Source organism: Harpegnathos saltator, unplaced genomic scaffold, assembly GCF_003227715.2.
Source record: "Harpegnathos saltator strain DR-91 unplaced genomic scaffold, Hsal_v8.6 scaffold67, whole genome shotgun sequence".
Lineage (NCBI taxonomy): Eukaryota > Metazoa > Arthropoda > Insecta > Hymenoptera > Formicidae > Harpegnathos > Harpegnathos saltator.
This window is the reverse complement of record NW_020230504.1, coordinates 334,867-398,469: the sequence shown is the minus strand read 5'-3', so window position 1 is coordinate 398,469 and position 63,603 is coordinate 334,867. Positions and strand designations below refer to the sequence as shown.

The following is a 63,603-nucleotide window of genomic DNA, read 5'->3' as shown; positions in this document are numbered from 1 at the left end:
TTGACGTGGCTTTATCGTGTCCAAGAACGTAACATTTTTCCGAGATAGAATTCATCAGCTGCCTGAAAGATGGCTTAAAGTTATAGAAGGCAACGGCGAATACTTTGAACAATTTAATTTACTTTTTTTTAAAATAAACCTTGAATGTAGCTGAAAAAAATAGATTATTCATTTGTACACCTAATATAAACAGATATTATTATTATCTAATCACGAGATACAGAATTATTACTTTTTGCGACTACAATTATAAAATAATAATTATTAAACATATCTTTTGCACGTGGAAATATAATTATTTAACGAAATTCTTTTTATTATGGAATATTAATTTTGGTTAATCTGTGCGTCTTACGTAAAAAGCAGATTCTTAATATACTAAATCCTTTTAGCTAAATTTTAATCTGCTAAAAACAGAAAAAAATCTGATCGTTTCATTCACTAAAAAAAAAATCATATACTTTTGCTGAGGAAAAAAGAAGGAAGAGAGAGAGAGAGAGAAAAAAAGAGAGAGAGAGAGAGAGAGAGAGAGAAGGAAAGAAAGCGAGAGCAGAGAGAAATATATACATATATGTATTATTATCTACCTGCAGCATCCTTCCCATGTGACAGAATTAACAATAATAACGTCAGTAGTATCGGTGAGAGAATCGCCATGCCAGTTGACATTCTTAATAACAACCTTGGATACAGGTTTCTGGTTCCAAGGACTTGCCGTGGTAAAATATATGCTTATCCGCTCGCTCACGTCCATTTGTTATCAGTTTTCCTGATCCACTATGTTGCAGGCAATTAGTTCCACGATAGAAGTGGTAATGAAGTGAGATTATCTTACGTAAGCCTTCTTTTCATTTCTCGTTCCAAGACGTATAATTAGTGCGCGTATTTCGAGCAAAATGATTATTTTCACAGTCATTCACAGTAGAACTGAATAGTGCAGTCGATAAATGATCAACGTAAAATTCAAGGCACGAAGTAAATAATTTTGTAGTAAGAAAGGAAACCAATACATACATGGTGAATTTATTGTAAACTTTCCGTTACAAGAAAAAGTTTTTATTTTTTGTAACAATATGTTGCATAAATTTTACATTTCCATTGTACTTCCGTTGTCACAAATAGCAATAGAGATTTTTATATATCGACTCAAGTTAGTTCTAATTAAACGCAAATACAATGGGTTTTGATTCCTAGTTCAAGTATCTTATATATATTATTGAATACATACATGTATAAGGCTATATTTATATAGAAATTTAATTTTGTGCGTTAAATATAATCTGTTATCTTGGATTAATCCCAAATAAATCTCGCGTTAACGATGTGTTTACTTTCCTATATTCTAATTTATTTGCAGGATTTTTTATATAACGTCACGAGAAAGATTTAAAGAACAACGAAAAAGAATTTAATTTACTTTATGTTAATATTATTCACCATAGAGGAAAGAGTAGTAATATGGAACTCCACTTTGTTTTTGAACGATTTCTTCTAAGTTATAAGCTCAATCTTTTTATTTTTTATATGCTTAGATTCTTTGTTCTATTGGCAATCCATTTCTAATTTTCAATTAATGATTCTCTACTTACAAGAAAAGCTGCTTAAAAATGATCGTAAAGTGAGTAATTGAGTCGTATGTCATATGCTGGTAATATGGACCATATACTTTTTGAGTGCGGAAAATTACAAACAATTCATAAAACATTAAATAACTTTCAAAAAAGTATTACATTTATTAAAGGAATTATTATAGATGAATACATGAAAAAACGTTTTATTAAAATAAAAAATTATAATTAAAAAAATATTAAAAAAGAAAAACAAATTTTCGTTTAGCGGTAATAATCGCGAACATATTCTGCTTTCCCTGCCCCTGCACATTCATTGTGAGCCCAGAGACTGCACATGAGACATTGAATCCACAGTTCATCCTTAACATTGTCCGAAAATTTCTCCTCGCAAAACAAGCAGAAAGCGTCTTTCTGGTCAGGCTGCGGCTCATCGACCGGAAGTTCAATCGGAGAATCGCAAAAACGAGAAGAGAGTGTATCTTCATCAGTCTCATATTCAAGTCTTTTTTGCAAATTTTAAGCACCCTTTTCCTCTTCCACGATCACGACTAAACCCAGAAGTAGAAAGAAGATTTTCTTCACAATGGCTTTTTACGAGAGCGTTGGATGATTCATAAGAAGTTCCAGTTGGTTTCTTAAGTGCAAGTGTGTCTTTGTAGCGACGAAGAAAATGATCAAGCCACGCTCTCCTTGCACATTCATCTCTGAAATTGTTCTGAACGCCGTACAGTGGGATATTTGGCCTGAAAAGCTGGCCAAAAGTCAATTTTCTTAAAATCATTTCTGCTCTACATGAGTGACTGTCCTAGACAGTTGAATATCTGCGGAATCATGGATTGCTATGCTTTTGTTCATCTACGATAATATGAAGCGCTTTGGTTAGTCGGAATTTGGATGTTATTCGTATTGCATGCATCCATTCTCAGCGTTTTATCACATACGATCCTCGATCAGAATTTTAAGGTTCTTAGAAGTGGCAGCGCGAAATTTTTCATTATGGGTTGTTTCGAGAAAGATATGAAGAAACGTTTTAGACTATATTTATTACAATTGAATTGTTATCCACGTAGATATATTAGGAGTAAAATAAGTTTCCTCCGTTTGACAAAAGATGGCCCCACCAGAAGGTTATGTTGAAATTGTCAAATGTAAAACGTAATATCGTAAGTTTGGACATCTGGTAACAACATAACCTTGAAGTATTAGTGACTCCGTATCAGCATCACATAATTTTTTTCGTGCGAAAATGTCAAGTTTTGTGCCGAATAAGCGTCATTTGCGGGAACTTTTGATTTCTTTAATTTGAAGAAATCTGCAGCTGAGGCGCATCGATTGCTTGTAGAAGCATATGGTGAGACTGCTTTAAGTGAAAGAAGTTGTCGTGAGTGGTTTCAAAAGTTTAAAAACGGTGAGTTTGACGTGGAAGACAAAGAACGTAGTGGAAGTCCGAAAGTGTACGAAGACACGGAATTGGAAGCATTATTGAAGGAAAATTCGTACCAAACGCAAGAAGAACTTGCACTTACATTAGAAGTGACTCAACAAGCAATTTCACATCGTTTAAAATCGTTGGGAATGATGCAAAAACAAGGAAATTGGATTCCATATGAATTGAAGCCGAGAGACGTTGAACGCCGATTTTGCACGTGTGAAATGCTGTTTGCCAGGCATAAAAGAAAGGATTTTTTGCATCGTATAGTCACTGGTGATGAAAAATGGATCCACGACATCCCTACGATAACCCAAAGAAGAAAAAATCATGGGGACCACCTGGCCATGCTTCAACATCGACAGCCAAACTGAATATTCATGGAAAAAAATTCATGCTGTATATTTGGTGGAATCAGCTTGGTGTCTTGTATTATGAGTTGCTCAAACCGAGCGAAACCATCACTGGAGCTCTCTACCGAACACAATTAATGAGATTGAGCTAAGCACTCAAGGAAAAACGCGCCCATTACTACTCCAGACACGACAAAATTATTCTCCTATATGACAACGCTCGGCCACATGTTGCAAAACCGGTCAAAACCTATTTGGAAACACTTAATTGGGAAGTCCTACCCCACCCGCCGTATTCACCAGACAGTGCCCCTTCCGATTATCACTTGTTCCGGTCGATGGCACATGGCCTGTCTAAGCAGCGCTTTACATCATATGAAGATACTAAAAATTGGGTCGATTCGTGGATAATCTCAAAAGGTGAAGAGTTCTTTCGACGTGGTATCCGAATACTGCCAGAAAGATGGGAAAAAGTAGTGGCTAGTGATGGACAATACTTTGAATAAAACGTAATGTACCGTTCTTTAACAATAAATTCCTAATTCTTGATAGAAAACGGCGGAAACTTATTTGTACTCCTAATACGATTTTGAAAATAGCATTCAATAATATGTTTTTTTTTGCGTTCTCGATGTCAAACTCAAAGGATTTAGTTATATTTCTGGGTCTGTCCCTGTAACGTTTCTTGGATGAAATGAAAGAGTAATCTCTCCGGATAAAATATTAGGTGCGCAACTAGTTTCTGGATTTCACACATGGATGACGCTAACGACACATGTAGTCGACATATATGTCTGAAGTTGTTTTTTTTATAGCTTGGACATCTGTTAACAATAACCAGTCGTAGTACCAACACATATCGCAACGCAAAAATATTTTTTCTAACAACGAAGATGTCGAGTTTTGTGCCAAATAAACAGCATTTGCGGACAGCTTTGATTTTCTGCTTTAACTTGAAAAAAAGTGCAGCTGAAGCACGTCGTTTGCTTGAGAAGGCCTACGGCGAACATGCACCATCGAAAACTACCTGTGAAGATTGGTTTAAACGCTTCAGAAGTGGCGATTTCGACACTGAGGACAAGGAACGCTCCGGAAGACTAAAAAATTGAAGACGCCGATCTGCAAGCGTTATTGGATGAAGATGATACGCAAACACAAGATAAACTTGCGGAGGCATTAAACATGACTCGCCAAGGTATTTGCAAACGTTTACATGCTATGGGAAAAATTCAAGAGGAAGGAAAATGGGTGTCGCATGAGTTGACTGAGAGACAGATGGAAAATCGAAGAGCCACTTCTGAAATTTTGCTTTTGCGGCATGAAAGAAAGAGTTCCCTGCATCGAATTGTTACTGGCGATGAGAAGTGGATATATTTCGAGAATCCCAAATGCACAAAATCGTAGCTTTCACCTGGCGAAGCATCAACATCGACGACACGGCCAAATCGCTTCGGAAAGAAGACAATGCTCTGCGTTTGGTGGGACCAGAAGGAATCGTGTACTATGAGCTGCTGAAATCGGGCGAAACTATCAATGGTAGCATCGCTACCGACAACTGATCAATTTGAACCATGCATTGCTCGAAAAACGGCCAGAATGGGACACGAGACACAAACGAGTGATATTGCAGCACGACAACGCTCCATGCCATCGCACTTCCATCGTCCAGGACACCATCAAAACGCTGAAATGGGATCTGCTACCGCACCCGCCGCAGCAGACCTGGCCCCTTCCGATTATCGTTTGTTCCGGTCGATGGCGCATGGCTTGGCCGGGCAACATTTGGCCAATTTCGAAGAAGTGCTAAATTGGCTGGATGAATGGTTTCGGTCCAAAGACGCGTCGTTTTATCGTCGCGGTATTCATGTATCGCCAGAGAGATGGCAAAAATGTGTAACTAGCGAGGGATACTTTGAATAAACCGTTTTTTGTATTTCTCTTGAAATTTTCCATTTTTCATTGATCAAAGAACCCGGAAACTTAGTTGCACACCTAGTATCAGAAAAAATTAGCCGCGGAAAACCGCGTATGTAGTTTTAGTAATTACTTTTGTTTCCCTAAACATAAATTAGGTTATGTCCAAAGGTTATTTAGACATGAAGTTTCTTTTTGTAGGATCTTTTAGTGTCGAAACTATGTCACGAAAAGAAATATACGATATTATGAAACACTACGAACAACATTGCTGAAAAATTAAAATTAATGGAAAATTTTCTATTAAATAAAGCAAAATTGCCTCAAGAACATAAGACAAAACATAAAGAGCTAAAACACAATTTATCATATGTTAAGTCACAGTTTAAAGCCAGATGGCTCGCTATATATAAGAAAGAACATGTTTTCTTAAGAAATAATGATAGCTGGCTTCAAGATACCTTCAAGGCTTCGAAATACCTGTTATGAAACGAACTGGCCGACCAACGAAGTGTTTTAAGGAATTAAGTGAACGCAATAAAAGACGGAAGACACAGGATATTAGGGCACATATTGATACTGAAGAACTGTCTTTTGCTACACAAATGAAGTTACGAATAAGTGGAAACGTAGATGCCTCGAAAGTCATGAAAGATATTATCAAGTCCCCAAATCGAGCAACAAAATATAGAAAAGCATACATCAACAGAAGCGTACAAGAGAGATCACAATTGTCACTGTTACAAGCTTTGTCGATGTTTGTTGAAGCCAACCTTTCAAGAAGACAATATGAAGTTATCAGAACAAGCGATAAAAAACTGTTTCCTTGTTACAAAAAGCAAAAGAAGATTGCTATCCTAGTCGTGAATCATATACAATTACAGCTACGTGCGCAGAAATTAACTTTCAAGATATATTGAGTCATACGGTTGATCGATTAACATTATATTTATAAGAAGTTATAGAAAATTTAAGTGATGAAGACAGAAACACATTAGAGTTAATTTGTAAATGGGGTTGCGATGGATCGCAACAGGTACAATATAAACAAAAATTAAAAAATAGTTCAGACTCCGATGGCAACTTATTTCAAAGTTCGTTAGTACCATTGCAACTTATTAGTGGCAAGGATGAGAAGAAGATAATCTGGCAAAATCCAACGTTCATCGCCCCGTTTTTGTAAGCCCATCGGAATAAGATTTATACAAGAATCTGTGGACATTACTAATGAAGAAATACGGTACTTACAAAATAAAATTGACTCTCTACAAAGAACGAGAATAACAAGAACATATGGTAATTTATTGGTACAGCACACTATTCACGATGATTGATGCTAAAGTCTGTAACGCTGTGACCTAGACTACGTCGACAATGAGGTGTTACATTTGTGGAGCTACATCTAAAGAATTTAATAATTTGTCAATAAGAAAAGAAGTAAGATCAGATACATTAAAATTTGAATTGTCTATTCTGCATGCCAGAATCAGATTTTTTGAGAGCTCATTACATCTATCATATAAATTACCATTGAAGAAATGGCAGGCTAGATTACCGAAAGAAAAAGATATAATCAAAGAGAGGAAGAAAAACATCCGACAATAATTTAAAGATGAAATCGGATTAATGTCGATGTACCGAAATTTGGGTTTGGCAACACCAACGATGGCAATACCAGCAGAAGATTTTTTATGGACCCTGATCTATCATCATCTCGAATAATTGGTGTGGACTCTCGACTGATATACAGATTTAAAGTCATTTTAGAAGTTATTTCTAGTGGGCATAAAATTGATCTTGAAAAATTCATTGTTTATACCTTCGATACGACTAAATTATATGTTGACTTATATTCATGGTATCCGATATCTCCCACAGTACACAAAATTTTACTTCACGGACCCATTATTGTAGCTCATGCTCTGTTATCTATCGGGCAATTATCAAAGGAAGCCGCTGAGGCTAGAAACAAACACTTCCGTGTATATAGAGAAAGTTTCTCTAGAAAATGTTCTCGAGAAGCTTATAATATGGACATAATCAATAAACTTCTATTAAGTTCTGACCCGTTACTAACAAATATGAGACCCGTACCAAGAAAGAAATCTAAACCATTTTTAAAAGAAATTGGATATGCTTCTTCCCACTGACTCGATGCCAAGAAGAGAATATATTTCAATAGATGAAAATAATGTTGATTTTGAGGATAAAATACACTCATCAGATGGAGAAATTTACAGTTTGTCTAGTTGAATACTTATTAATGTGCAATATTAAGCTTTCTTAATTATTAAAATATTTTTACATATATATTTGCACTTTATTTCATGAGAAACTTATACGAAATCTTTATAATGGTTATATATATAATTAGTAGCACATTTTAAACCGAAATTCGTCGAAAAATAGTTTTGGCCAACTTTTTGGTACAAACATCCCATTGTGCGCCGTTTCTTGTCGTTTATTGGTAGGTCATTCTACGAACATCCATGCGAGTAAAACCATAATACTTTGATTCCATCAAAAGTAAGTACTCCACAAGTTTCTTTTCTAGATTTTTAGGGAGTATTGGCCTTTTTCCTAGCTTCTTCATGACAACGTCTTCGGGTGACAATTGTGTTTCTTGAACCAGTCTATGCAATGTCGTTTTCGGAACTGCAAATCTTTTAACCGCTTTCTTAAGCCCCATCTCTTTTTCTCTGACTAAAATAATAGCCTCTTGCATTTTAGCCTTATCCTAAGCCTGCCTTTTTTTGGTGGTGTTGGGTCTATAGTTTTCTGTAGCAATGGTGGCATCTATAGAAAAATATAACCAAACTTTTTAAAACGTATATGTAATATGGAACCTGGATCCATATTAAAAGCACCTTATAGACCTATTAACATCATCATCTTTAAAAACAATACTGGTTGCAGCAAAACAAAGAGAACTAAATATTATAAAATACGTAGGAAAGTTAGATTACACTCTATACTTAAAGTGTTTGGCTTTAAAAGTTATCTATTAATCATAAATAATTTTAAGTAAACATAGTTTTACATAGCTTTCAAACATTCGGAAATTAACGAAAGAAAAATATGTTTACTATTCGATCACCATAACAGAACTAGCGAATCTAGTGACGGCCCAAAGAATAACCTAATAAACAAGTTTTAGTTGACGCCCATAGAGTGCAGCTCAATAAGTTTCAGATATTGAGAGGTTCCATAATATCAATAAGGTTTCATATTATCACCTTTTCTGCTAATAGTATTAATATATTTTTTTTTGTTAACAGAGGGGAAATCCTTATGGATACCTCACCCTCCTTTGGGGGGTGGGGGGGTTATGCCGAACTATTACCGGCTAAAACCTCCCCGGGGTGTTTGCCAGGCAGGCCGGAGTGGGTGGAATCGGAGGAACTACGCCAGCATTCCCTCCCCGACACCTCGGCCCTAGGGCTCTCCGGGAACCCCTCGTCCAAGTACCGCGCCTCGACCGGTTGTCCGGTCGGGTTGGCCTCCTGGTCCGATTGGAGGAGAGAGGGGACACTCACCCTCTCTTCTAGTCCCCCTTACTAGTCGAGGGGGGCGGGAAGTGGGACCCGTCTCCAACCGGGATACCCACTCCCCTTTTCCTCCCTTACCGTCGCGCAGAGGGAGGCAGGCCCTAGACCTGTCGCCCCTCCTCCGCGGACGGAGGCGGTCGAGGCAGTCCCCGAGGAATCGGAGGCTCCTCGACCGGCGCCACCTCGGACCCGCTATCTAGGCTGGGGGACGCCGCCCTCTCCGTCGCTCCCTGCGATGCCAGGACGGCGCTCCCATTCGGCGGCCTCCTTACGGGACATAACGTCCTCCGTGAAGGAGGCCGCCGTCGACCAGATCTCCTCAATCCCGCACATGGCTTTTATCAGACGCGGGAGCGAGAGGTCTTCCCCGGCGCAGTCCACTGCCTGGGTGAGGACACAGCGCTGCTGGTCCCATGCTTTGCACAAGACCAGCGTATGTTGCGCAGTATCCTCAAGCACCGGGCAGTGGTGACATCGGGTAGTGGGCTTCTTTTGGATCTGGTGCAGGAACCGGCCAAAGCACCCATGGTCGGTTATCAACTGCACAAGCCGGTACGTGAGTCCGCGTCCCCTCCTCGTTCCTTCCTGCTCGCCATTTCGGCGAGACAGGGGAGAACGGTTTCGGCCGTTTGGAGCTCAGGTCCGCGCGGGGAGGGGGGTCGGGCAGCATGGCTTCCCACCGCACCATAACCCGGGCTCTGGCCTGGGACCTCAGGGCCGCTAGGTCCCTGGCCAACACCACTTCCATCTCCCCGCGAAGCTCCCACACCCTCCAATACAAGGTGCATCGCTCTTCGGCGATGCGTCTGGCAAGCACCAGGCCGGCTTTTCTGACCCGGGAGGCCAATCACCTGAAGTGCGGCCCGAAGTCCCACCTGCCGTCCAGTATCAGGCCCAGGTATTTCATGCTGGGCCCGATGCGGACGCGGACTCCGTCTACCGCGAACTAGGACTCTGGTGGCGCCCCACGGCTGCCGTCGTGAAAATAGACGGCCTCCTCTTATGGGGCGCCACACTGAGTCCCAGGCTCCCTGGGCCAATGGAGCCCACCACCGATACCAGCGCCGCCTCCATTCGAAGGTTGGCATCCCCCAGTTCTCCCCCCAGTCACCACTAGTGTCTCATCTGTGTAGCAGATGACGTGGCAGCCAGGGGGAAGGGTGGAGCGAAGCACCCGGTCGAATGCGATGTCCCACAGCAGGGGGCCGAGTACCGACCTCTGCGAGACACCGCATTGTATGGTCCGTCGACCTTGAACCCCACCTCTCATCGAGTAGGCGAGGTCCCCGAAGCAATCGGCCAGAATTCGCTGGAGGTAGACGGGCACCTCGTAGTGTTCGAGGGTCTGTCCGACTAGGGCAGGGTGTTGAAGGCGTTGGTGATATATAAGGATACCGCTAACAACACACCGCCTTCTTCCTCCACGACCACCCGGGTCAGGTCCCGGACCCGCTGGATCGCGTCCAGTGTGGAACGTCCGGACCTGAACCCGTAATAGTAATATATGAATATTACAGGTGTATTTATATTGAACGTCTTGTATACTAATGTCTTTATTTATTCTAAATTTATTCTGAAATATATTTATGAATAAAAATTAATTTTTCTTAATTTGTTTGCAATTTGTTTACAATTTGTTTAAAAAAATTCTTTTTCAACTAATTTGAAGCACCAATAATCATTGCTAGGACCCCTGCCAGAAACCGTACAGCTACTTTTTCCATATCTCTACTGGTCTAGGCATGAGCTGGAGTGAGTACATTCATATAGAGATAGTTTGTAATTTTTTTACAACAAATGAAACGGAAAATCGAAAATGTAACATATGTTTCTTTAATGATTTTTCCCGTAGAATCAATTGGCTTGGTTGGTTCTACAGAAAAATTAATTTTTCTTAATTTGTTTACAATTTGTTTAAAAAAATTTTCTTAACCAATATAAATCACCAATAATCATTGCTAGGAATCATGCCAGAAATCCAATAGTTACGTTTTTTATATCTCAATTGGTCTAAGGAAGGGCCTTAATGAGTTAACAGAGTTTAGTAGTAACAGTATAAATATTAATTTAAAAGTGGCAAATATGAAAGTACACTTTCGTTACTTTAAATGAGTTTATTATTGCAAATTTATAAAAAAAAGATTAAAGAACTTGGTGAGAAACTTGATATAATTTTTTATTTAGTTGATTGAAAAATATTAAAGTTTAGATATAAAATAATAAGTAAATATCTTTGCAACATATTTTTATCAAATTTTTACAAGCTACACTATTGTATTATTAAAACATTATTGCAACACAACTAGAATATTTTTAACATGTGAAAATGTTTTGAAAATTGCAGAAATTAAAAAGACAATTGATCGAAACAAATAGGGTTCAACAAATAAAATCCTCTCGAATTTTGATAACTTTTACAGATTTGCGCTATACAAGTGCAATAATACTATCTAACAGCAAAAAGTCGTTAAATTGTTAAATTCTATAACACAACAATCTAAAGAAATTTTTTAGAAATTACAAATTTCACATTTCTATAACTTTTGAATCATGCCAACTAATCGGAGAGAAAATTCGTGAGTTATGCAAAATTTAAAATAAAATTATAAATACATATACACATAAGGCAGTTTTAAAGTAAACAGAAATTATTAAATATAAATAAAAATAAATTCTTTCTCATCAATTTTTTTACATTAGTATATTGTTTTTGAAAAATTTTTTATCACAGTTTTGCATTTGAGCAGGCCAATTCAATACAACTCACATGTCATACGTATTTTTTCACCAAATTTTTATTTAATATCTTAATAAGTATCATAATTTGTAACATAATAAAAGGCATTTTCGCTTCATAATTTTTATATACAGATGTATATGTTGTGTCAGACACTCTGTATAACTGGAATTAAAATAAGAGGAGAATAGGATTAAGATTATAAAGTAATTTTCATAAAGACAAAAATATTATGAATTATACTTAAAGATAAATTACACTTAAAGATAAAAATATACTTAAAAGTTAATTCCTAATTTTCCTGATTATTTTTGAAGTACTCCGGCCATGTCACTTTTTCTATCCAGGGGATATAGTGATAGACTCGAGTATATATAGTAGGTACGATGCTTCCGCACAGTCGTCCTACACTCGTAATACCAATTATGTTATATATATTGTCATGAATTGGGTTAAAAACGGCCAGAGGTCCTCCGCTGTCACCCTAACAAACATGTAACATATTACACAAGATATTGGCTTCTAGTGGAACATAAAACTGAAACTTTTTATTTTTGCGTGGATAATAGAAACTATTATTTAAATAATTTTTCAGAATTTTTTATTTTTCGATACTTTTCTGTTCCCAAGTTATCTGATATTGATCAAATAGTATAACTGATTATTTTATTTATATCTAGATTTAGATTCAGAAGTTACAATAAAATATTGTTGAAATTAACTATCGGTTGTGGGGAAACAATTTTAATAAGAAAGAGTAATTTATATATTATTAAATGGATATTCTCGACTCGAAACAGAAATCAATATATTACCGGGCAAGTGCCTTTTTCTTCTTCTCCCGCACATATTTGCCATTCGCCAACAATGCCTTGTGCGAGATTGGTAGTGCTATCGGCATCGAAAAAGCTTTCATTGCAGGACTGTTGCGGAATCAAACTGAGCGTCACTTTCAGTAAATTATCGGAGCCATGTTCTGCGGCTATAGTGAAACAATACAAAGTTATCCAAAGTTATTCACAACAAAAATTCTTATTATAATATTCCATAATCCAATTTTTTCCTAATGTTATGTATCCTAATCAAGAAACTATTAATGTGTAAATGATTTACTGTGTGTTTTTCCATATTCAAAACCATTTACAAGTTATGTTGTTATAGCTCCTCTCAATGGTAGATATAAAAACATGTAAACAAAAACACGTACTTCCATTTGAAAAATTTATACCTTGACATTCTAATCTCTTACAAAATGACCTTCAGAAAAAAAACTTTTTTGTCATCATAATTACTTCCTTTAATAAAATTCCTTCTTTAATTTTTTCATATTATCAAAAACACGAGTGAGAAATTTAGAGATGTTCAATTTAAGTGGACATCTTATCCACGCAAACATATTCATTTAAATATACTCTATATAATAAATAAATAAATAAACATATGTATTTTTTAACATAAATCAATTTCTATAGTATATTCCACATGTAAAATTATTAAAATAAAGTAATAAGAAAATAAATATTTTTCGAGCTGTTTTGTATTTTTTATCCTAATATTTTTCAGTACAAGATATTAAATATCTCGTAAACTGTTAGCAGATTTCTTATGTACTTTGTATTTTACAGTTTAAGCACTTTCCTCAATATAGTTTGGGACAGACAGCTGATGATCTGATGACAGAATTTAACTTCTGACAATTCAACCAAAACAATTTCTTTTGTTAGATTACAATCTATTATTATAATAGGTTTGGGGTCGATCTGAGATCAGATTCGTAATCAGCGATCCCAAAACCCCATATATACAGTTTCAGTCCAGGTTTCCGGGTTTATAATTCAAAGTTTACAGGTTTAATGTGAATGCTCATGAGGTTGTTGGGCTATAACGATGCAGGGTTTAGAATTCATCATGTTATCTTAAAATGGCCGTAATTTTGCAAGGAAAAATCGTAGATGACCATTCGATAGCTCATTTTAAAGGGAAAGAATAGTACTAAATGATGCAATTAGAAGAAAAGAGCTAAAAAATTTTGTGCGTCCTATACATAATCTCAAAAGTAACCCAAAAAGTCATTTTTCGAGTATATAACTTCAAATATCTCAAAATCCTGACGTGATGGGCCAATTCTGACCTCGGATTCGGATTCTACGCAGAAAATTACTTGGGAAACGACCCCCAGCTGCCCAACAACAAAACCTTGTAGACTTGTGTTATCGGCTTATATTTAAAGTTGCATCGAAAGAAACATCCAGACCGTTTTGATACTAAGCATATACTCGTTTTAATAATCGTTTACAAAAATTTTGTCCAATGAAGTAAAAAAGTGCAATGAATGGTCACAATTATGAGCTACTAAGCAACTTGCACGATAATTCGTTATACATATTATTAGCTGCAGTGATAATATCAGGTGTAGTAAAAAGAAATCCATTATTTTTCCAATAGATGGCTTTAGTTATCTGTATCTCGCGTTGTATAAGTCCGATCGAGTTCCACTAGATGGCGTTAGAAAGATGAGATTTCGTACTAAAAAAACTTTTGTGACAGTTTTGTGATTAGTTGACTCAGTTTTGTTTGAGCGCGCGTCAAAGATGGACACTAGCAAAGAGAAAATACGCTATATTTTACAGTTTTTCTTCGATAAAGGCGAAAACGCAAGCCAGGCGGCTGAAAATGTGAATAGTGTTTATGGTCCTGATACTGTAACAGCCAATCACGCGCAATTTTGGTTTCGTCGGTTCCGTTCCGGTAATTTCGATGTCAAAGATGCACCACGCACTGAAAGGCCAATTGTCGAAAATATCGATAAAATCATGGACATTGTCGAGTCCGACCGTAAGCACTGTTTCGACTGTCCAAGAGCTAAAGATTGCACAAAAAACCGTTTGGAACCATTTGAATAAGGCTGGATACAAAAAGAAGCTCGATGTATGGGTGCCACACGAGTTAACGAAAAAAAACCTCATGGACCGAATTTCCATCTGCGAATCGCTGCTGAATCGCAACAAAATCGACCCATTTCTGAAGCGGTTGGTCACTGGTGAAGAAAAGTGGATCACTTACGACAACGTCAAGCGAAAACGGTCGTGGTCGAATCGCGATGAGCCGGCGGAAACGGTGGCCAAGCCAGGATTGACGGCCAGGAAGGTTTTGCTGTGTGTTTGGTGGAATTGGCAGGGAATTATCTACTATGAGCTGCTCCCCTACGGCAAAACTCTTAACTCGGAACTGTACTGGCAACAATTGGACCGTCTGTAGGAAGCAATCGCCCAGAAGCGGCCAGCTTTGGCCAATAGGAGAGGAATTGTGTTCCATCAGGACAACGCGAGGCCACACACATCGATAGTGACTCGCCAGAAGCTCTGGGAGCTTCTTGTTGGGAGGTTCTTATGCATCCACCTTATAGACCGGACCTGGCACCAAGTGATTACCATCTGTTCCTGTCCATGGCGAACAATTTTGCTGGTGAAAAATTCGCTTCAAGAGAGGCTTGTGGAAATCGACTGTCTCAATTTTTTGCCAATAGGGACGAGGGCTTCTATGAGAGAGGCATAATGAAATTACCTTCAAAATGGCAACAAGTTATCGAACAAAACGGCGCATATTTGACCTAAATCGGATCATTCTAACTATGGTAATTAAAGCCTTCAATTTCATGCAAAAATAATGGATTTCTTTTTACTACACCTGATATATGAGGTATAAGTGATAATATCCGATGTTACAACTGCAGCAAGAGATTCAGGAAACAGCCCAAATATTTTTAATATTCTCTTATCTATTAGGTAAAATTATAATGAAGGATCAATATCCGCACTATGTGCTATTTAAGACTTCTGTCATAAAATCGATTACTATGCAAATCAATCACTAGCCACGTGAGCAATGGTTCGAATTGATGTTTATTGAATGTGCTCTTAACTTTTTACCGGAAAGAATATGTTCAAACTGTGTTGTAAACGAGTGTATATTATGATCATGTATTCTTCCTCAGCCCATCTTCATTCATTCCTGAAGGTCTCTTCCAAAACTTTCCATGTCTCTCTATCAGCTATCATCTGCCGCCAGTTATTCCCCGCAACCATCCTGATATCATCCAGCCACGTGTCCCGCCCGTCGCCATTTCAGGCTAGTAATCCGTCTCTTCACATCCATGACTCTAGTATGTCTCCTAATCTCTTTGTTTCGCATTCTGTCTCTGAGACTGATCCTGAGCATTATTCTTTCCATAGTTCTTTATAAAATGTGATGGTTTCTAGATTATATGTTGCCACCGAAAGCATACAGGATTCGTATAACTTCCGTTTTAAATTAATGGGTATCTCTAGGTCTCTCATGAACTCGAGTTTTCCAAACTCCGTCTACGTCAGTTCTATCCTTCTTGCTGCTTCCGCAGTCTAATTTTCCTTGTCTAGTCTGATGTGATCGAGGTAAACGTATTGCTCCACTACCTCTAGGACTTTGTTTTCAATTGTAATACTGGCTGCGTCTGGACTCATGATCTTAGTTTTTTGAAGGTTCATCCTCAATCCAACCCGTGCTAATTCTCCATGAAGCTGTTCCAGCATATCTATCAGTTCCTCCGAGTCGCTGCTTATTAATACGATATCGTCAGCGAATCTCAAGTGGTTCAAATATGCGCCATCGATGTTAATGCCCTTTCTCTCCCAAGACAAATTTTTGAAGACGTTTTCCAGTGCCAGAGTGAATAGCTTGGGAGATATCGTGTCTTCCTGCCGCACGCATTTCTCTGCCGGGATCTTTCCTATTATCATGCCTTCCTTCAGCTTTATCTGGAGTGTTGCATTGACATGCATGTCTTACAAGGGGAGGACGCATGGGCCGGGAACGGCCCAACGGTTTGGAACGAAACTTACGGAGTTAATAGTACTTGACTACTAATAACTCATGGTAATAGCATACGACGCAATACCTCTTCGTTTTCAAGAAAAAACGGTCTAAAGAAAAGAGCCAACAAAGTGTACGAGTTAGTAAGAAGGGTATTCAATGAAGCAGCGTAGCGCAGCAGCGAAGGTAACGGACTACCGAGCCGACGGCTGAGGTTCGATCCCTGCTGTACAGTTTTTTTTTATTCTGTAAGCATAAAAATGAAACAGAAAACATTAATAAGTAATAAAACTGCGTTTCTTAAATGTATTAGTGTTTGTTAAATATATTATTAATGATTTAAATTGTAAAAAAGCCGTAAATCTTATAATACACTATAAAATATATAGTGTATGAGAAAAATTTTATATAATAATTGCAATGGAAATAGGAGTAAAAATATATTATATTTTCGCTGAAGGATTTTTCGACAATAATTCATTATTCTCGTAAATAGAATTCGCATATACGAGAGCATTAGTGAATTTACCTTTAAAATCTTCATTTTCAAAAGATCTTTCTTCTAGCGATTCTACATCAACTATTTTGTTTGTTGAAGGATTCTCTGACATTGTTATGATATATGTAATTTAAATATGATCACCGAACTGCTCTGTATCACTAGTAAACGCACACTGCTGCTTGCTCTACTGACGATTGTTCCGATGCTTGAATCATTTCGTCATTCTTACGATCGTTTAGAATGACACAAAGGAAATTTTTGAAGGGGGATTGCCAGAAGAGATAAAGACACAACACAACTTCAACACAACATAGAGAGTTGCAACAGAAACAAATATTTTATACATACGATATAAGATTGCGAAAAATTATCTCATACTAGTTTAACCCTTTGCGGTCGGCCGATTTCGAAGAGATCGATAAACATTGATATCTGTAAGTTGATCTAAAAATTTAAATCTCGAGAGGATAGTTTTCTTCCATTATCGCTAGCCTCGTTTGCCGTGCCGCACGCCAGGCGATCATGAATGCCAGCCTGGCGGCACCAACTTCTACGACGACTTGCGAATGCCGCCATAGTGGCGGCATCGACCGCAAAGGGTTAATAGCACATCTATATATTTCATAACAATATTTTTATTCCTATTTCCATTGCAATTATTATATAAAAATTTTCTCATACACTATATATTTTATAGATAACATTTACGTTTTTTTTGCAATTTAAATCATTAATAATATATTTAACAAACACTAATACATTTAAGAAACGCAGTTTTATTACTTATTAATGTTTTCTGTTTCATTTTTATGCTTACAGAATAAAAAAAACCATACAGCAGGGATCGAACCTCAGCCGTCAGCTCGGTAGTCCGTTACCTTTGCTGCTGCGCTACGCTGCTTTATTGAATACCCTTCTTACTAACTCGTACACTTTGTTGGCTCTTTTCTTTAGACCGTTTTTTCTTGAAAACGAAGAGGTATTGCGTCGTATGCTATTACTATGAGTTATTAGTAGTCAAGTACTATTAACTCCGTAAGTTTCGTTCCAAACCGTTTCCTGGTCGATGCGTCCTCCCCTTGTTAGATAAGGTTTGAGTATCGAGAATCGATTCTCGTCCCATCCATTGCTGCCAGTATTTCGACAGATATTTGCCCATATTTTGACAGAATCGAACGTCTTCTGGTAGTTCATGAAGGGCAGGTGGAGAGGAATGTTATATTTTGTCACTTTCTCAAGCGTGCGCATGACCTGCAAGTGGTTCACCATAGTATAACTTCTCTTAAATCCTACCTGCTCTATTGGTTGATAGAAATCTAGTTTGATGGTCAAGCGGTCAGTGACTATCCTCATCAACAGTTTGTAGAAGACAGATAAAAGGCTGATCGGTTGGTAGTTCTTCACACTCGCGCAATCGCCCTTTTTGAATAATAAGAAAATCTCAGCGTTTCTCGCCGTTGGGATTCGTTGTTCCTGCAGACATTTATTCAAGAGGACAAGCAGTGCCCTTTTCAACGATTCTTCTCCCTTCTTAAACATCTCACTTGTCACTCTGTCCTCTTCAAGTGCCTTCCCATTCCTTATCTTTCTCAGTGCGGCCGTCAGCTTACTTTTATTAATCTCTGGTATATCTTCGGAATCCATATTCAGGATGTTGCACCTTTTTCTCTTCGCCATACGGTTCGGCTTCGAAATTGTACTGTATAGCCCCCAGTAGGAGTTTTCGATGATTGTTATAATGTCTGTTCTTGTGATGACAATTTCTCCTTACTCGTTCTTTATCTTGAAGATCTGCTCTTTTCCCCGGGCCATTTTGGAAGAATCGTATATTGGCGTTATCGGTGGACCAGCTGAGTATTGTGGTTCTTCATATTCTTTCAAATTTCCCTTTTTATGATTTTGTTAAGGACTTTGTATATTTCGCTATCCCTGTCCATTCGTCGGCGCTCTCCTAATAAAGGACCTGATATCAATATTCAGTGTGCTATCCCTTGGTTTGATTCGGGTGCATATCCTTTTTGTTGCCTTCTGTATACTACTGGTGATCTTTACGGATAGTTCATTCAAATTCAAAATTCCGTTAGACTTCCGTTAGTTCTACCTTTTTCTGAATGATTTCTTGATATTCAAATCTCCTTTGTTCTAGCTGAGGTTGGGTAAACATACTTCTTTATTATTAGGTAAATCGGAGTTCTATAGATCAGGTGTTTTAGATCGCTGTGCATAATTATCTCCACTCCTCCGATGTGTGAGCTGGCTTTATTACTGTTTTGGAATAGTAGATGTCCAGACGTGAGCACCGTCGCCGTAGCCTCACCTTCCAAACGTGTCTCATAAACTCCCAAAATGTTCTACTTGATATGCTGCAGCTCTTGTTCTTCAAGATGTTCCTCCCGTCGTATAGTGCGAATATTGTATGTTGCAAGTAATAATTTCCTACTCGGACCGTTTCTTGTTTTTCTTTCCATCGAATTTGTCTCCCCCAAAATCCTTGAGGCAGATTGACGAATTAGTGCGAGATTCTGAGCTTCGCGCTTTATTCGTCAAGGGTAGTTTTGTTTTAAAATCTCACATTTCATGTATGAAAGGACTTGGCAGTTCACCACGCTCATTAAGCGGATTAATGACTACCTGTTGGTCCGCGGAGACTATTTTATTTCATCTCTACCTTCTAGGTAGGCCTAGCGAGCGTATCCCTATCCGTTATCCGGAGACGCGGTATCTAGGGGTTACGGGCTGTCCCGACACCTATGATCATGTAAGATCTATAATATTTTCTTTCTTCAGAATAATGTAATTATAATAAAGTACGTTCTTTATAAATACAGTTTAATTAACTCGATGCTATTTCAATGATAATTGACAAAGTCATGTGTATTTCATTGTTGATTAAGCAAAGTATAAATTTTGTGTATATATCATGACCATGTGAAAAATTTATAATTCCTGTTTTTTAGATCACATAATTATAGGAAAATTTTTTTGTTATCTCTTACCCCAATCAACACGTCCCCATCCAGTAGCAACTGCTTCGCCATCAGTACCAGTATCAGGCAAATCAACCGGGAGACATGCCGGCCTGGCCCATGCGGTATAGGTAACTGGGGTTTCCAACTTCATTATGGCTATGTCGTGATACACCGACGGCCTTTTATAATCAGGATGCGATATTCTTTCGACGATTCTGATAGTTTGCGGATTTGCACTATCATTCATTCGCGCTAGATTCAAGTCGCCGACTCGTACCCACTTCGCGACTCCCCTTTAAGACGAAATATACTACTGTGATAAAAAAATAAGGTGAATTTTTCATTTAAACTTCGCGGGTACTATAAAACCATGAAATTATTTTTTGGTGGGTTGGTAGCACTGTCTTTGACATCTATGCAGAGTTTCATGTCAATATATTCAATTGCTGCAAAGCTGTACGTGTTTTTGTAAACATACAAAAGTGAGTTTTTCGATTTTTACTATGTCTGATTTTGTTGAGTAAAGAATTTGCATTAAATTTTGTTGAATGAATATTCTGCCGCGGAAACGTTGAGGATATTGCAGAAGGCCTTTGGTGATAAGGCTATGTCGCAAAAAAATGTTTACAAATGGTACAAAGACTTCAAAGAAGGCCGAGAACGAGTTCAAGACGAACAGCGCCCCGGACGACCATCAACATCTGCCGATGAAAGCCACGTCAAGGAAATCAAAGATTTGCTGTTCGAAAATCGTCGATTGACAATTAGAGATCTTGCTGATGCTACGGGCATTTCATTTGGATCAACCCAAACCATTTAAAAAGACGTTTTGTGCCTCAAACGCGTCAAATCTCGATTGGTTCCAAAAACACTCAATTTTTTGGAAAAAAAGCATCGCTTGACATCTGTGAAACAATTCTGACTACCAGGACGTCATGAAACGTATCATTACGGGAGATGAGACTTGGATCTATGCATACGACCCGGAAACAACCGACCAATCGAACGAATATCGTGCAAAAGGTGAACCAAGACCGAAAAACCGCGCCAAAGTCGTTCAAAAATCAAGGTCATGTTGACAGTCTTCTTCGATTATCGCGGTGTTGTGCATTATGAATTTCTTCCGTCAGGCCAAACTGTTAACAAGGAATTTTATTTGAGTGTTATGCGTCGTTTGCGAGAAGCTATTCGCTTCAAGAGGCCAGAATTATGGGCAGACAATTCTTGGTTTTTGCACCACGATAATGCACCGTCCCACACTGCATTGGTTCTTCGAGAACATTTCGCCAAAAATTCGACCCATATCGTTCCACAACCACCGGATTCGCCTGATTTAGCACCGTGCGACTTCTGGCTGTTCAACAAACTCAAAAGACCGCTCCGAGGACACCGTTTCGACTCGATTGAGGAGATAAAAGCCGAATCGAAGAAAATATTGAAGGCTATTCCGGAAAAAGACTTCTCTGACTGTTTCGAGGATTGGAAAAAACGTTGGCATAAATGCATTGTGTCGGACGGGGAATACTTTGAAGGCGATGAAATTGATTTGGAAGAATAAATAAAGATTTTTCATTTATAAACAGATTCACCTTATTTTTTTATCACAGTAGTATCAAGGTAGATACATTAAGGTTTAGAAAGGGGAAAGGATGATTAACAAGATACATTATAGGCGAATTTGGCCTCAAAATGACCTTGACCTTTCACCTCAAGGTCAAAGTCAATGTCACCGCTAGGTGTCCCTCTGCTTATCCTATAACTTTTGTCTGAGGCATTTTTCGCTATCGCCCCTACCTGAGGAGATATTCCCGTGGACGGATTAAAATGGCCCAACCTGTATAGTTCGACTTACCAGTCTTGGTTATAAATACAATGGGCCGCTGTCAGTACTACTCTGTCGGAAATCAAGCTACCACCACATAGCCATAGTGTCTTATTCTCTCCATTTTCGAATCCAATGGCTGTCATGTGGGGAAATTCTTTCGGCACAGCTTTCTTACCTCCGGTGATGAATAAGCTTATTTGCCGCTTCCGTATCCTTGTGCTCATGGGACCGTTCATCGTCCCTGGTAATTTCAAGTCAAAATCTACCGCATTTTCTGCACATTCTATATAAAGAAATTACATTAAAATAAATATATGTGTAGTAATCACTTAGAAAAATTATAACTCAAGGATTATTTTTATTTTATTATATATAGTGTTTTCTAAGAAATAAGGGTATGTCAATGTTCATAAAATAGAGGAAACATGTCTTAATAAATATGGATTGAAAAGTTAATATTATTGATAAATTTAGTATTATTGTATAGTTGTATTAATATTGTTGTTATGAATAATTTATTTTAACTAAAACAAGTCACTCGTTTCTGATGCTTTTGTGCTTTCACAGTGCAGTAGAATGACATCATATTACTCTAATCAAAAAATGGCAGAAATGTATTTCATGTATGGCTGTGCATCAGAAGCGAGTAAATCACTTGCTTTAATTAAAATAAATTATTATTTATAACTCCGACAATATTAATTTTTTGACTTATTTTAGGACTTTATTCTTCCATTTTATGAATATTATCTTCCCTTAAAATCCTTTTCTTAAACACTCTATATAATAGTCACATACATCACACATATGCACTCGTATATGAGGAGAATTTATCAAACTGAATAAAAAAATTATTTCCAATTTTGTTCTTAAAGTAAATTAAAGCCAAATTAAAGCTAAATAAGTCTTTTCATTATTATTTTCTATCTCAACATGTAAGTATGAATGGAAAATATAAAATTTTGTAAAAGATATAAATCGTAACGTAAAATTTATTAGTTGCTACAATTTCTTTTATTTTAATCAATATTTGTATCAAATTTTTAACTATTTAACTCTTTATTAAAGAATTGAAACTTATTTCTCTTAAATTTCATATTACCGAATTCAGGTTATCGATTAAATGTACACATTATGTTTTAAACAGTTTGAATACTTTTTTCACTGCATTCGGAACATAGAAGATATCTAATGAAAGAAAGAACCTAATCTGTAAAAATTTTCTATAAATAAATTGCAATCTTATTGGGCCATCGGCTATCAGAACTGCACCTTAAAGAAGATATTCAAATTATTTTGAAAACTAGGACATACATGATATTTTCTTAACTTCTTAACTGTGGAGGTAGAAATGGATTAGTCGTGCCATTTTTGCATTGGAAAAAAATGTCGAATTTTTTTATGACATAATTATAAAAGTTCTTGGGACTGCTGAATCCAAATTTGACATCAAAATTTCAAAATTCAAAATGATGAAGTAAAAGTTTTAAATGTGAATTTTAAGAACATAAGAATACTAATAAATATCAATATATTAATAAAGAGAATACTATTTTGTCGAATCCGGACTTCAACTAGCGTTAAAAATAAAAATTATAAAAATAAAAAAATTAAAAGTTATATAAACAAAAAAAAATAAAAATTATAAGAACAAACAAAAATTATAAATTATAAAAACAGAAAAAATTAAAAATTATTAAAATCCCCGAAAAATTAAAAATTATAAAAATAAAAACAGATATAAAAATGGAGTCAAAAGCCTAAAGATATCCATTTTCATGAAAATCCGATTATTTTCAAAAATCTTACACTCCATATTAGATCTGCCATTTTGAATTCTGAAATTTGGTATCAAATTCGGATTCTGTGACCCTAGAATCGTATAGATACCTACGCAAGTAACGATAACTTTACTATTTTTTTTCTTCGATGCGCGTACAGGCGTCATTCACACTAGTGGTACGACTTTTTCATACGCGTATACGCGTCACCCACAGTCAAGGGATTAATTATATCCATTAGCTAATTGTAGCATTGATTATTTCCATTTTCAATGTTCCTCTTGTTATCCATCTTCTATTCAGAAATAAATTAGAATTACTTGCTCGCGCTAATGATCCTCTGCTGTTGTCAAATATCAAAGTCCGCGGCGTGCTTATTCTTTCGGTGGAGCTTGTGGTTAGTTTTGATGTTATCCTTTCCGTGGTGATATTCTTTCCGTTTTCATTGTTTGTCGGGCAACAGACTATCGGTTTAAAATGTATAAATCCGCATGTAGTTGGTGAGTTTCCGGCTAACAATGCGTCGTAAACTGGCGGGCAATCTTCCAGGAGCTTGCATACACCTGACGTCAAGAACCCGCTTGAATTGCTAATCGTACATCCTTCTGGAAATTACAAAAGTATCATTAGCGAACTTTAAAAAAACTTACTTTTAACATTTTGACAGTCGCTGCCATGTATATAACTTTATTTTTTAACAATTATCACTTTATAAAAAAGTATTTCGTCGGTAATAGTCTCTAATAACAACAATAATAATAATAACTTTACACGCTAAAAAAATATTAGATTTCATAGAATAATATTTAAATTAAATAATAAACCAAATAAATGATTAGTGGGTTTGTATGCCTGTAAAAAATTGTTATCTCATTTTACGGCTTAATTTTTTTACATGAAGCAAATATTGTTTTACAATAAAAAATATATTTTTTAATCAAAGCTCTTTTTATTTTTTTATTTTATTCAAAAATTTATTTCTATTATGTAAATAATTCTTTTAATTGCGAATATTGTGAATCAAAATAAAATTTTCTCTTAATTAAAAATGTGTTACTTTTTAACATATTTGCTATATATTAAATTAACACATAAATGAGAGTGGATGGATTTGAGACACATAAAATATGTTAAATTTAACACATCATTTCTTATAGTGTAGAATTGACGCTCCTGTGTTAAATAGATGTAGTGTTAAATAGAAATAGTGTTAAATAGATTGCCAATCAACGCGGTTTGACGGGTGAGGCAAGAGGGAAAAAGTAGGCGTAGCTTTTAAAAATCGCATTAAAAATAATAGTAATTCTGAGCATTGCTATAAGTAAATATACGCATATGCATGAAACAAAATCATATGTTCGCACGACATTGATAAATCAAATATTTTTAATTTAACGTTTTTGATACTTTTAATATCGAATATCTACCTCCAACATCCTTCCCATATATCGGTGACAGGATTAACGACAGGAGTAACGTTAGTAGCGTCAGTGAGAGGCTCGCCACGCCAGTTGGCATTCTTGATAACAGCCTTGGTCACAGGTTTCCGGTTCCAAGGACTCTTCGCAGCTAAAGACATACCTCGTCTGACTTGTCTTCTTGCACACATCCATTTGCTATCAATTTTCCTGGTCCCCACCATGTCGCAAACAGTCCTACGATAGAAATGGTGGCGGATTGTGAGATCATTTCATGTAAGCTTTTTTTCATTTCTTGTTTCAAGACGTATAATTAGCGCGCGTATTTTCGAGGAAAGTGATCATTCTCACAGTCATTTACAGTAAAATTAAATAGCATATAGTCGATAAATTATCAGCGTAAAACCCGATGCACGAAGTAAATAATTTCGTAGTAAGAAAAGAAACCAATACATATACGATGAATTCAATTTGTTCAAACTTTTCATTACAAGAAAGCTACTACTTTTTACAATATCTTGCGTAAATTTTACGCTTCCGTTGTCACAAATAGCAATAGAGATTTTTTATATGTATCGACTCAAGTTAGTTCTAGTTAAACATAAATACAATGGATTTTGATTCCTGGTTCAAGTATCTTATGTATAATATATTATTGAATACATATAATGCTATGTTTATATAGAAATTTAATTTTTTGCGTTAGATATAATCTGTTATTTTGCATAACGATGTTTACATTCCTATATTCTAATTTATTTGCAGGATTTTTTATATAACGTTAAAATATTATATAAAATAACAACGTTTACATTCCATATTATAATTTATTATTTATTCCTATACTATAATTTATTTGCGGGACTTTTTACATAACGTTAAAATATCCCGAGAAAGATTTAAAGAATAACGAAAAAGAATTTAATTTACTCTATGTTAATATTATTCACCATATTAGTATTAATATATATATACAGTATTAATATATATATACAGTAAAATGAATATTACAGATATATTTATATTAAACATCCTATAATAATGTTTTCATTTATTCTGAATTTATTCTAAATAGAAATATATTTATGAAGTCCTATATTAAGAAAACCTTGACATGATATACGGTAGAAGAATAAACAAACAGGTTAATTTATTTTGGAATGAGTAAGTTTAGTCATCAGTACACAAGTATTATAGATTTTAGAATTTATTCTACATAAGTGTACAATTATTATTTCCATAATATAATTTAATAACCGTATAATTGTATAATACTGTTACTTCCATAATTATCATTTAATTCGTTTTTTTGTATGGATCATACACTATCGGAAACTTTTGCATTAATAAACATCATACTAATTGTAGTCGTTATAACTATTAACTAAATTATATTTGTAGGCTACATTTCTTAAATTTTCATATTCAGGTCTCTCCATTACAGCTTATTTACTCCATCACGTAAAATTATTCACTAATTTTTATTAAGTTACAAACTTTTACATAATTGTTTATAAAATAGTAGATTATCGGATAGTAGATTAGAATAAAATAACCATGTTATTTTATTTTGATTTAATCTACATATATAGGAGGATTTTCCCACTTATTACCTGACACCTTATTTATATGTATAAAATAATATAATGAATAAATAAATAATATGAAACTGTATTCTCACCTTATTACTTTTATCGAGTCTCTCTCTCTTTCTTTTTCTCTGTCTCGCTCATTTGCATGTTTTCTCTTCCTGTGTTCTAAATAACATACCTTCTTATCTCTCTCACTTTCTCTTGCTCGCTCACTCGCATTCGCTGCTGCCTGCTCTTTCAGCGCGCTTGTAACGTCTCTGGTGTTGAAAAAGCGAGATACACGTTTTACCCATCTGAGCGTCTAGTATTTCTTAGTTCTTTCTTGAGTCGAAGTTTTCCGTGATTCGGACTTTATCTTAAAATATCTCCGTTTGGAGACAACATATACGAAAAATACGAGAATACTTTTCCTGCCATTTTTTGGCCGAATTGATTAAGACTAAAAAAATTTCGATCGGTTGAGCCATTGCTGAGATATCGATACCTCACCTCGTTTTAGTTTCGCGTAATACAGGTACGGCATTTGCCTCGCATCGTTCGGACGTACTTCACTGCACTGAACTTGGCGTGACGTACTATCACAGTATGTATGTAACGATCAAAACTTTTTGATCGTTACGCTGACTGCCGCTAAACATCACGTGGCAGTCAAATGAGCGCGCGCCCCTCCGAACCGCGCTACCACCGCGCCTGAAAGCGCTCACCGTCAGCCGACATTAACCGAACACCAGGCGATAACGCTCGGGAAAGATCGGCCGCCGAGCCGAGCTCGCGGCGTCGTCGAAAAGATAATCGGCGACCGCCGCATCCTCACGATTAATCCCGATGATAATCAGGATAATCCATTATGACCGAAAGAAACCGAGGATGGAAAATCACGGGTATATAATCCCGATGAAATTCGACCAGAGAACAGCCTTCTCGGATCGTTTTTCCTCAGAAGTATCACAGAGCATCTTCAGAGAGCCTCCAGAGAATCAAAAACAGGATAAGTAATCTACCAGGCCGCAGTCATCGGCAACTGCGATTACTTTCTGTCTTTGCGATCTAGAGATCGAGCGGCAAGTTTGCCGTTGCTCCGGTGAGTTTTCCGGAACGATCTCCCGTTCTTGTACCGTCTTTGCGATCTAGAGATCGAGCGACGAGTTTGCCGTTGCTTCGGTGTGTTTTCCGGAACGATTCTCATTATTGTGCCGTCTTGCGATTTAGAGATCGAACAGCGAGTTTGTCGTTGCTCCGGTGCATTTTCTGGAACGATTCTCATTATTGTGCCGTCTTGCGATTTAGAGATCGAACAGTGAGTTTGTCGTTGCTCCGGTGCGTTTTCTGGAACGATTCTCATTATTGTGCCGTCTTGCGATTTAGGGATCGAATGACGAGTTTGTCGTTGCTCCGGTGCGTTTTCCGGAACGATTTTCATTATTGTGCCGTCTTGCGATTTAGGGATCGAATGACGAGTTTGTCGTTGCTCCGGTGCGTTTTCCGGAACGATTTTCATTATTGTGCCGTCTTGCGATTTAGGGATCGAACGGCCAGTTTGTCGTTGCTCCGGTGTGTTTTCCGGAACGATTCTCACTATTCTGTCAATTTTACTATTTAGAGATCGAGCGGCGAGTTTGCTATTGCTCCGGTGAATTTTCCGAAACGTTCTCGTAATTGTGTCTTCTGTTTTCCACTCTACTACGTATAGAGGATTCTGAGAAGGCAGGGGCACGGCCGCATATAGCTTCCTCGTCACCACCAACGAGGAGCTCCAGCCGCACGGTCCGGCGGAAAACGCTAGGAATCCTGCTATCAAAAGCGCGTCATACCTTCTGATTCTACCAAATAGCGATGTCACGCTTCCTTCGTAAAGGGACTGGCAATTAGCCTCATTATACGCATTGTCGGGGGATATTCATCGGAATCACTAAAGAAACACACCGAAAGTTCTTTTGGACGATCGCGAGCCTAGCGCCTCGGTTCACAGCCACGCTCTTGTATAGATACTGCGGTAGAGATAACGCGACGCGACATGTTTTTACGTACGTTCTTGCGACTAGCAGCCGTAGTCCGAGACAAATGCCCGGCCTTTTAAAACTGGCCAGATACACCGGCAATATCCGTTTAGAATTCCCATTGCTAGGGACAGCTCGATCAGCTGTTCCAGCTCGATCCGCTATATGTTAGGTGCGCAACTAAGTTTCCGGGTTTCACACATGGATGGCGCTAACGACACATGTAATCGATATACATGTCTGAAGTTGTTTTTTTATAGCTTGGACATCTGTTAACAATAACCAGTCGTAGTACCAACACATATCGCAACGCAAAAATATTTTTTCTAACAACGAAGATGTCGAGTTTTGTGCCAAATAAACAGCATTTGCGGACAGCTTTGCTTTTCTGCTTTAACTTGAAAAAAAGTGCAGCTGAAGCACGTCATTTGCTTGAGAAGGCCTACGGCGAACATGCACCATCGAAAACTACCTGTGAAGATTGGTTTAAACGCTTCAGAAGTGGCGATTTCGACACTGAGGACAAGGAGCGCTCCGGAAGACCAAAAAAATTGAAGACGCCGATCTGCAAGCGTTATTGGATGAAGATGATACGCAAACACAAGATAAACTTGCGGAGGCATTAAACATGACTCGCCAAGGTATTTGCAAACGTTTACATGCCATGAGAAAAATTCAAAAGGGAGGAAAATGGGTGCCGCATGAGTTGACTGAGAGACAGATGGAAAATCGAGCCACTTCCGAAATTTTGCTTTTGCGGCATGAAAGAAAGAGTTTCTTGCATCGAATTGTTACTGGCGATGAGAAGTGGATATATTTCGAGAATCCCAAACGCAAAAAATCGTGGTTTTCACCTGGCGAAGCATCAACATCGACAGCACGGCCAAATCGCTTCGGAAAGAAGAATGCTCTGCGTTTGGGGACCACAAAGGAATCGTATACTATGAGATGCTGAAACCGGGCGAAACTGTCAATGGGCATCGCTACCGACAACAACTGATCAATTTGAACCATGCATGCATTGCTCGAAAAACGGCCAGAATGGGACACGAGACACAAACGAGTGATATTGCAACACGACAACGCTCCGTGCCATCGCGCTTCCATCGTCCAGGACACCATCAAAACGCTGAAATCCGCACCTGCCGTATTCGCCAGACTTGGCCCCTTCCGATTATCACTTGTTCCGGTCGATGGCGTATGGCTTGGCTGGGCAACACTTGGCCAATTTCGAAGAAGTGCAAAATTGGTTGGATGAATGATTTCGGTCCAAAGACGCGTCGTTTTATCGTCGCGGTATTCATGTATTGCTAGAGAGATGGCAAAAATGTGTAGCTAGCGAGGGACGATACTTTGAACAAACCATTTTTTGTATTTCTCTTGAAATTGTCTATTTTCCATTGATAAAAAAAACCCGGAAACTTAGTTGCGCACCTAGTATATGTATATAATCTCTCCCCGGTCATTCCGTTTATGTAAATTTTGTCACGCTTCGACACAGGGAAATGTCCCTCTATTATCTCATGGATAAAACTACATCTCAGCATTAATAACATCGATATAGTGTATACGAAAGCGATTGTCTCCAGCGACCATAGCGAAACAAAAACCTCGCCACACAAAACAACACCCAAACAGTGGGACATCACGCGACGACACGCGGTCGCCGCGTGCTTAAGAATAGAAGAATAAACTGTCACTTTCTACGCACGCACGCACGCACGCACGCACGCACGCACGCACGCACGCACACACAGGTTTACGATTATTAAACGTTCATCTTCTTCTAAAAGATTCCTGCGCCCGAATCATTGCGAATGATCGCGAGCATAGGGCCGAATCGATAAGAAAAACCGAACCCGGTGGTGTGACCGTTACATGTACAGTAGCGCAACTCGGCCGATTTTGTGAAGGCAAAAACGGAGTGCACATGCTCGACCAGAGGAATTGTAGAGGAAAAAGGAAGAAAATATGGTTTCTTTCTTTCTAATTACTACTTTCAAGGGAGATGTAGAGGAAAAAGGATAGCAGATAGTGATTCTTTTTCTAACCAATGAAAAGGCACGAATTTAAATGTTCGACGCATTTGAAATGCATTGAAAGATTGAAAGCAAACTCGATTAATTTATAATTAATATTATACATTATTTTAGTGTAGTGTAAAGTGTCGTTTATTCAGTGAAACTGCAGATAAATTGTAAAGTCATTCATCTAACAAATTTTTAAATATTATATAAAACCGATTTAACTATATTAATATTATATAAGTTTATAATCCTTTTTATAGAGAACACTTATCTAATCTTAGCTCTGCTTCAAGTTATATTATCATTTATATGCAGAATTTTTTATATAACATTAAAATATCGCGAGAACGAAAAAGAATATTAAATAATAACGAAAAAGAGTTTAATTTACTTTTTGTTAGTAACGATGACAATAGCAAATGATGACTTTCAGCAGCAGATTTAATCGACGTACGAATTCCATCATATTTCTTAATAATTTTCTTAACTATTTCGTAAGTTTTTGCACATTTGATTTCCTTTAGATAAGAAAATCTATTCTAGCGCCTATTCTAGAGCAATTTGAGAGTAGGCTGAAGAGTATTTACAACATATTGTTTATTGTATAGCGATTTGCGAATAGGTTGAAGAATAAAATCTCGTGGAGACATAGTTCGGATTAAAGCAAATATAAAGGTCCCATACTATTTTGCGATATTCGCGATAATTATCGAATTATTAATAGCAGAAATCTGACAAGCGCGCGCCGAGATGGATGATTAGAGAAGCGTCGCAGTCTCCCGAGTTATAGCACCGCCCAGTCGACCTAGCAACTGTTGGCAGCGAGACGTAAGTGCAGCGAGATAAAACATAAATAGCAGCATATTGTTCTTCCTCTCGCCGGGTCGCAAGATAGATGATCATCTTTTATTTATGATCGTCGTCTACAACAATGATCCGTCGAACACGTCTTCAGTCGCGTAGAATCGTTTGATATGCGTCGTGCTCTTTCGCAACAAAAAATGAAACTTACTCCAAAGGAATACGCCGATATGATTATTGCCTAGCGGGTTAGCGGGTGAAAGTACGGATTAGTGGGCGAATGTACGGGCTGTGGGTGCCGCAGTTCGCATCCTTTTTTTTTGATAACGGTGGAGAAATCCATCATGGATACCCCTGCCTCTTGGAGGAGGCGGGGGTTATGTGAGACTCCTACTCACTAAAACTCTACCGGGGTGTCTACCGATCGGGCCGAAGTGGGGGGAGTCAGGGGAACTGCGTCTGCATTCCCTCCCCGACACCCCGGTCCCAGGGCTCTACGGGAGCCCCATGTCCGATTACCCCGCGCCCTTCCTTCTCCCAGTGGAGTCAGGAGGCGCGGTATCTCGGTCGGTATTTCGACCGGGTTGACCTTCCGGTTTCATATTGGAGAGAGGGGAACACTCACCCTCTCTTCACGCCCCCTCAACTGCTAGCTAGGGGGGGGCAGGGGAGTGAGACCCATCCCCAAACTGGCCTTCACTCCCCCTGTCCTACCTCTACCGGCGCGCAGGGGAGGCGGGAGGGCTCACGCCCTTCCCTTTGCTCCTCCCCCACGCTTCCGAAGGCGGGCCCGAGGCGGTCGAGGGGGTGGCCTCCGGCGAACAGGTGGCCGCTCCTCTTCGGCCGGCGCCACCTCGGGCCCGCTCCCTATTCCTGGAGAGCGCCGCCTTCTCCGTCGCCGTCTACGACGACGACCAGGACGATGGTTCCATTTGGCGGCCACCTTCCAGGGCATTACGTCCCTACAGAAGGAGGCCGCCGTCCCAATGCCTCCTCGCTCCCGCACCATGCGCGGAAGCGAGAGTGCCTCCATCCGGCACCCCACCGCCTAGGCCAGGACACGGCGCTGCTGACTCCATGCGGGGCATGAAGCCAGCGTATGGTGCACCGTGTCCAATCACTACGGGCAGTGGTGGCATCCGGTGGTGGTTCCTTCTTTATCCGGTGCAAGTACTTTCCGAAACAGCCATGTCCGGTCAGCACCTGCATCAGGTGGAAGGACGGTCCGCATCCTCTCCTGTCCACCATTTCTGGCAGACAGGGCCGGACGACCTCGGCCGTTTGGAGCCCGAGTACCCGGGGATCAGCCAACTCAGCCGACCATCGGTCCAAGACCCGGGCTCTGGCCTGGGTTTTCAGGGCCGCCAGGCCCCTGACCGTTAGCTCACCCAGCCCGCAAAACTCCTTCATTCTCCAATATAGGAGGTGCCTTTCCTCGGCTAGGAGCTCCACGGGTGGGGAGCCTGCCAGGGTGGGCGTCGCCATGTACGAGACGGTGCTGTACCCCGAACCGCTCTCAGTACCACCGGCCGCGTGACATGGCGCAACAGGTTTCTGTTGCAGCCGGTGGCTAATAATCGAGACGCCCAAATGGGCGCCCCGTAGAGGGCAATCGATAGCACGACACCAACGTATAGGCGACGAGCTCGCCAACCTGGGCCCCCTGGGTCCACATAAGACCGGTTAGAGCCTGGCCTGCCCGCGAACCCGGTGGGCCAGCTGCCTGAAGTGCGGCCCAAATCCCCATCGGCCGTCCAGCGTTAGGCCTAGATATTTAATCGTGGGCCCGACGAAGAAATGGACACCATCCACCAGGACCCGGGTGCGCGGCGGCCCCCCCGATCCTTACCATGAAAATACATAGCCTGTGTCTTCTGGAGGGCCACCTTGCCGCTGGTCGCTGATGGTGCCCACCACCGATGCCAGCGCCGCTTCAGCGTGGAAGCGGGCTTCCCCCCAGTCCTTCCTCCCGGCCAATACCAGCGTATCGTCTGCGTAGCAGACTACGTGGTAACCGTGGGGGAGGGGAGAGCGCAACATCCGGTCGATCGCGATGTTCCATAGCAGGGGGCCAAGTACCGACCCCTGCGGAACACCGCGCTCCATGATGCACCGGCTTTGGACCCGCCTCTTCCCAAGTAGGCGAGGTCCCTGCCCCCGAAGTAAGCCGACAAGATGCGCCGGAGATAGATGGGCATCCCGTGATACTCGAGGGCCCGTCCAATCTCTGGCCAGGGCAGGGTGTTGAACGTATTCGTTATGTCCAACGATATCGCGAGCAACACCCCGTCCCCCTCCACGACCGTATGGGTCAGGTCTCGGACCTACTGGAACGCACCCAGCGTCGAGCGTCCGGGCCTGAACCCGTGCTGGTTGTCGCACTTGTCCTCGGAGGTCCGGCCCCTCCGAGGACAAGTGCTGGACGAGGCAGTCAGCAATGATGCGTTCCAGCATCTTGGCCGCCTCGTCCAGCAGGCATATCGGCCTATAGGCCGGCGCCTCGCCAGGCGTATTGCTCTCCTTCGGGAGGAGGACCAACTTGGCCCTCCTCCACTCCTGGGGAAAAACCCCCTCCTTCAGGCACCTGTTAAAAACATCCCGCGTGGTTGCGGATAGGTTCCCTTCGCAGAGGGCGAGAGCCCAGGCTTGGCCAGAAATGTCGTCGGGGCTAAGGGTTTTGCCCTTGGCTCCAAGCTTCCTCCTGGCCCTGGTGAACTCCTCCGGTGTGACCCCCAGATCCTCATTCCAGTCCCGATCCTGAATTTCAGAAACGGGGATCTGGGAACAGCCTTCTTCCACTCTCGGAAAGAGGGTGTCAAGAAGCCCCCTGAGGTCCTGAGGGTCCATTGACTTCGTCGGCGGGGGCGCCCATGGACGAATCTTCCCCATCGTCCGTTTATATGGGCGCCCCCACGGGTCGTCATCCAGGGAGCTCACCAGTTGTTCCCAGGTTCTCGACATAGCCTCTGCTGTTTTGAGGGCCTCGCTCCGAGGTAGCCCTCTTTCGTCCTTGCGGCATCCCCGTCGTGCTCCCGGGCTCCCGGGAATACTCCCGCCTGGCTTGGATACAGGCCTGCCGGAGTTCGGCGATGGCCTCGTTCCACCAATATGCGGCATGGCGCTGACGGGAATGGGACCGTGGCATCGCGGCGTCGCAAGCCGACACCACGATGCTCACTATTTCCTTGGCCCCCTCCAGTGGGGGGCTGGGGTGTCACTCACCTGGCCTCTGATTAAGATGCCAGGTGGCCACGAGGACGGCCGCCTGGAACCTATCCGCGTCCAGTCGACCGAGAGCCTATCTTTTGGGGAAGGGAAAGTCCCCCTTCCCCGGGCGGCGGTCTAGCACCCGCTGAGGGGTGAGGAGGCGGAAAAACCACGGAATATATCTGTGATCAGACAACGTTTCGCTCTCCACCTCCACCACCCACTCCCGGAAGTTCCGGGCGACCGAAGGGGAAGCCCATGTCAAGTTTATGACCGACTCCCCCTTCGGCCGCACGCAGGTGCTGGTCGACCCCCTGTTCATGAGCAGGAGGCCGAGTCCCGCCGCTCAGTTGACCACGGCCTTGTCCCGGGGATCCTCCAGCCGGAGACTGCAGGCCCACTCAATAGAGTGGGCGTTAAAGTCCCCGGCAACGACCACAGGTCGGGGGTGGCATTGTCGTACCACCTCCCCGATCCTGTCGAGGATTCCTACTATATGGGCAATTTCTCCGAGGCCGGTCTTATTCCTGACCCCCACCACAGTGACGGGCCCATAATCGACTGCCACGAACGAGCCCCCCTCTTCCTGACTTTGCAGGGGGGAAGTCCGTTGCGGGATTGACCACCACGGCCAACGAGCCGTCGCGGCTGTCCGACCAGTTGGGATTACCGATCGGTACCCACGACGACTCTGTAACCACCTCCAGCCTGGCACCGAGCTTCACGAGCCTGTTTACCCACAGGTCCTGATCTCGGTGACCGCGGCCGAGGTTGGCCTGGGAGACCCGGAGTAGTGTGAAGGCGAAGCCTTTCACGCCTCCTCCGGGTGATCCCCCTCCAACCTCCTCGGGGAGATGTTAGGCAGCGATAACGCCGCCTCAATCTCCCCAGGGGGATATCGGCCGTGGTAGTGGTCTCCAGTTCGGGTGCCTCCGCGGAGGCTACTAGGGGGTCTCTACCTGATTAGGCCCCTCCTCTCGGGAGTACGAGGGGGAGCCTTCAACTAGGGAAATCAGGGATGACGCGTCCTCCGACTTCCCCCGCTACGGCTGTTGATGTGGCTATTGCCTCCACCCTCCTCACCTTATCCACCGCTGCCGTCGGGGGGGATGGCGCTGCCTCCTTTTCCCCTGCTGCTGCCTTCTCCTCCTCCTCCGGCTCCATCGTGACGATTGTGGCCTCCATGGCGTTCCTCTTCCTTTTTTCCCTTTGGGGCCTTACCTCCTCCTGGATGTCCATCTTCTGGGTGGAGTCCAAATCTGGTGTTACGACCACCTCCATCGCCGTCAGCTCCCCCGCAGGGAGGAGGGGCCGGCGTGATCTCCCTCCTTTCCACTATTTCCCTCGCAGGCGGGGAGGCCGGCGCGGCCTCTCCCTTGTCCTTCGCTGGAGGGGGAGGAGGAGAAGGAGTACTCCTCCCCTCTTTCTCGGTTCCTGGTTTGGTCGGTTTCCTCGTCCCTCTCCTTCTTTTCCTTCGTCCTAAGAGGGGTTTGCAGGTAGGTCCGCCGACCTTATGGTCGGCTTTTCTGCCAGCCTCCGCACATACGTTGCAGTGTGCCGCTGTTGCACTGCATTGTGTGGCGCGGTGGCCGGGGTTACCACAGTGATAACATTGGTCGCTGCGGTCGATGGCACTCTTGCACCGCTCGCGCCCAGGCTCCAAGCACCTGTAACACAACATCGCGCGAGCGGGCAGCGCCACTACCCCGGCGCGGGTCCAGCCCACCTGGACCCGCCCCGCCGCGACAACCTTAGCGGCCGTCGCCAGCGAGCACCGCACCACTGCAGTGGCCGTCCCCCGCTGCGATAGGCTGTACTCACCGATGGAAATCTCCTCGGGCGAGCACTCCCCAGCGAGGGACACAGCAGCCGGCCCCGATCGTCACGTCCAGCCTGGTGAGTCGCAGCGCTGCAGACCGCACCGGTCTCTGGACGCGATAACCGGGGCCCTTTTCCTCCACCAGCTGGCGGAGCTCATCCGCCAACCGGTCAGCGGAGATCCCGGCGTTGAGGCCAGGCCCGCAGTTTGCATTTATGCGAAGCGATTTCCCGAGAGTTCAAGATATTCGTTGAAAAAAGTAACTTTACGTGCAGTGCAAAAGTTACATGAGCCTGGATGTTTAGTACTGTAGAGCATAGCTAGTGCGTTAATGCATCTTGTCATTGATGATGAGGAAAGGATCTTGTATGATGACTCACTTCGTGCAATCAACCGATTGTCTTTACTATGAATACACAGAAGTAAGTCATTTGACTTATTTATTGTCACCATACTTCCGTCCAGGTACATGTTTTCCGTGTGCTCATTGGCTCAGACGTTTTAATTAATAACTTTATAACTATTACGATTTTTGCAGAATGGTACTTTTCTTCTCAGTTGGATCTAATTAATCTTCACAATTTTTTCTTTCCAAAACATTCCGGACACCGTATATATTAGATGTATGAATTAATTCGGTCCATCTGGCGGTCAATTACTGTACTATGTAATTTTCTAACCTCTAATGTCTGCAAAAAGCTTTATTTTTATATCTGGCAATAATATTTAGTTGATAAACGTTTGGGTTTGTAACAATAACATCGTGTTTATCTGTTTCGAAAATGCCGAAATTCGAGCCAAAGAAGCATCATTTCCGGGAAGATCTCATTTTCTGTTTTCATTTGAAGAAAACAGCCGCTGAAGCTCATCGAATGCTCGTAGAAGCTTATGGTGAAAATGCTCCCACCGATAAATCATGCAAAGAATGGTTTCGACGTTTCAAAAGTAATGATTTCAGTGTCGATGTGACAGTATCGAAACCTCGTCCAGGTCAGCCGAAGAAGTTCGAGGACGAGGAGTTGCAGGCGCTAATGATGAAGATCCGTGTCAATCGCAACATGAGCTCGCGCAATTGTTGAATGTTGATCGATCAACAATTTCAGTGCGTTTAGCAGCCATGAGAAAGATTTACAAAGAAGGAAGATGAGTGCCATACGAACTGAAAAAAAGAGAAATCGAGAGGCGAAAAGCTATGTCTGAAATCTTGTTTGCCAGGCAAAAAAGAAGAGGTTTTTTTGCATCGTATTGTGACTGAAGACGAAAAATGGATTTCGATAATCCCAAACAAAGGAAATTCATTAGCGACCCAGGAAAACTATCCACATCGATACTAAAGCGGAAGCAAGAAAGTAATGCTCTGTATATGGTGGGACCAGAAGGATGTAGTGTATCATGAACTATTAAAACAGAGCCAAACCATCACTGCCGAACTTTACCAATAACAATTGATCTGTTTAAACAACGCATTGAAGAATAAGCAGCCGGAATATGCAAAGAGACACGACAAAATGATCTTCCAGCACGATAACGCTCGCCCACATGTTGGAAAGATTGTGAAGACCTTGGAAGCACTTGGCTTGGACGTTTTACCTCACCTGTCGTATTCACCAGACATTGCTTCATCCGATTATCACTTGTTCAGATCAATAGCACACGGGCTTTCGGACCAGCATATCAACAATTATGAAGAAATAGAGAAATGGCTCAATGAATGAATCGCTTCGAAGGACGAGTCGTTTTTTCGTCACGGAATGCAACAATTGCCAGATAGATGGGAAAAAATAATAGCAAGCGATGGCAAATACTTTGATTAGTGTACTTTTTCATGTTTTTTCATATTAAAATTTTTTTTGGAAGAAAAAAAGGACCGAATTAATTCACACACCTAATATATTTTTTAAGTTAAGATATAGGTTATATATAAAGTAATATAATAAATAAATAATTAATAAAAGAACGTATTTTCACCTTATTATTTTTATCGATTCTCTCTCTCTCTCTCTCTCTCTCTCGCTCGCATATTTTCTCCTCCTGGGGCCCTATTCTTGAACTACTTGCGTATACGTAAGTGGCAAGTTTCGACTAATCGCAATGGAAAATCCCTAGAACCGTATTCTTGACAGTCGGAAGTGAAGCGTATATGCAAATTATCATTCGCAATGCAATGAATGGGTAATACTATCCGTTTCTCTCGAAACGTATGTGATACGTTATGCAAAGTACAGAAAGTGGAGTATAAGAATACACATAGAAGCACACTGTTATTAAGAAGAAGAATGATTCGATACTAAGACGGTTAAAAGTGAAAAGTAATAGCTGACTTTACATATCCGTAAGAGAAATAATAAATACGAAATTTAAGAGAAAATAGTATATAAATTTCACTGCATTTTAATTATAGAATAAAACTGTGTAACAATAATGGATTTAGACGATATAATAGTAAACATACCAGTTATAAATGCGTTAGAATATGCTGAAATAATGGAAGAACCAAGATTTTTCCATATTAGTTCCATATTAGTTCCATATTTTCCACTTTGTTCTGCTGAACGCAGTCAATTACAGTTCGTAGTATCGTATTGTTACGTCCTAGAGGAGGAACGCAACTTGACGCTTGCTTTCGCAAGCTCCGACGTACTCGCAAATCTGCGGAACAGATCAAATATCGGAATGACCCCTTTATCTGGCGCAGACGTACGTCGGTAGTCCTTTATTTAGGTCAAGGAACTGAATCCTTTTACCTGGGATAGGACCGTGAGCGACAGTTAAGGGAAGGGAGAATTTTTGGTTGAGAATAATTATTTGGAAAACGTGATTGGTTTACAATTACAAACAACTTGTTTTATTAGTGATTAGACGGAAGTTCACAATGAAATAAAATTTGTAAGATTTTATAATTTGTCTGTATACATATGTGGTTAACAATCGCGCTCAGAACAATGATTCTCGATTACTCAGAACAATATTCCGTGTTCGTTATGTCCGACTGTGATCGAAAGGATTGGGCCACTGATACCGGATTTTACAATTAAGGAGGAATGCCAAGGGGGATAGAAAACGGAAGTAAAACGTAAGGAAAAGAAAAGAGAGAGAAGAAAGATAAAAAATGAAACGAAAGAGGTCACTCAGGTAAAAGAAAATATAAATAATTACTGCTGGACTTCTCCGATCTTAGTAGACAATGAAAGGTGTGGTTGCTGCGTCTCTGTGAGGATAGATGCCTCAAATTCTGCGCCAAGGACAGGCAGCTGGTTTCGGCAGGATCGCTCTCAATGGCCCAAGAAGGCACAAGATCGTTGCACCGAATAATTAACAAGTGAAGAATACTGGTCGGTCTAAGCCACAAGTTGGCTAGATTGTTAAGAAACCCTGAAGGGGTGCTGGAGAGAAGCGTCTGTCCTGGATGCTGGATCGGCGAGAAGTGAGTGAGGCTTTTGACTTTTCTCAAAAAGTCAGCTCGGTTGAGAGAGTGGGGTTTTGGGGGAAATGTTCCAGAAGATTATTTTATAGGAGATAAGATGCATGTGGCAATAAGAGGATTTCGAAAGTCTTTTGTAAATAAAAAAGCGTGGCAGCTATTTTAAGAAGTAAATATCGATATTTCTAAGAACGATGTCGTGGTACTGTTATCAATGATTAAGCGCGTGGGAAACAGGATAGGAGTTGGTTCAAGATTGTTAGTATTTTCGGGGTATCGAAAATTCCAGAGATATCGTCGTGTAGTATTATGCCTGAGTGCATTCGGCCATATGATAAGTAATAATAAATTCGATTTCCCTTATTTATAAAAGAAGCCTAGGGTCCGCTGAGTCAGCAGGACGTAACAGTATTTTTGGTCAATATTTGCAGAAAGTACATATATTTTCCAATGTTGTCAAACGTAATTAAGGCAGAATACCACCTTTGCACTTTAAAAAAATTGAAAATTTGTTTTGTTCTTAAAATATTCTTTCAAGTGTATAGAATCGAAATTCATTCATTAGAAAGGTGGCCGAAACCTTTTTCTTGTGTAAAAATCGGTTTGGAGCAGAGCGCTCTCGGAGCGTTTCTCGGGCTGCCGAGCGCGCGCACACTGTCTGTCTCATACACAATTTACCAACCACATTACGGGCCCTTTTAGTTCCAAATAGTGAAATAGTGATAGTAGAAATGTCGCTAGTTAGGATTTTCAGTATAATATAACATAAATACTTCTATATTTTATATAGTTCATAACGAATTGGTCGTGTAAACATCATTCACGTGTTGCTTGTTGTAACGTGTGGTTGTGTAACGTCTTTCACGTGTTTCTTTCGAATGTTTATGCATTGTTCATCATGGGGAAGACAAAAGTAGAGGAGACAAAAGCAGAAAATAGGCGTGTCTCGAAACCGAGAAACAGCAAAAAGAAGCCACAGAATCGATACGTGTTAGAAGGAGAAAGTGAGAGTGTCAGTACATCGGCAAAGAAACTGAAACAGAGTGAAGGTGAATATCATATCAATGTGGACGCAACTATTGGTTATCGTTTCATCGATTTTGTGACTGTTTTTGCAGCAATGTCTAAATTTCTAGTGTGCAAAGTGTGTAAATCTCCCGTAAAATTTCAAGAAGCAAGTATTCGAGGACTGGGTTTCAAAATTGCAATTCTTTGTGAACAATGCTCACCAAAATATATAAAGTCGTGTCCCGTCATAAATAATCATGCATACGATATAAATCGTCGTATAGTTTTTGTTATGCGATTGCTCGGTGTTGGTGTAAATGGAATTAAAAAATTTTGTTCATTCATATGTCTACCACATCCAGTATTTCAGTCATTTTATGACAAAATCGTTTCGACTATTTCTATTGCTACCGCAGCCGTACGAGAGAAATCAATGAAGAACGCAGCTGCTAAAGAGAAAGAATTGTCAGTACAGAAGGGACTTACAGAAGGGATAGTAGTTTCAGGCGACGTTACGTGTAAGAAGAGGGGATTCTCGTCTTTATTAGGTATTACATCATTGATAAGATGGTGCACCGGGAAAGTCATTGATGTTAATGTAAACTCGAAAATATATAATCAATGCAATGACTGGAAACGAAAAGAAGGAACGGCAGAATACGAAGAATGGGCTGCGACACACGAAGATAGCTGTCAAAAAAATCACGAGGGATCGGCTGGAAAAATGGAGGTTGACGCAATTATTGAAATATTTCAACGATCAGACGAATTCCATAGTTTGAAATATAGTCACTACATAGGGGATGGAGACAGTAAAACATATAAAGGTATTTTAGACTCGAAACCATATGAAAATTTGGACGTTAAGAAAAAAGAATGTATCGACCACGTTCAAGAAAGGATGGGAACGCGACTTCGGAATTTAAAAAAAAATGTACGAGGTATTGGTGGCAGAGGCAAGCTAACTGGAAAATTAATTGACGATCTATCACTATATTTTGGTCTAGCAATACGCAGGAATCATGATTCAATTGTAAACATGAAGAAAGAAATATGGGCCACGCTTTATCATAAGATTTCTACGGACGACAACCCACAGCACGATAGATGTCCAGATGGAGAAATTCCTGGTGCTCATGGAAACAGGCTAAAGCTCGCAACGAACTCGACAATTATCAACACAAACCAGCAATGAAAGATGAAGTTTTCAATGCTGTTAAACCCATTTATGAAGAATTGAGTCGCGATGAACTATTATCTCGGTGCTTGGGTGGATTTACGCAGAACAGCAACAAGTGCTTCAATTCTGTTCTGTAGGCTCTCGCTCCTAAATCTATGTCCAGTGGCAAAAAAATCGTTGACATTGCTGCTGGTATTGCAGTATGTAATTTTAACGATGGGTTACACAGCATTATGGAAACATTATGCAAACTTTGAACCTGCCTATAAGTCAAAGTTGCTATACTTTTTGTGTACAAGCCGATAATTGTCGCATTCAGAGAGCGGAAGATTCGATGACTGAAGCCGTTCGAGAGGCTAGAAGAAGTGGTATTTCTGCTCGCAAGCTTACCAATGAAGAGGATATAGATGCTGAAGGAGTATTGTATGGCGCAGGCATTGCAGATTGACGGTTAGTTGAAAATATTTACTAGTTATATCTATATAAAACTTTAAACTCGTTTTTCTCGAAACGATGTTTTTCAAATCGGCGTGTCAGATTACTCTTACACTTTACAGCGGATTGACTTGAAACTTTGCACAATTCTTTCCCGTGATATAATCTAATGATGTACGTAGGACTTTTGCTGCAGCGTTATTTTTTTTTTGGTGCACAATTTTATAAACTTTTTTACCCTAAGAAATTGACCTTTTTGTTAAAATGACCGCCATTTTCTTAAAAATCGAAATTTCGTAAAACCCCTACGTACAGCATTAAAAAATATTGTTGTTAATAGGAACATTCTTTGGTTTTTTTTCTAGGAGCCATGTACAGAGCGGAATTTGACACACCGTCTAACGGTGTTCCTCCAAAGGAATGTATTTTGGCACCACCTACAAGAGATTATTTTTGACTTTTTCAGTTTCAAAAAATGTGTAATTACAGATTAAAGTTACATTAATGAATGACTAAAACCGATTTTGTTTCTGCGCACTCTTTGTATGCAAAAAAGAAGTTCATGAAAAACGCCTCCAAAATCGCAGTCAAAGGTGGTATCCTGCCTTAAACGCAACAGAAAGCGTATATGTTTCTAGTTGCGAATACTACACAATTAAGTTCAAGAATACCGTGTCAGAAACGTATGCGCATTTTTACCGTTCGCAACGTGCATACGTAAAGTTGCGTATACAGGGTTCCTGTGTTTTAGCATATTCTTATCTCTCTCACTTTCTTTCGCTCGCTCACTTGCACTCGCTGCTGCCTGCCTTCTTCAGCGCGTTCATAACGTTTCTGGTGCCGAAAAAGCGAGATGCACGTTTTCCCTTTCCTGTATGTCTAACGTTTCTTATATTCTTACTGAATCGAAATTTTCTGTAATTCGGATTTTACTTTAAAATATCTCCGTTTGGAGATAACTTACACAAAAATGCAAGAACACTTTTCTTCCTGTTTCTTTAAGGTCGAATCGATTGGGACTAAAAAGACCTCGATTAGCTCAACCATTTCTGAGATATGAATACCTCACCTCGTTTCAACTCACAGTTTCTCGTAAAAAAAACACGGTTTATTTCACGCCGTTCGGGCGCACTTCGTTACGCTGAACTTGGCGTAAGGCACTACTGTGTTTCTTGATCGAGTTTAATTGTCTAAAGAATATCCTCTTTTTTCCCATCTCTCTCTCTGTGTCGTTAGAAAAGTTTCTTATAGCAAACAAAATATTATTGGTTGATTTTTTAATGCTGTGTATTAACTTTATTTGCATGATTCAACTGTTGATCATGCATTTGACATTGCAAGGTTATAAAAATTAGAACGTATGAATTTAGGAAACCTTAAAGAAAGTATGTCATGATCATTGACGATTAGTGGAAGCGGTTGTTCGAGTCGACCCAAACGCGTATTAAAAATCACTATAAACTTCGTGGTGTAAAATCTCACTCAAGACGAAGGAAAACTCACGTGAAGTCACGCGATAGTGAAAATATTACCAGTATCGTAATCATAATAGTGTTTCATTCGAGTTTAAAATGAATTTAAGCTCAGTATAAATAAGAATAATATATTTCAATCGATATGAATATGAATAATATGTTTCAATCGATTAGAATGAATTTGTTTGTAAATACTGTTTGACGGGAAATATCAAATTCATTCTTCAATTTCTAGTGAGGATATTTACACAACAATTCAGAGTGAAGAATTCATTTCGATGGGAACATTTCTCCAATTCGAATGACTTGGCTGCCACTCTGCTTCTCACACTGCAAGAAATTTAGAGAATATTAGAGAAAGATTTATGAGAAATTTATTACGTTGTTATTAATTAGACGGGCGACTCTGGTTTTACCATTAATTCTAATTTTTCTCTTTCATCGTTATATTTTAATATATATAGAGTGACCATCAAGAACTTGCTGAAATTAGCTATTACTATTTAACAACTATTCATTTATTTCGTTCTATGTAGCACAGTCCTTCTAACACACAATTTCGCAATGTAGGAAGGAACACACAATTCATCGATAACTTCATTCATTCTAAGAGCAAGGACTTCTTTCATCGCGTCCATCTTCTGCCTGAAAGATGGCAAAAAGTAATAGATAATGCCGGAAAATATTTTGATTGAAGATATTATGTCATTTAAAATAATATTAATAGAAGAACTTAGATTGCCTTAAAAACGTTGGAAAGTTTTACATACTCTTAATATTTAATATCTTAATAATTATCTTAATAATTAATAGTTGTTTATAACATGATAAAACACATTTTTGCTTTATAATTTCTATCTACGAGCAGATGTACATGTTGTACCAAACACTCTATATAACTGGGATTAAAATAAGAGGAGAATTGGATTAAGATTATAAAGAGAAAAATAATTTTTATGAAGACAAAAATATTATTATGAATTACATATAAAAATTAAATATACTTAAAAGTTAACTCTTAATTTTACTAATTATTTTTGAAATACTCCGGCCATGCCACTCTTTCAATCCAGGGGATATAGTGATATACTCGAGTGTACACACCAGGTATGATGCTCCCGCACAGATGTCCTACACTCGTAATACCAATGATGTTATACATATGGCTATGAACTGTGTTAAAAACAACCAATGGTCCTCCGCTGTCACCCTAACAAACATGTAACATATTACACAAAATATATTAGCTTCGAGTGAAATATAAAATTGAAACTTTTTATTTTTGCACGGATGATAGCAACTATTGTTTAGATTTTTTTGGATTTTTTGATCTTTCGATACTTTTCTGTCCCAACGTCATCTGATATTGATCAAATAGTATAACTGATTATTTTGTTTAATCTAGATTTGGATCCAGAAATGATAATAAAATATTGTAATAACCATCGGTTGTGGGGAAACAATTTTGAAAAGAAAGAATAATTTACATATTATTAGATAAATATTCTCGACTCGAAACAGGAATCGATATATTACCTGACAAGTATCTTTTCCTTCTTCTCCTGCACATATTTGCCATTCGTCAATAATACCTCGTGCAAGCTGAGGACTGCCATCGAAAAAGCTCTCATTGCAAGAGTACTGCGGAACTAAACTGAGCGTCACTTTCTGCAAATTGTCGGAGTTTTGTTCGTCGGCTGTAGCACAAAGCAATATAAAATTACAGTTATTCAAAAATTCACAACAAAGATTCCTATTATAATATAATATTTAATCCTATTTTTTTCTTAAGTTGACCATCTTATATGCACGCACATATATATATATATATTCATATAAATATATTCTATATAATAAATAAATAAATAAACAAATATATGTATTTTTTTAACATAAATCAATTCCTGTAGTATATTCCATATGTAAAAATGCTAAAGTAAAATTATAAAAAAATAAATATTTTCGAGCTGTTTTGTATTTTTTATCTTATATTATATACTTTCCAGTACAAAATATTAAATATCTCGTAAACTGTTGGCAAATTTCTTATATATTTTGTGTTTTACAGTTTGAGCACTTTCCTCAATACAGTTTAGAACATACAGCTGATGGTCCGATGACAGAACTTAACTTTTGACAATTGAACCAAAACAGTTTCCCTTGTTAGATTCTTTTGTTAGATTATCAGATTATATTTAAAGTTGCATCAGAAGAAATATCCAAACCATTTTGATATCAAGCATACATTCGTTTCAATAATTGTACAACAATTTTTTCCGATGAAGTATTATAAAAAGCGTAATGAATAGTCATAATTATGAGCTACAAAACAACCTGCACGATAATCCGTTATACATATAATTAGCTTTTGCTCTTAGTGACACTCTTAGTGACAATATATGAAATATAAGTGATAATATGCAACGTTACAATTGCAGTAAGAGATTCAGAGAAAAACCCAAATATTTGTAATACTTTTAGATAAAACTATAGTAGTAAAAATATACTAGATAAAATTATAATAAAAGATCAACATTCGCACTATGTGCTGTCATTTTAAGACTTCTATCATAAAATTGATTACTTATTATGCAAATCAATCACTAGCCATGTAAGCAGTGGTTCGCAATTGATGTTTATTTATTGTGTTCTTGATTTTTTATCGGAAAAAGTATATTCAAACTTTGGTGTAAACGAATGTATATTATGATTATGTATTCTTCCTCAGCCCTCTGTCTTCTTGCGTGATCTCTATGATTCTCCATGTCCACTTGCTTTGAGCTGGCTTCTTGAAGAGCGTATTCATGCAGAACAGGTCCTCAGAACAGGTGCTCAGGATAGGCTAGCATTATTTTATCTTGTTCGTTCCTAGTACCTAGGTTAAATGGCCCTATGTTCACCTGGTCTGTCGTTTTGTTGCCTATCTTCGCATTAAAGTATCCCATTATAACAACAAATTTAGCTCTCTCAGCCCTCTTCGTAGCCCTTACTCATTCTCAGTAGCGCCAATTGGTGTGTAAACCTGTATCACCTGCATCTGTCGTTTAATTTGACCATGACGTAGATCATTCTCTCTGACATAGCACATATTTTATAGACGTTTTAGATATCTATTCACTATTATCGTCATTCCCCCGATATGTCAGCTGGCTTTATTATTGTTTTGGAATAGTAAATGTTCAGACCTGGATACCGTCGTCGCAGCCTCACCTTCCAAACATGTCTCATAGACTCCCAGAATGCCCCCCTGAATATGCTGCAGCTTGATATGTTCCAGCTCCTAAAGATGCTTCTCTCGTTGCATGGTGCGAATGTTATATATTGCAAACAATAATTTCGTACTGGGACCGTTTCTTGTTTTTCTTTCCATCGAATTTATCTCCTCCAGAATCCTTGAGGCAGACTGACGAATCAGTGCGAGATTCGGAGCTTCGCGCTTTATTCGCCTGGGGTAATTTTATTTAAAAATCCGACATTTTGTATATGGAAGGAGTTGGCAGTTAAGTCACCATGCTTTCCGAACGGGTTAGTGACTACCTGTTGGTCCGCGGAGACCACTTTATTTCATCTCCACTCTCCATGCAAGTTTGGCAAGCGTTCCCTTATCCGCCACTCGGCGACACGGTTACAAGCTCCCTCGATATCATATTTTTTTTTCAGAATCATGTAATTATAATTAAGTGCACTCATTATAAACACAGTTTAATTAACTCGATGCTACTCCAATCATAATTGACAAAGTCATATGCATTTAATTGTTAATTAATTAAAGTATAAATTTTGTATGTCATGATCATATAAAAAATGTACATAATTCCTGTTTTCGATCACATAGACCACATAAGAAAGCTTTATTGTTATCTCTTACCCCAATCAAGACGTCCCCATCCAGTAGCAACTGCTGTGTCACCATAACCAGTATCAGGTAAGTCAACCGGAAGACATGCCGGCCTGGCCCACATGGTATAAGTAACCGGGGTTTCCAACTTTATTATGGCTATGTCGTGGTATACCGACGGGATTTTATAATCAGGATGCGATATTCTTTCGACAATTCTGATGGTTTGCGGCCTTGCATTATCATTCATCCGCGCTAGATTCAAGTCACCGATTCGTGCCCACTTCGCGACTCCCCTTTAAATCGGATGAAATATATCAAGGTAGATATATTGAGATTTAGAAAAGGGGAAGGATGACTTACAAGATATACAGGGTGAAAAAAAACCCCGGGACCCCTGAAAATTTCGAAAAATATACACTTTATAAAAAACTTCAGTTTCAGACAAAAGTCGTAGCGTTGAAAAAGATCTATTTTTTGATCTTAACAATTTGACTTTGGATGGCGTCATCAAGGTCAGGACAAAGTTACCTTGGATTTTTTAAATGGAGCCCCCAATTTTTTATTACGTATTATTATAGCCCTTCTTCAGACCTTTTCAAAGCACTATGGTTTTATCTAATTTGAATAAGCTATTCCGAAGTTATCGAGTTTTTTAAAGTAAGATATCTAGCCAACTAAGGCAAGATCGGAGGATGATCCAGCCAACTAAGGCAAGATCGTAGGATGATCCGGCCAACTAAGGCAAGATCAGAGGATGATTCGGCCAACTAAGGCAAGGTCGGGAGTTGTCCGGCCAACTAAGGCAATACTGGAAAGCTTTAAAGTAATTGTTCAAAATGTCCGCCATCAACAGTTTGACAATAAGCTAATCTATCGTAAAAAGATGAAACGGCTTTTGAATGTAATCAGCAGGGATGAGAGCAGCTTCATCAAGAATTCGATTTCGTAAGTCATCCAAATTTTGTAGTTTCGTTTTGTAAACTCTATCTTTTAAATGGCCCCACAGGAAGTAATCGTTAGGTGATAAATTGGGTGATCGAGGAGGCCATTCTATAGGTCCTTTTCTACCTATCCATCGATGAGGAAACACTGTAACACCAGATAATTACGGACGTCCTTCCGTAATGTGGGGGGGGGGCACCATCTTGTTGGAACCATGTATGCTCGAAGTTGTCATCCATAATTGCTTGTATCGCTGGAACTATTTCTTCTTAGCATATTCTCTTAGCATATTCTTATATTTTATTGCTGTTAAATTTCCATCAATAAAGAGTGGACCTATGAGAACATTATTCAAAATGCCTACCCAAACATTCACTTTTTGTGGATACTGCGTGTGTGTTTCTTCAATCCAGTGAGGATTTGTATCTGACCAAAATCTACAATTGTGTCGATTAACGACATTTAACTGAAATGTTGCCTCATCTGAAAATATTACATTTGATAGATAGTTAGGATCTTCGGCTATTTTTTCCATCATCAAATCACAAAATTCAATGCGACTATCAAAATCATCTTCATTTAGCTCTTGTACAAAATGGATCTTATAAGGATGAAATTTATTCATTTTCAATATTTTAAGCACAGACATTTGATCTATTTCATGTTGCTGTCCTACTTTGCGGGTCGAATCATGCGGATTTTCGATAAAGGATTGTAGAACATCTAATGATTTTTCTACACTTGTTGCTGATACTGGCCTACCTGGTATTGCACGATTTTTCACACTTCCAGTTTCCTGAAAATGCCTTATCGTTCTTTCAACGGTAGATTTTGAAATGGCATTACCCTGATTACGAAAAGTTTCATTAAAAAGCCACCTCACATCATTGTACGATCTTAGTCGATCATCCCATCTTCTCATCATCAAAAGAGATATGCGTTCTCGTTCTGAAAGACTTGCCATATTGACAAGCAGAAGTGGTAAGATTTAGTCTAATCGACTAAATTAATATTTGGATCAATTCAAAGTTATTCTAAACACAGTGCTGAAGAATAATAATGAGCACAGAATGAAGCGCATTTAAGTCAGCTTACAACTAGCTTCAAACTGTTTCTTAATAATTTTCAAAAAAATAGAGGAATTTCAGTCGAGTTTGCGATTCACTAAACTGTAATGAGTATTAAATGAGTAAATGGAAGAAATAAACATCGAACAGCAGAATAGTTCAAATAAATAAATAACTGAAATAAATCAATTAACGAAATTAAGACAAGCCAATAGGAGCCAACGCCTGGAAGTTAGTCGCACAATTATTTTTATGAGTTGGCTAGATCATCCTCCGATCTTGTCTTAGTTGGCTCGATCACTCCGACCTTGTCTTAATTGGCCGGATCATCCTCCGATCTTGCCTTAGTTGGCTAGATACCTTACTTTAAAAAACTCGATAACTTCGGAACAGCTTATTCAAATTGAATAGAACTATAGTGCTTTGAAAAGGTCTGAAGAAGGGCTACAAGAATATGCAATAAAAAATTGGGAGTTCTATTTAAAACATACGAGGTGACCTTATCCTGACCTTGATGACGCCACCCAAGGTCAAATTGTTAAGATCGGTAAATAGATCCTTTTCAACGCTACGACTTTTGTCTGAAACATTTTTTTATAAAGTGTATATTTTTCGAAATTTTCAGTGGTCCCGGGGTTTTTTCTTCACCCTGTATAATATTATAGGCAATTTTTGATATATGTTATACTAAAATACACATTTTAGCGTTAGCAGTAGTACATGATAGTAGTACACATATCAAAATAAGCTCCGCCTCTACCAATATCAACCTTGATATATATACACAGAGTGTTTTATTTTGAATGATATGGTCGATTATCTCGCGAATCGATGATTTTATTGAAAAACTTTTCGAACGAAAGTTGCATAGCTTGAAGGGGGACACCTGATCAAAATGTGGACTTAACCTTGAGTGACCTTGTCAAAATCAGGTCAAGGTCATTAATGTTTTTTTAAATGGAAATCCCTATTTTTTATTACATATTGTAGCTTATCTCAAGAGCTTTCCAAAACACTATAATAAAGTTACGTTTCATTGAATACTTTCCGAGTTATGAGGCTTGAAAGTTAAGGCAAGACCGATCACTGATCCGGTCAACTAAGGCAAGACTAATCATTGTTCCGGCCAACTAAGGCAAGACCAATCACTAATCTGTGATCAGTGATCCGGATTAGTGATCGGTCTTGCCTTAGTTGGCCGGAACAATGATCGGTCTTGCCTTAACTTTCAAGCCTCATAACTCGGAAAGTATTCAATGAAACGTAACTTTATTATAGTGTTTTGGAAAGCTCTTGAGATAAGCTACAATATGTAATAAAAAATAGGGATTTCCATTTAAAAAAACATTAATGGCCTTGACCTGATTTTGACAAGGTCACTCAAGGTTAAGTCCACATTTTGATCATGTATCCCCCTTAAAGCCATGCAACTTTCGTTCGAAAAATTTTTCAATAAAATCATCGATTCGCGAAATAATCGACCATATTGTTTAAAATGAAACACCCTATATATACAGGATGTTAGGAAAGTCAGGAAACAGTCAAATATCTTGAAAACAAAACGTTTCTGAGAAAAATCTCTCCAACCAAAGTTATAAGGTTTTAAAAATTTTATTGAATGATCGTATCCGTTTGACCTTGGGTGGAGGGGTCAAGGCGAAGTCAAGGCCAACATGATTTTTTTAAATGGAATATCCCACTTTTTATCACATAGTGTTAAAGATGACAGCGAGACGCATAGTGTTTCCAAAACACTACTTGACCTATTTTTGGTGAGAATTGTCTGAGTTATGAGCTTTAGAATTTACGGTGCCGTCAGGAATAATATTACGAGGGTAGTCCCAGAAGTACCTGACCTAACAAAAAAAACACAAAAAATTTGGGAAAAAATATCTTTATTTCTCTACATAGCCTCCTTTTAGCTCAATACACTTTTCCCAGCGATGTTCAATAGCTTCGATACCCTGTTTATAGTGGGAATCGTTGAGCTCCTCAAAATAGCCATCAAGCTACCTTGGTCCATTGTTTTGACTGTTCCTTCGTCTTAGGTGTGAAGTGATGGACCCATGTTTCATCCATGGTTATGAATCGACGCAAAAACTCGGCTTTATTGCTGCAAAACTTCGCCAAACACTCGATTGAAACATCCTCACAACGCTGTTTTTGTTCCAATCGCGGCACTCATCTTGCGCATAGCTTTCTCATGTCCAAATTTTCAGTCAATATGCGATGTACAGCACTTTTTGAAATGTCTAACCTGTCTGCTAACTCGCGCACTTTCATTCGACGGTCATCCAATATCATTTTGTGGATTTTCTTCATCATTTCTGGCGCGGTCACCTCATTTGGTCGACTACTGCGATGTTCGTCTTGGCAGCTTGTACGGCCTCGTTTAAACTCTGCCACCAAATATTTTACTGTTGTAAACGAAGGAGCAGACTTCCTCAGAGTAGAATCTAGCTTCGCTTTGATATTGGTTGGATTGAGGCCTTTCAAATGAAAGTATTGTATCACATAACGATGACTAATTTTTTCCATGTTTACAAATTCACTGAGAGTGTTCACTATTGATGGCTGCCAAACAAATACTAAACAACGTAGCGTCGTCAAATTTCAAACTTAAGCTTTATAAGGTTGGTACTTTCTACCATAGTCATTCTTTTCAAACAACACTCGCTATCTATATGTCAGGTCAGGTATTTCTGGGACTACCCTCGTATCCAGGATGTACCGCGTGGAGGTTGCATGGTCAGACTTTACATCCCTGTGCGTGCGTGCGTGTGCGTGCGTGCGTGCGTGTGTGTGTGTATATCAGCGAAGATAAGGACCCCGCAGTTCGTCACTCCCGCAGTATTTAATGACTCCAAACCCTCTCTGCTGTGTGTGTGTGTGTGCGCCCGCGCACGCGTGCGTGTGTATGTAGACGGGTGTTTACTGAATTAAGTGTTCAAATTGTCTTCTGTCTGCTGCTTGACAATGACCTAATCGTAGATGAAATTCATTTAAAACGTTTCATCTCATTTCTGGTGAGATAAGATTTACTTGATGTAGTATGCGTTCCTTAAGGTCTGCCAAGTTAGTAGGTTTCGTTGCATATACATTGTAATAAATTATTTGTAAATTGTCATCAGACTTACAAATCATTTGTAGGAGTTCATCCTTATTCTTACGTATACACACACACACACACATACATACACAGCAGAGAAAATTTGGAGCTATTAAATATTGCGGGAGTGACGAACCGCGGGGTCCTTATCTTCGCTGACACACAACACACACACATACAGGGGTGTAAAGTCCGACCATGCAACCTCTACGCGGTACATACTGGATAATACTAATGCTGGCGGCACCGTAAATTCTAAAGCTCATAACTCAGACAATTCTCAACAAAAGTAGGTCATCAAGTAGTGTTTTGGAAACGTCTCGCTATTATCTTTAACGCTGTATGATAAAAAGTGGGGTATTCTATTTAAATAAATCACGTTGGCCTTGACCTCGCTTTGACCCCTCCACCCAAGGTCAAACGGATATAACCATTCAATAGAATTTTAAAAACTCTACAACTTTGGTTGGAAAGATTTTTCTCAGAAACGTTTCGTTTTCAAGATATTTGACCGTTTCCTGATTTTTCTACCACCCTGTATCAAAGAATCGCCGAAAATCGCCTTATATATTTGTATACTTTGACATACCAGTCTTGGCTATAAGTACAATGGGCTGCTGTCAGTACCACTCTGTCGGAAATCAAGCTACCACCACATAGCCACAGTATTTCATTCTGTTCATTTTCAAATCCGATAGCTACCATGTGCGGAAATTCTTTTGGCTCAGCTTTTGTACCTCCGACGATCAATCTGCGCAAATTCAGTAAATCGGCGTATGTTGATCCGTTCGTAGAATCGACTATTGTAAATGCTCCAGCTTCCACATTCTCCGTACATTCTATACAAAGAAATTACGTTCAAATAAATATATAATATATATAGTCATCACTTACAAAAATTATAACTCAAAGATTATATTTATTTTATTATATAAAGCATTTTCTATGAAATAAAAGTGCGTTAATACTCATAAAATAGAAGAAAAATGTTTTAATAAATATGGATCGAAAAATTAATATTACCGATAAAATTAGTATTATTATATATTATAATTGTATTAATATTGTTGTTATGAACAATTTATTTTAATTAAAACAAATTACTCACTTCTGATGCTTTTGTGCTTTCACAATATGGTAAGAATGACACCGCATTATTCTAATAAAAAAATGGCAGAAATGCATTTCGTTTATGGCTGTACATCAGAAGCGAGTAAGTCACTTGCTTTAATTAAAATAAATAATTATTTATAACTCCGGCAATATTAATTTTTCGACTTATTTCGGGACTTTAATCTTCCATTTTATGAATATTATCTGCCCTTAAAATGCGTCCTTTACATACATAACACTCTGTACAATGGTCACATATAACACATTACTCAATAAGTTCGTAGGATAACATATAGATGGCGCTACCATATTGACAATCCATATGATTTTTAGGAAGTACTAACCTTCAAATGATACGTATTAAAATTTCATGACAATCGGACGCTTAGTTCACAAGTTACAGTGGTTTTAGTGACGCTACTGCTTTAATTTTGAAAACAATGGAAAAATCTCAGTTTCGTGTGTTAATAAAGCATTGCTTTTTAATGCGAAAGAATACTGTTCAAGCAAAGCAATGGCTTGACAAGTGTTATTCGGACTCTGGTCCAGCCGAGACAAATGGTAGAGAAGTGGTTTGCTGATTTTAAAGGCGGCCGTACAAATACCGATGACGCTGAACGCTCTGGTCGCCCAAATTCGACAGTTATTCCAGAAAACATAAAAGAAGTCCACAAAATAGTTTTGGCCGATCGTAAATTGAAGTTACGTGAAATAGCCGACACCTTAAAGATATCAGAAGGTAGTGTATTCACCATTTTGCATGAACATTTGTCCATGAGGATGCTCTGTTCGAAGTTGGTAACGCGTTTGCTCATAGTCAGTCAAAAATAGCAACGCGTCGACGATTCAGTGGGCTGTTTGAAGCTGTTTCAGCGCAATAAAAATGATTTTTTGATGCGGTATGTGACAATGGATGAAACATGGATCCATCACTACACTCCAGAGTCAAATCGGCAGTCAGCTAAGTGGACAACAACCGGCGAAACCCGCCCAAAGCGACCAAAAACGCAAATGTCAGCTGGTAAGGTTTTGGCCTCCGTATTTTGGGATCCGCAAGATATTTTATTCATTGATTACCTTGAGAAAGGAAGAACCATCAATACTGAATATTATATGGCGTTATTGGCGTTTGAAGGAAGAAATTGCGAAGAAACAACCTCAAATGAAGAAGAAAAAGTGCTCTTTCACCAGGATAATGCACCGTGTCACAAGTTGCTCGCAACAATGACAAAATTGCACGAATTGCACTTTCAATTGTTTCCCCATCCACCGTATTCTCCGGATCTGACTCCCAGCGACTACTACCTGTTTGCAGGCCTAAAAAGAATGCTCCAGGGAAAGAGATTTGGTTCAAATGAAGAAGTGATTGCCGAAACTGAAGCCTATTTTGAGGCCAAAGATAAATCGTTCTACAAAAAAGGCATCGAAATGTTAGAGAAGCGTTGGAATCAATTATTACTCTTAAAGGAGACTATATAGATGAATAAAGTCAAATTTTGCCTAAAAGTTGTTGTTTTATTAGTCATCCTACGAACTTATTGAGTGATATGTTATTACACACATGCACACGTCCACTCGTACGCGAGAAGAATTCATCAAACTGAGTAAAAAACTCTTTGCAGTTTTGTTTTTAAATTAAATTAAAACTAAATTAAAGCTAAATAAATATTTTCACTGTTATTTTCTGTCTTAAGATGTAAATACGATTGGAAAATATAAAAATTTGTAAAAGTATAAATTATAACGCAAAATTTGTTAACTGCTATACATTTTTTTATTTCGATGAATGCTTCTATCTAATTACTAATTTTATTTAAGAATTGAAACTTATTTCTTCTAAATTTCATATTGATGAATCCATTAGATGATTAGATGTATGCATTATGTTTCCAAAAGTCGGAATATTTTCCTCACTGCATTTGAAACATGGAAGATGTCCAATAAGAGAAAGAACCTAATCTGTAAAAATTTTCTATAAATAAATTGCAATCTTATTGGACCATCAGTTATCAAAACTGCACCTCAAAGAAGATATTCAAATTATTTTGAAAACCAGGATATACATGATATTTTCTTAACTTCTTAACTGTGGAGGTAGAAATGGATTAGTCGTGCCATTTTTAGAAAAAAATGTCGAATTTTTTTATGACATTATTATAAAAGTTTTTGGGGCTGCTGAATCCAAATTTGACATCAAAATTTCAAAATTCAAAATGATGAAGTAAACGTTTTAAATGTGAATTTTAAGAACACAAAAATACTAATAAATATCAATATATCAATAAAGAAAATACTATTTTGTCGAATCCGGACTTCAACTAGCGTTAAAAATAAAAATTATGAAAATAAAGAAATTAAAAGTTATATAAACAAAAAAAATTAAAAATTATAAGAACAAATAAAAATTATAAATTATAAAAACAGAAAAAATTAAAAATTATTAAAATTCCCGAAAAATTAAAAACTATAAAAATAGAAAGATATAAAAATGAAGTCAAAAGCCTATAGATATCCATTTTCATGAAAATCCGATTATTTTCAAAATTCTTACATTCCATATTAGATTTGCCGTTTTGAATTCTGAAATTTGATATCAAATTCGGATTCAGTGACCCTAGAATCGTACACCTAGATACCTACGCAAATAACAATAACTTTACTATTTTTTCTCTTCGATGCGCGTACACGCGTCACCCACACCAGTGACATGACCTTTTCATGTGCGTATACGCGTCACCCATAGTCAAGGGGTTAATTATCTATCTTCTATTTAGAAATAAATTAGAATTACTTGCTCGCGCTAATGATCCTCTGCTGTTGTCAAATATCAAAGTCCGCGGCGTGCTTATTCTTTCGGTGGAGCTTATGGTTAGTTTTGACATTATCCTTTTCGTGGTGATATCCTTTCCGTTTTCATTGTTTGTCGGGCAACAAACTATCGGTTGAAAATCTATAAATCCGCATGTAATGGGTAAGTTTCCGGCTAACAATGCGTCGCAAACTGGCGGACAGTCTTCCAGGAGCTTGCATACACCTGACGTCAAGAACCTGCTTGAATTGCTAATCGTACACCTTTCTGGAAATTACAAAAGTATCATTAACGAATTTTAAAAAAAACTTACTTTTAACGTTTTGACAGTCGCTGCCATGTATATAACCTTATTTTTTTAACAATTATCACTTTATAAAAAGTATTTGTCGACAACAGTCCCTAATAATAATAATAGTAATAACATTACACATTAAAAAAATTGTGCGATTCCATAGAATAATATTAAATTAAATAATAAATAAATAAAACAAAATAATTACCGGTTTGTATGCTTATAAGAAAATTGTTATCTCGCTTTACAACTTAACTTTCTTACGAAATAACTTTCTTATGAAATAAATACTGTGTTAATAAAAAAATATATTTTTTAATCAGTTCTTTTGATTTTTGGTTTTATCACAAAGATTTATTTCAACTATGTAAATAATTATTTTAATTGATGATATTGTGAATCAAAATAAAATTTTATTTTAATTAAAAATTCAGATTTTGCAATGGAATAAAACTTTATTTATTTTTCACTAACTAAAATTTTTATTTTTAAAAAATATTTTTCTGGTAACATTAATTTTTTTAAATATTGTTTTTGTTTTAATATGTAATGTCAAAACTGAATGTAAATACTTCAATTAAAATAAATTCTTAATATAAAATACTTCAGTTCAATATTAAAATTTCGCAGCGAAAATAAAGAATATCGAATGTCAACTTCATCCATGTATAAGGTAAATGTACCAATTAGTGGACATGGCCGAATTATTGGACGAAATGACATAAATTTTAAATATTAAGCGTTTGGTAATATTTATGAATTTAAATAAATTTGTTCTAATTTTTCATATTATTTAGAAATTAATTGCTTCATAACTTATTCATATTGAAAATGGTACATCTTTAAAAAGATTTTTCAAAAATAATGTGATGACGGCAATGAGTAAAACATGTCGGTGTCGAAGCAAAAGCTTTAAGACTAGAGTTATTTTTCTTAAGCATTTAATTACTTCGAATTTAGATATTTTATTGGATGCACAATATATAAATTTAAAATATAAAATAATGAGTAGTTCCGAATGTAAAATTGAATAAATAGTATATAATTATTTATTAAAATTAATAAGAATAGAATGTTCAATAAGTGGTACATGCGTACATATGAATGTCCTAGTGAATGGACGATTGTCCAAAAATAAGCGCAACGCAGTTTGATGCTTGTACTAGTCATTGGACAGGCAAGCGAATTGTGGCCGTAGTGTTTAATAGCAAACAAGAAGCAATAAAGACTTGATGAAAGTATGATAAGTTAATTGATATTTAATAATATTTATATTAATATTTAATGATATTTAATAATTGCAATACAAGTCATTGTTTGATTTAAGAACAAACGATTTTAGTTGGTGTATAATAAGAATTTCGAATAATTTTTCGAAACATAACCTTAACATAACCTTAACATAATCTCAGGTTACGTCAATTAATATAATAAACTCTATTTCTCTTTTTGTTAAAGGCAAAATTAATAGAAAATAAAAAGCGAATAAAAGCAGGAAAACGTCAAAGATGTAAATATAGTCAGGTTGACCTTGATAACGCTTTAAGATCAATGCAAAAAGGTACAACTTTGAGAGAAGCATCACGACAGTACAATATTCCTAAGAGCACTTTATTTATAAAAAACCGAAGTAATCGTGAAACGATAATTATTCGACCAGGACCAAAATCATTTTTATCTGTCGAGGAAGAGAACAAAATTGCTATGTGGATTTTAGAACGTTTCGATGCAAAATGTCCAGTAACAAAAATACAACTTTTAGACAACGTGAAACTCTCTACTCTACCTCAATATCAGTAAAAGAACTTCTCCATTTAAAGATAACCGACCAGGAAGACACTAGTTCGATAGCTTTTTAAAACGTCATCCTCGTATTTCGGAACAGATGAGCCAAAATTTAAGCGATGCTCGTAATAAGGCAACAGAAGGAAAGATACAAGCTTGGTTCGCTGAAATACGAAATCATTTGGAACTCAAAAATCTTATCGACGTCGATTCATCACGTATATTTAATTGTGACGAAAGTGCTTTTTCTTAAATCCAAGTGGAGACTGTGTTCTTGTTAGAAAAGGATCAAAAGTGGTTCACAAAGTTACGGATGGCAATGATAAAGAAAGTTTAACCGTTTTATATATCGTGAGTGCCGCTGGAGATATCCCACCACCAATGATTTTGTATTAGTACTCACAAATGCCATCCGAAATTTCGAGCCAAATACCTAAAGGTTAATTCTTCACTTCTTATTACTTCACTTCTTATTAGTTTTATTTGTTAAATTAAATTTGTTAAAAAAATGTTTCTTCTATCCTTTGCATTCAATCATTATTTTTTATTTATTCAACAATTAACAACAAATAATAATAATTTAATTAAAAGCGTATTTTTGTAGAGTGCAGCTTTGGGTGTACAGAGAAAGGTTGGATGACATCTAAAAGTTTCTACGAGTATATCGCAAATATATTTTACCCGTGGTTATTAAAAAATAAGGTAAAATTACCAATCATTCTGTACTTGGATGGATACAGTTCACATCTTACTATGCCACTCTCAGAATTTTGTCGCGATAAGAATATAGAAGTGACTGCATTACCCCCCAATGCGACTCACATTCTTCAGCCACTAGACTGCACGTCGGATTCTTTGGCTGTTTAAAGAAGAATTGGTTACGAGTTGTAAATGAATGGAAATTTCAATAACCCAACATCAAATTTAAAAAATCCAATTTTGCTCCTTTACTTAAAAAGACGACTGATTCCATGAATTTCCAATCTATTGCAAAGAACGCTTTCCAAGTATGCGGTCTATTTCCATTAGATCTCGATACTGTCCCTTATAATAAGCTTGGTGTAATAAATTTCGGCAAAGAGTCAATTAGTAACGAGGATAATAGGAATGGCAACAATGATGAAAAAGAAAAATTCCAAAAACATCTAATTTTTTTCGAAAAAAATCTATCAACCGATGTTCTTTCCTCTTTCAAAGAATATAAAAAATTAGGATTACAAAGCCTCTCTATCGATCTTACTAATGACGGATTATATAAATACTGGTTCAATATAAAACAATTAGCCGGTAATTTTATTTAAATAAATCTTAAAAATTTTTTTGATAAAATATTGTGTGACTATTATTGACAGATTTTTTACGCTTTTTTATATTCTGTTATTTAGGAAATGAAACAGAAGTTCACGATATTTCGACAAACAATGACTCTGCAGATATTTTAGGAAATGATACGACTGAATCACTTTTATTTGATATTATTTTACCTTTAAACCAAGATGAAACAAATCTTTCTTTAAATACCAGCGATATTCCCGAAAACATCGAGATTATAGAAATCCCTCATTCCTCTAATGAGATCTTTCCTAACTTACTAAATGAAGATGCAATTATTGAAAAGCTTAATGTGGAAGTATTTTCTGAATCGACGTCACAAATTATACAAAACGAGATAGGTTCTATTAACATTTCTAACAGTAAGCTAAAATTTAAATATTTCTTACATATTGTTTGAAATTAAGATTTGAATAATAAAATTCTTTTTTTTAATATTTAAAAGAAAATTTAAAATCGGAAGATATATCTCATAGAAAGGACATTGGAAATGAAGGAGAAGCATTTTTTAAGGAAATTTTCATATGGCCTATAAAACCACCAACTTTCCGAAAAATGCACCGAAAAGAGAAAATTCCTTCTGTCGTGACATCAGATGAATAGGATAAATATCAAAAAAAGAAGAAAGAAGAAAAGTTATCCAAGCAGAAAGAGTTAGAAGATAAAAGAGAAGCAAGAAAACGAATTCAAAAAGAGAAAGCAAAGGAAAAAGCTAAAAAGAAACGAGTTGCAGAAAATAAAAAATTGATGAAAAATACTATTTCTATTAAAAATGTAAAAAAAAACTTAAAATAGAATAACAAACTATAATTAAAATATTGCTAGTATTTTACAATTTAAATATTAACCAAAGAAGAATATTTTGTCTTTCACTGTAAAAAGAAACAAGAAAATCAAATTTTCTACATGTTATAAATAAAATTTCATTAAATGCTTTACTAATTACGATTTCATAAATGTTTTTCAATTCTGACAATTAGAGTATGATTTGTTTTTTATAATAAAGAATCGCTCATCATTTGTCCAATAATTGGGTAATATGTTTGTGGACACAGCGACACGTCACATTTCTTTGTCCAATAATTAGGACATATAACGCAAATCATATTTATGGGTAAAAATAATTTACAATTAACACAAATAATATATTGAATAATGAAATTAGTTCAAGGAAACATCCGTTCATACCAGGTATTCATAATAAATTAAAAGTTTAGAATCTAGTAAACTTAAAAAAATTATTTCATTGCGTAATTCCTTGTCCAACTGTCCAATAACTGGTACATTTACCTTACTATATTTTTACGATTCTACAAACTTTTTTGTGAGAATGATATGAAGCAATATAAGTAGATATGTTACGTTATTTTTTTCAAATGCGTTGTACTCAATAATTATCCTTTGTGTATATTTTCTCATACTACTACGTAAAAACAAATTTATCTCAATTATATAATATGAAACATGCTACGCAATATAAAGAAGTGAATATAGAAGAATGTGCATATATAACAAAAGTAACAAGTGTACGGCGTCGAAGAAAGAGACAGAGAGAGAGAAATACATGTATATATATGATTACCTACCTCCAACATCCTTCCCATGTATTTGTGACAGGATTAACGATAATAACGTTAGTAGCGTCATTGAGAGGATCGCCACTACAGTTGGCATTTTTGATAACAGCCTTAGTCGCAGGTTTCTGGATTCAAGAATTCTTCGCGACCGAAGATATACCTCGTCTAACTTGTCCGCTCGTTTACATCTATCTGCTATCAATTTTCCTAGTTCCCACTATGTTGCAAAAAGTCTCACGATATAAGTGGTGATGGATTGTGAAATCATCTCACGTAAGCCTTTTTTTCATTTCTCGTTCCAAGTTATATAATTAGCGCACTTGTTTTTCAAAGAGTTATCATCTTCACAAACATTCACAGTAGAACTAAAGAACGTTTAAATTTTGATAAATTATCAATATAATATTTGATGCAAAATAAACAATTTCGTAGTAAGAAAAGAAACCAATACATATACGGTGAATTCAATTTGTAAACTTTCCGTTACAGGAAAAGCTGTTACTTTTCTTAACAATATCTTGCATAAATTTTACGTTTCCATTGAGCTTCAATTATCGCAAGCAATAGAGATTTGTTACATATATTGACTCAAGTTTCTAGTTAAACGCAAATACAATGAGTTTTAATTCTTAGTTCAAGTATCTTGTACATATTATTAAATACATATAATGCTATATAAATATTGAAATTTAATTTTTTGTGTTAGATATAATCTATAATTATCTTATATTAATCTCAGATAAATCTCGCATTAACGATGTTTATATTCCTATATTATAATTTATATTCCTATATTATAATTTCCTATATTATTATTTGCAGGATTTTTTATATAACATTGCGAGAAAGATTTAAAGAATAACGAAAAAAAATTTCATTTGCTCTATGTTAATATACACCATATTAGTAGTAATACATGAATATTACAGGTGTATTTGTATTGAACGTCCTGTATACTGATGTTCTCATTTATTCTAATTTTATTCTGAATAGAAATGTATTTATGAAATTCACTATCAAGAAAACCTTGACATGATATACAGTAGAAGATTAAAGAAACAGAATAATTTATTTTAGGATAAATAAATTTAATCATGAGTACACAAGTACTATACAGGTTAATCCATTTTAATCGACAATCGGAAATATTTCGTCAGGTAAGTCAGATCGCGAAAAATGTTTCAAATAAAAGTTGTAGAGGTTAATGGGGGACACACACTGATGACCTTGACTTTGATCTTGAGGTCAATTTTCAAGGTTATTTAAAGATCAACTTTGATTTTTCAAATAGGAACCACTATTTTTTACTCCAAAAATGAAAAGAACAAAAAATTTTACATTTAAATAAGTAAATTATGATAGGAGTTTTATGACATTTAAAGCTTATTTTAAAGCCAAATACATATTTTCTATCAATACTTTCAAACAACTCGTAACGTAAAGGAGGTACTAAAAAATCTTTTCAACAAAAGTTGTAGAGATTAAAGGAGGTCGCCCACTGATGACCTTGACTTCGACCTACGGATCAAATTTTAAGGTCACTTCAAGGTGTATGTGATTTTTTCATGTGAAAACCTCCAATTTTGATACCAGAAATGGCAACTGCGGAAATTTATTTAATTCTGATACATTATTTTCCTGGTACATTGAAATAGTAATAGAAAATTGCAGAAAAGTTTTTTTCAAATAATGGCTGATTATCCTCCGAATGAGATTGTTGATATGATTCAGATTTTAGGAGAATGTGGTAGAAATCTCGTAGCAGCTTCAGGACTTTACGCACAATATTATCCAAACAGACGTCATCCCAATAATACCACAATACTAAATTTTACTGCAAGGGCTTGTAATGGACATCAAGTTCGTAGACGTCCTT

At 37.9% G+C, this 63,603-nt stretch overlaps 3 protein-coding genes across 6 annotated transcripts in view; all 3 read right to left on the bottom strand.

Moving 5' to 3' along the window:
* Nucleotides 1–942, bottom strand: part of LOC109504052 (uncharacterized) — a 6,807-nt gene extending 5,865 nt beyond the window's left edge. The window contains exon 1 of the mRNA XM_019842563.2: nt 588–942. Coding sequence (XP_019698122.1) covers nt 588–754 — 167 coding nt within the window. The 5' untranslated portion in view covers nt 755–942. The remainder of the gene's footprint in view (nt 1–587) is intronic.
* Nucleotides 943–11,588: 10,646 nt separating this feature from the next.
* Nucleotides 11,589–27,092, bottom strand: LOC105185632 (serine protease persephone). Of its 2 annotated transcripts, XM_011145270.3 has the most exons (8): nt 26,977–27,092; nt 26,577–26,744; nt 24,905–25,132; nt 23,798–24,082; nt 21,724–21,979; nt 19,899–20,164; nt 12,368–12,534; nt 11,589–12,036 (listed from the first exon to the last, which is right to left on the bottom strand). In XM_011145270.3, the coding sequence occupies exons 3-8, from the start codon at nt 24,993–24,995 to the stop codon at nt 11,845–11,847; spliced, it is 1,257 nt and encodes a 418-aa protein (XP_011143572.2). In that variant the 5' UTR covers nt 24,996–25,132; nt 26,577–26,744; nt 26,977–27,092; the 3' UTR covers nt 11,589–11,844. The 2 variants fall into 2 exon arrangements, with proteins under 2 accessions (XP_011143572.2, XP_025160822.1); XM_025305037.1 differs by having other exon boundaries at nt 26,577–27,092.
* Nucleotides 27,093–44,043: 16,951 nt separating this feature from the next.
* On the bottom strand, nt 44,044–61,898 carry LOC105185633 (venom protease). 3 transcript variants are annotated; one of them, XM_011145272.3, is made up of 7 exons: nt 61,737–61,898; nt 56,721–57,005; nt 53,406–53,655; nt 47,726–47,991; nt 45,394–45,554; nt 44,962–45,067; nt 44,044–44,187 (listed from the first exon to the last, which is right to left on the bottom strand). In XM_011145272.3, the coding sequence occupies exons 1-7, from the start codon at nt 61,822–61,824 to the stop codon at nt 44,183–44,185; spliced, it is 1,161 nt and encodes a 386-aa protein (XP_011143574.1). In that variant the 5' UTR covers nt 61,825–61,898; the 3' UTR covers nt 44,044–44,182. The 3 variants fall into 3 exon arrangements, with proteins under 3 accessions (XP_011143574.1, XP_011143573.1, XP_019698125.1); XM_011145271.3 differs by lacking the exon at nt 44,044–44,187 and adding an exon at nt 44,343–44,502; XM_019842566.2 differs by lacking the exon at nt 44,044–44,187 and having other exon boundaries at nt 44,840–45,067.
* Nucleotides 61,899–63,603: the final 1,705 nt, after the last annotated feature.

Excerpts from the sequence above, each read along its gene's own strand:
- LOC105185632 (XM_025305037.1), bottom strand. The coding sequence starts at position 24,995 with ATGCCAACTGGCGTGGCGAGCCTCTCACTGACGCTACTAACGTTACTC. Across the intron at positions 24,083-24,904 it reads ATATGGGAAGGATGTTGGAG|AAGGATGTACGATTAGCAAT; the intron begins GTAGATATTCGA and ends TGTAATTTCCAG. Across the intron at positions 12,535-19,898 it reads ATGGGGACGTGTTGATTGGG|CCGCAGAACATGGCTCCGAT; the intron begins GTAAGAGATAAC and ends GTTTCACTATAG.
- LOC105185633 (XM_019842566.2), bottom strand. The coding sequence starts at position 61,824 with ATGCCAACTGTAGTGGCGATCCTCTCAATGACGCTACTAACGTTATTA. Across the intron at positions 53,656-56,720 it reads AGGATCATTAGCGCGAGCAA|AATGTACGGAGAATGTGGAA; the intron begins GTAATTCTAATT and ends TTCTTTGTATAG. Across the intron at positions 45,068-45,393 it reads AAGGAAAAGATACTTGTCAG|GGTGACAGCGGAGGACCATT; the intron begins GTAATATATCGA and ends CATGTTTGTTAG.